At 31.8% G+C, this 72,089-nt stretch overlaps 4 protein-coding genes across 4 annotated transcripts; all 4 read left to right on the forward strand.

Annotated features, from left to right (window-relative positions):
* The first annotated feature begins 14,002 nt into the window (after positions 1-14,002).
* Positions 14,003-15,120, forward strand: LOC114175863. Its single transcript, XM_028060702.1, has one exon. The coding sequence runs from the start codon at positions 14,143-14,145 to the stop codon at positions 14,743-14,745; it is 603 nt and encodes a 200-aa protein (XP_027916503.1). The 5' UTR covers positions 14,003-14,142; the 3' UTR covers positions 14,746-15,120.
* A 30,549-nt stretch (positions 15,121-45,669) lies between these two features.
* LOC114177905 (probable xyloglucan endotransglucosylase/hydrolase protein B) lies at positions 45,670-47,125 on the forward strand. The gene is made up of 4 exons (XM_028063505.1): positions 45,670-45,913; positions 46,009-46,109; positions 46,207-46,400; positions 46,498-47,125. The coding sequence occupies exons 1-4, from the start codon at positions 45,727-45,729 to the stop codon at positions 46,895-46,897; spliced, it is 882 nt and encodes a 293-aa protein (XP_027919306.1). The 5' UTR covers positions 45,670-45,726; the 3' UTR covers positions 46,898-47,125.
* A 3,786-nt stretch (positions 47,126-50,911) lies between these two features.
* LOC114164661 (xyloglucan endotransglucosylase/hydrolase 1) lies at positions 50,912-52,481 on the forward strand. The gene is made up of 4 exons (XM_028049402.1): positions 50,912-51,212; positions 51,357-51,457; positions 51,605-51,798; positions 51,918-52,481. The coding sequence occupies exons 1-4, from the start codon at positions 51,026-51,028 to the stop codon at positions 52,315-52,317; spliced, it is 882 nt and encodes a 293-aa protein (XP_027905203.1). The 5' UTR covers positions 50,912-51,025; the 3' UTR covers positions 52,318-52,481.
* Positions 52,482-57,068: 4,587 nt separating this feature from the next.
* On the forward strand, positions 57,069-63,871 carry LOC114189838 (sporozoite surface protein 2-like). The gene is made up of 6 exons (XM_028078553.1): positions 57,069-57,194; positions 57,321-57,534; positions 58,204-58,316; positions 58,384-58,515; positions 58,607-58,797; positions 63,340-63,871. Exons 1-6 carry the CDS (start codon positions 57,069-57,071, stop codon positions 63,869-63,871), a joined length of 1,308 nt encoding a protein of 435 aa, XP_027934354.1.
* Positions 63,872-72,089: the final 8,218 nt, after the last annotated feature.

A 72,089-nucleotide genomic window follows, 5' to 3' on the forward strand; every position in this document is an offset into this window, starting at 1 on the left:
CCTCTTCAATTTGAGATTAAATTATATTAAAGAAGCTTAATTACAACTTATATATACATATTACAATAATTATTTTATATATATCAAATCACTCCACCTAAATACTCAAATTATATTATTTTTTACATTTTTACCTTTGTAATTTTTTTTACACTTGAAAAAAATAAAATAATTTGAATATTTAGGTGTAGTGATTTGATGTATAAATTCAAAAAAAAAAATTTAACTTGTATATATAAGTTATAATTAAACTTATTTACTAATTTAGTCTCAAATTGGAAATGATAAAATTGGATCGTTTTAAAAAAATAAAAATACTAAATTGAACAAAAAATTTAAATAGATAACTAAATTAAAAATAACTATTATCACTGCCACGTCTCACGACTGTAAACTGCCAAGTGATATGATGATAATTTGACACGTGACAATTTATAAATTTTTAGAACAAAAAAAATTAAAATTAAAAAAATTAAAAATTTCAAGATTTGACATACGTCCTATATGAACACGGTGTTAACTCTAAATCAACAAAATTAAAAAAATTAAAAAAATTAAAAATTTCAAGATTTGACACGTGTCCTATATGAACACGGTGTTAACTCTAAATCAACGTAACGAGTAATTATACCAAAATTTAATTATATTTAATTTCATAAACTTTCTAATACAAACACCTCTTTTCACCCACATGCAATTATAGAAAGGTGAAAGCCAAAAGTCACAAACGCACTATCTGAGGTGACTTGTTGGATGGTCGTTTTCCTTCGGTGCTCACACTTTTGATAACATCATACACTTTTTCTAGAAGAAGTACATAAAAAAAATCCACCTTATTACTATTTTCCTTTTTTTTTTTTTAAACTAAACCATTCATCTATCTTTACACCCTAGATTGCACAACTCCTCAACTCGTCTTTCTCAAAGATTAAATAAAATAAACTTTGGTTCGTGCAGCTTCTAAAGTACCTCCTTTGATTTGAATTGAGAGCATACAAATTTACAAATGCATATGCATGCATAACATGTGGATTTTTTTCACCATGTTCCATTTGTTTTTCTCAAATAGGACACTCTTTGTTTTAATTAGACTCCCCCATTAATTAAGTGTATAATATATGGAATTTACTATTAAAAAAATTCATATTTTATGTTAATTTTATGTTAAATTTTTTTTTCGTTGGAAATACTTACAAATTTTGTTATGAAAAAACTTTGCAAGAAATTGCTACTAATTTTTTTGCAAAATATTTTGTATAAAATACTTTTCACAACAAATTTTGTAAGAAATACTTGCAAAATTTATAATTTTGTAAGAAATGATTACCCACGAAAAAATTATCTACCAATTAAAATTCTTAGAAAAATTAGCAAAAAAAAATCTTTTCTTATAAATATTTTTACAAATATTTTTAACAAATTTGCAAGAAAAATTTCATGTAATACAAAAATATTTAGCCGTGTTTACTGAATTTGTACATAGTACTTTCGAGTGGAATATGAGACTAAAAGCTTTTGTCTCCTAATGAGAGACTTTTGAATTTGAATAGAAACAAAGGGAAGAGGGAAGACTTGTGTGTAAATGATTATTCTACGCAAATCAATAAGAATTTAGAAAGTATTTTTATATCGAATGATGAAGAGGAATTCAGGTGATGAATTTGTATTTAAAGACTTTTTGCATTAAGGTTATAAAAGTAATTTGCTAATATATTATTAAACACCTTAGAGTTAGGTATGTACTGTATATTAGGATCCGAACTTTAAAGAGTAGTTTATGAAGTTTTTAGATCGAGCTTTAATGAGTAGCTTACAAATGTTTAGGGATTCAAGTTTAATGAATGAATTTAACTTGAATACGAGTTAAGCTTAATCAAATTAGTTTATAGTGAAAGTAAGGGAATTTGAGATTAATTGTTTGGCAACTCAGGGCATTCGAGCTTAATTGCATCAGTAGCTTGCAGATATCGAGGTATCCAAACTTAACTTTAACTTAACTTTGTGTTTGGATGAAATATTTCAACAATACTGAGAAATTGAATGTATTGTATTTGAATTGCTTGCAATTAAATTTTCTTCATTTTCTAAATAACTTGTTTGGATAAAGAAATTAAAATACCATACATTTCAATTTCTTGTCTAGATAAACAATTGAATTTCTTGTGAGATAAAATTTTATTTTAACAATATTTATTTTAGGCTTAATTATGTTTTGAGTTCATGATAAATTTGGAAATGGGTCTGCATGACCAGTCTGTGTCATTGGGCCGGCCGACCTGACTAGGTTGTTGGTTGGTCAGTACCACTCAAGTCTTCAAGTCAAAGGGGCTCGTCTAGGTCGTCGGGCAGGTCGGTCTCGTCTAGGTCGTCGGGCATGTCAGTCTCGTCTAGGTCGTTGAGTCGATCTAGGCCGTCGGGTCAGTCAAACTCGTTGGTTTGGCGGGCTGATGGGCCCATATAGGTCGTCGAGCTTGTCTGGCCCATCTGGATAGTCGGGCTTGTATGGATTGTCGGACCCGCCTACCTATTTGGGTTGTCGGGCCTGCTCAACCCATTTGTGTCGTCGGGCCAACCCGGTCTGTCTGGGTCACCGAGCCCACCCGACCTGTTTGGCTCGTCGAGCCCTCCTATGGTCTAGGCCAAATTGACAACTCTACCAGAGAGTCTAGAGTGTGAGGTTGAGTAAGAATAATTTCAAATTCCACATATTTTGAGGATATTTGAATTCCTACTAATTTGGCAAATTGAAATACTTTTAAAAAAAATGGTTGCATTTGAAATGCTTTTTAATTTCTCTATCCAAACAAAATATTTCATTACAAAGAAATTTAAATTCTTCAAAAAACAAACAAATTGCTTCATTAAAATACTCTATCCAAACACAACTTAATTGTATTGGTAGTTTATAGACGTTGGAGCATTTGAGTTTAATTGTATTGGTAGTTTGTGGACGTCAGAGCTTATAAGTTTAATTGTATTGGTAACTTGCGAATGTCTGAACTTAATTATATTAGTAGGCTGTGGATATTTGGTAATCAATGCTTAATTATGATTCTATTTTAAGTACTTTATGGATGTTTGGGGATCTGAATTTTAACATATATGATAAATGACTTTGATTTAATGTTTGAGTTGACACCAAATGACTTGGATTTGAGAAAACTGTCATAATAGAATTGAGACAAAAAAATTTCGTTGAAGAATGTGTCTTGTTAAAACTTTGCTTGTCAAAAATCAAACTTAGGGAAAAAAATCGAAACTAAGAAAAATAGAAAACATCTCTTTATGATAATTAGTTATCAAATATGTTCACAATGGTGTTTATGTTTACTCAAATAATAATGAGATTTTTTTGTTGTTCCTCTAGTCTTGCTCGGTTTTGGGACAAGCGCGCCTTATTGTTGTCCTCGCTTTCCACCTTTAAAACCTCCACAAAACTGCTCAAGCTCTTAACCAGATGAGTTCCTTAATAAGACTTGTAACTTTGTAACATTCCTTAGTTTTGTGACCTTGGTTTTGGTGATAGCTTAATATTTTACTTAGGTCAACAAACTATGGTTTCTATTTAGTTGATGAAGTCGAATGAGCTCCAAGTTGTATAGTTCCTGAAGGATGGCTTCTCGACTAGCATTCAATGGAGTATAATTTTCATATTTGCTAATATGCCTTTGTTTGAAAGCATAAGTGTTGATATGGAGGGATCAAATATTTTCTTGCTTGCTTGCTTTGACTAGAGATTCTTCAATGATCAGTGACTCGAATTCTAAGTCCTTCCTTATTTATGGGAGGATTGATGTACAAGGAATCCGAAAAAAGGCTAGGGTGAAGTCTACCTAACAAGGCACGTGTTGCCATTGTTGGGTGTAGATTAGTGGCATCCCTAGTGGCAACAACACATTGGTTTATAACCTCCTTGAGTGGCTTATAATTTGATATTTTTATTTTTTGAGAAAAAAACATTGGACTTTATTTTTTTTTTCAATTTTAAATACAAGTCAAAGATCTCATTGTATCTAGTGGGAATATTTTTATAAGATAGATCACCTTCATCTGACAATGAATATGATGAGTCTGATGAGGTTTCAATAGAAGAGGAGTTACTATTAAAGGGTACCTCATTTTCTATGCCTGTCATGAGACAAAGATTTTTCTTCTTTCTATTTGTCCCAAAGTTAGAGTTTGACTCTGAGTCATCGCTAAATGTGTTCTTACTCTTTTTAAAGCTTGACTTTCACTTGAGCTTGGTGCACTCATCTTCATGTGCCCTTATCATCTACATTTATAGCATAAAACTCTTTGATGATATTCATTACTCTTGTAGGAAGATGTCTTGTCTTTATCCTTTGGTTTAAACATCTTCTTGAACATATATTTCATTATTAATTGAGCTATTTGACTCAACTTTCAAAGCATCTTCTTTTTCTCCTTTAGAGCCTTTTGAGTTTTAGTTCCCTTTTGTTTCTACTGCATATGCCTTGAGATAAACCTTGTATGAAGACCTTGGCAAGACGATGTTGTACTAGATGTTGATGTCTCCTTTTACTCGTAATGTTAGAGATGAACCTCGCACACCCTCAAGTCCTAGAAGTTCATCCCAAGTAAGCTTTTTCAAGTCACTTTCCTCTATAATGACCATGGGTTTAGGCTCTAACACCTTTGGCCTATTGTCCGCTAAGCTTAGGTTGACCTAGCCTTTGATAAGCTTTGTCGTATGACGTTTAGCCAATTTGGAAAGATATTGCCACGACCTCACCATCCATATGGTAAAAAAAGTCATATTGACATGTGAGATTGACAACTATCCTTAGTTAAGCATCATCATTTCCTACCTTTAGGTGATCTTTATCTTGTGTTTGGATGAGAGATTTTAACAATTCCAAGAAATTGAAATACATAGTATTTGAATTACTTACAATTGAATTCCCTTCATTTCTTAAATAGTTTGTTTGGATAAAGTAATTGAAATATATTTGATTTCAATTTTATTTGGATAAACCAATTTTATTTTATTTTAAGACAAGCTCAACTCTATCATTGAGTCTGAGTTGAGTTAGCTCAACCTTCGATCTGAAATGACTCATCTCGATTTTCTGTCCGAGTTGACTTTCGATGATTCCACCTACCCTGACTAGGCCCGAACTTTAGCCTAGATGGACTCAACCTTCAGCTTAGGCCAACTCGGCTCAACCTTCAGTGCAAGAGAAAAATTGGCTCTAAGTTCAACACAAGCTAACTCGATTCGAAGTTTGACTCAAGCCAACTCAGCTCGACCTTTGGCCTAGGCCGACTCAACTCGACCTTATGCTCAAACCGAATTCGCTAGGCCTTCGACCCATGCCAACTCAGCTCGACCATCGTCCCGACCTTACTCGACTAGACCTTCAACCAAGGCTGACTCGGCTCGACCTTCGGTCGGGACCAACTAAACTCAACCTTTGGCTAGGACTTACTCAACTCAAATTTAACATGGACCAACCAACCTTCAACCTTGGTCGAGTTGGGTCAACTTCGGCCTAGGCCCAGGTCGACTTCACTTGACCATAATGTTGAGTTGACTCAGCTTGACCATTGATTTAAACCGACTTAGCTTGACTTTCGACCATGATCAACTCATATAGACGATCTACCTAGGCCAACTCAGATCGATATTTAGCTTGGACATGTTCGGCTCGACCTTCGTCTCTGGTTGACTTGGTTCGTCTTCTGCCGGGCCGAGCCGACTCGACCATTAGCCTGGGTTTGACTCAGCTCGACCATCATCCCAGGCTGGCTTAGCTTGACCATCGGTCTGGGTCAACTTGATTTAACCATCGATTCAGGCCGAATTTGTTGGACCATCGATCTGAGCCAATTCGGATCGACTATCATTTTAGGCTGACTCGACTTGACCTTTGTGTCTAACCGACTCGACTCAACCTTTGTCCCGGGTCGACCTTGCTTGACCTTCACGAGTGGAGTGAAATGGAGTAGAAGTTCTAATTTTTTATACTTTTGAGGCTATTTGAAAATTTTCTATTTGATTCATTTGAAATACCTTCCAAAATTTCTTAAATTTGAATTTCATTCTAATGACTTCATATTCATCCTATGAAGTTATTTTAGTATACAAAATTTTAAAAGTTTAAAATAAATGAATTATCTTGTAAATTATCTCATCCAAACACAACATTAATAAATTTCATATCTCCTTATTGTCGTCAATTTGTAAAACCTTTTATATATAAAACAAAAATTAAACAATTATGAACTTTATTGTTTACCGTTTAGGATTTTCATTTAATGGACGTTAAATGCTATATACTATGTAACACATGATTCATACATTACTAAAGCACGTTATTAACGTGAGCGAAAAGCAATTCCAATAGACAAAAACACGCTAGTTGTTTTGTTAGTACAAGACACACTAGTTAACTATAAGATGATTTGGACTTAAGTTGTCGTTTCTTTTATGAGTGCATGAATTTTTTGAGTTTTATGACAATCTTTTTATGCAAAATATCAAAGTAGAAGATTTGTTTGTTAAGCTTTTGTTAATCTTCCTTTACAGACTAGATTGCACCACATAAACTTCACGATTCTCCTAAATTACCACGTTGTCGAACTTTTTTTATAGGTCAAAAATGAGATTATTGAGATCTGTGGGCAACAAGAGCATAAAAATTCATGCATGCGCTCAGCAACTTGCTTGATGGAAAACCAATTATAAAGAAAGCATGCAAAACTAAACCAATACCTAAAGTTTAGCTTTGCCATATTTGGTTTATAATATATAGTTTATCAAGTTGCACCAATAACAATTAATTATTGAAACTGATCGTAAGTAAAATCTAGCAAAGTCTAAAGCAGAAAAAGGGTATAGGAAAATGGTGTAATATAATTAAGATACATGTAATTTGATTGATTGATAAGACTTGTTGATATTTTGGGGTAGGTTCCACACAAACAAGAGGCTCGTGTTTTATTCAAGACGTCATGTGGCCACATGATGATTATTTTTTTGCTGCAACCGACCGTACAAGAAGTAACAACAAGTTATTGCATGGGACCAATATTATTGTACATATGGTTCATCATGCATGTATATGTTTTATCCATACACTCAGCTTGCAAAGTTTAAAGCTGCCACAAGATGCTTTAAAATAGATGACGATCAAATTCATTTTGCAGGGTTTGCATGTGCCACAAAAAGGAATAATAAGTTTTGCAAAGTAAAATATATGCTTGTTTCAAATTTTATATGAGTATGTTAATGAATATTTTCATTTTAAATTATTTTTAATTTAATAATGGTTCATGTAATTTATAAGATGAGACTTCAACATAAATATATTAATGTAATTATTATTAAATTATAAATATATTATATTCAGAAATGATTTTGAATATATTAAAATCATTTTTTTTTCATTTTACTAAGGATATAGTAATCTTTTAATAGATAATTCAAATTTCATATTTTTTAGATAAAAAATGTAAAGGGTGAGCAAATTGTCAAAAGAATTAATAGAGGAGAAAATATGAATTTTATTTGTAATATATGGACATTCTTGAGGTACTTTAAAATCAATCAAGGTTATTTTTTATTATTACAAGAAAAGATCAATTTAATTAACTTCTAAATACTAGTGTTTTTTAAATTGTAACATTATTACAGTCAGTTAAATTAATTTTAACATGATGCAAAATGTTATTTAAAAAAAAGTTAAAACATCAATTATTTTTAAATAATTTAATTTTTGATATAGTAGCCAACTTAATGTTAATTAGTTTTTAACTTTTTTTAATGAATAGACATTTATGTTAGCGTGGGATTCGTATTGGCTTAGTCAATGCTAAAATTGCTTAATGTTGAACATTAAGAGAGTCCTCTTAGCTAACTCTAAGATGACATGAACTATTTTTTACTTTTTCTAATAAGTATAAAAATATTTATATTTAGTCGACTCTAATTAAAATAAATAAAATTAACACAAATATAATTGATTATAGTCTTATTTACTTTTAGTATTTATATCTATTTAACTTAATGTTGTTGACTACAAAAATATGCAATTATAAAAATAAGACTTCAACAATCAATTCTCGAATTCTTTAAGAGGGTATTAACCCTTGATCAACTCTGAATATTAAACAGGATATTTGTCCTATTCATTCTTGAACCATTTTTAAAAGATCTAAGACTCATTTATTCTTTAACTATAAGAGTATCTTAATCTTACCAACTCTTGTTGAAAGAACACAACAATCACTAAAATACTCTAGCACAACAACAATTCCAAAATACACAGAAAAACCTTCCGGTACATCAACAACACAAGTATCAATTTTTTCTTTAGATCAGCAAAGAATAAAATAAATTAGATAGAGTACTTGAGGGGTACTCTAACCCTTATACAAAAAAGCAGAACCTGGACAATTAGATGTAATAGCTTAGCATCATGGCTCCATCAAAACAAAAGACCATTCAAAACTAGATGATCACAATTTGGAACAACTTTGTGATCCATAAAACAAAGGGAACAAAGAGTATGCATACCTAAAACACAGACCCCTACCAAATTTCCAAACAATATAATAATAGTATACATTAATCAAACCACATTCTTCCTAATGCCAATACTTCAAACGTTTGAACATGTCCTCCACCTCGTAGAATGAGGATAAATGCATCTGAATGGCCCTCCAAGAGAACAAGAAAGATTAAAGTACGCTTAATACATTTTATTCTCATTGCATTTGTTAAACTGGGCAATTTCACTTCTGTCCCAAAGGAGATTGATCAACAAGTACTATTGTATTTATGATTTGTCTTGGTCCCTTCGTCAATAGAGACTTGTACAAGCTTGCCTGACACACTTAAAAACATAGTAGTTAATCATATCACAAAGATTTTAAGCATACATAAGGAGAAAGAAATCAATCACTATAAGAGAACATAACAGATGGACTTTTATGTTTCATCCAAACCCAAGCTGTTACCTGTGCAAGAGCAAATATCTCTACAAGATCAACTTTCCTATGTTTAAAAATTACCCCATTCCTATGTTTCCATATTTTCCCTACTATTGCTAACCACATTCCTTGCCAAAACTTATTTTGTCTACTATTAAGGTTCATTAGATGGAAGTGTTGAAAATTGTCTCTTGCTTTAACATGATGCACGGAGCTCACCCCAACCCATCTATCACACATATTCCACACCTTTTGGGATACACTACATGAGAAGAATAGGTGTTCTGTATTCTCTTCACTTGTTAAGCACATCTCACATAGGTTATTTTGTAATTGAACTCCCCTTGCTGCTAATTTAACCTTTGTACGTAACTTACCTAAGAACAACCTCCACCCTAATAGTTGTGCCTTTGGGGCCGCCCTAATACTCCACAATGTTTTAAACTCTTTATTCCCTTCCTCATCAAAGGAACCTTGTAACTTATTATAAGCAGACTTAATCGAAAAAACACCATTGTCATTATCCTTCCACTTCTAAGTATCATAGCTCCCCATTCTAAGACTATGTCCGTTTAATAATAGGATAGGTTGTTCCTCCATAGCTACCTCCCAAGCAAGTCTAAGCCTCCTCCATGTTAGGTCCCAAACCCAAACATTCTCTTCCCAATGTCCTACCTCCTCTATAACTCTTTCTCTACAATCTGATATTAAGTACAACCTAGAAAACTTACAATAGAGTGGTTCTTCCCCGATCCAATTATCTTCCCAAAATTTAACTTTTTTCCCTCCTCCAACTACCCACTCTATGCAGTTGTCAAACTAGACACCTTACATTACACTCCTACAAACTTTTTGAATGTCTAACCACCACCTCGAAGCTGACCTAGATATAGTGGAGTCGTTAAGATTCCGCCAAGACCCATACTTTGAGGCCAGAACCTGTTTCCACATACCATAATCCTCCACTCCCAATCTCCATTTCCATTTAGCTAAAAACGCTGTACTGAATTTCCCAATATCTCTTATCCCCAAACCCCAACCTCATTTGGTTTGCAGATGTTTTCCCACCTAATCCACGCTATTTTTTGGAACACACTCCATAAAAGCAAATAGAAAGAGTTAACCAATTCAAAAGCAAATAGTTAGACTTGATGATTTAGCATAGCTTTTTGAATATTATAAACTTTAAGCTCTTGATAAAATTCCATAAACAACTCTGAAAACTCAATTTGAATCGCTATATTTGATTGCAAAAGATTTAGAGAGAATATCTATTCGTAAAGTTTTAAAACCGCTAATTAAAAATATTTTCTGACGTTTTTAATCGATTAAATCAATCTCATAATCGATTATTCTTACTTAATTTTGAAAACTCTGCTACATCTCTCTAAAATAATTGACCATTATTCATATTTACCTATTAAATACGTTCTTCATTAATTACAAATTTAGTTTAATCGACTCAAAAAATCCAAATCAAATATTTTCCTGGAAATATTAAAACCTAAAAGACCACTTTGTTTTAATCAATTATTAATAGTTTTTAAAACCTCTCAATAATAATTAATTAATTATTAAGTTGTTAAAATAGTTTTTAATCTTGATCAATTTGTTAAACCAATTTTTACTAAGAGTTTGAAAAACACTTAATAAATCTTTTTAAGCTTGATTATAACTTTCAAAACCCTTTTTAGAATATGATATGTGTTGAATTAAAAAGTCTTACTAAATAACTTGTGAGAAATTGGACTCAATTTACATAATTATTTTAATTTTTCAGTTTTAGTTAACAAGAGATTTTCTTACTCTTTTGGTCATAACTTCTTTAGTAATATTATTTTGGTTAATTTCAATTGTATTGGATTTTACATTTTTACGGGGCTTCAAAATGAAAATATGGTTTGCTAGATTGAGATTTTTCTATTATTTTCTATGCCTTTTGGAAGTTGTAGAAGATTTGTTTTACTTTGCTATAGAAACATATGCGTTCATACTTGATATTTGATATGCTTTTATAAATGCCTTACATTCGTATGTTTTGACTATATTATATTTAACGAGACACACTATCTCATATGTGTTTGTTGAAGAAAAAACTTAACATGGATGGATCTTTAATAATTGTCACGCATATGTCAATGAGAAAATGAAACCTTTATCTTTGTTCATCATACATGTCTTTGTATATTAATGTTAATTTTTCTTTATAGGTGTGTTTTTTTTAAGATGGATTTGTAATGGATTTGAGAAGAAAGAGAAATAAAAATGAGGTTATTTGGACGAAGAGAAAAATGATAAAAAATAAAAGGATTTGTGATGAAAATTTATCAAAATATTAAGTGATGTGATGAATTTAATAGATTAAAAAAAAATTTAATTGATAAAAAAATTATTACTATTTTATAATTCTCTACCAAGATTTTATTATATTTAAAATGTTTCTTGGACAATTATTTACTATTTTGGAAAGAAAGTTAATCTTAAAATATTTGTCTCTTTTTTTTATTTTTAATTATTTTTCTATTCATATTTTTAATGTTTTCTCTTTAATTTATGATTTCCAAAAATTTAGGTAAATATGTTGTTTGAAACAAACACAACCTAAAAGATATATACAAAGATATATACGCGACAATTATTAAATATCAAACATTCGTTAATGAAATTAAAAAATAAAAAAAATAAATTTTTTATTAAAACTATAATTTATTTTATTATTCTAAAAACGAAATATATTGATAACTATTAATGGATCGATTATTATTATACAAGCATTAAAATAATTAATATTTTAATCCTAATTTATATTTTATACAGATTATGCTTTTTAACTCCAGTGTAATCCTGTATTGAGAGTGAAGGGGCAATGTAGATTCTCTTAAAAGATAGTAGAATTAAAAACAAAAATAAAATCCACAAATTTAAAAAGTAAAATATATACTTCTAAAATTTAATTCACATTATTTTCAATATAGTAACTGAATACATAAATTATAATGTTACTTTTCTTATTTTATAAAATAACATTAGTTAATAATAATAATTGTAAGGGAAAGACTAATCCAATCTAAACAATTTGAGAGTCAAAGGAATCAGACTAACCTAGATTGACGGTACAATTTGTTTTGCCCATGATGAGATCAGAGCCGTCGACTGACTGATGAACCTTCTCAATTTAATGTTTATTTTATTTCTATTTAAAGATAATACAGATGAGAAAAATAAAAATAAAAATAAAGAGTGGAGTAGATCCCAGGGAAGAACGTTAAGCCGTAGGATGCAATCTTAGGGCCTAAGTTTTCAAAGTGGAGATATAATCATTAAATATTCAATTGAAGTCCGTTTCTGTAGTAACAAGTGGCCCATAACTTTCTACAGTTCCGTGATGCAACCCTTTCTCCTCTACATTAGAATTTCTACAAGAGATGAACATTGTTGCACTAAGTAAATGAGATTCCAATTTCTACCAAAAGAAACATCAGATTATGGCCCTGATGCAGTGTCAGTGGTACCACTCGCATTCTCAAAAGAAGGAAACTCCATATCAATGGTCCCAGGTTATGGTTGTTTTGTCTTTCTCATAATCATAACCAAAAAATATCTTCAAGTGTTTCAGAAGTAACTCTTACATTATTATTTGGGTTCTTTTATTTACAACGTCGAATTTTTGTCAATAATTTCAGAAAACTAAGATAAAATATTTAAATTAAATATAATTTTAATATATAATTAAGACTAGTTGGGTTAGGTTAATATTTTTGTGTCCGAATTTCACTTCATCAAAAGGCACGAAGGTTCCCATAATAGAGGTCAAATAATTGAATGGGGCGAATTGAAAACGATCAAGCCAATAAAGAATAGGCACTTTGTTCAGATTTTGAGGTGTTGTAGCATTTCGTTGAATAGTTCCATCATGTGGGTTTTCATATTTTAGGCTCTTCTCTACTTTTGTTAATTAACAATATAATAATATATTATGATTTTAAATTAAAAAAACATAACTAAAATATTATTATCTTGTCAAGAGAATGTTTTTCGTTGAGTGGATATCAAAATATAATTACTCAAATCAAAATAATGAAAATGATGATGTGAAGATAAAAAAATTAAGATTTGACATTGACAAGAAAGACAACTATTATAATAATACATTAATATATATTGATATTTTAAGTTAAAAAATAAAAAATATTCTAATCAAAATATTAATGTTTTAATTTGTGAATTAGGTAATTTTTTACTTAATTACCATCTTTTGAAGGTAACAGACTCCAAACTAAACTTCTTCACTTAGATGACTCACATATAAATTCATGCCATTTTGAAATATGATAAGTTGAGATATCTCTTTAACAAAATATAATCATTTCCCAAAGCAACATATTAATATTCGAATTATATCTATTTTATATTTTCATATAAAATACAAAATATGTTTTTAAAAATAGATTGTAAGGTAAATGTTATTTTAGTTAAATATAATTTTAATTCCTAAATTCTAACATAAAATAGAAAATTTTCTTAGTTCAAAAGTTTAATATAATTTTTCTTAGTTCAAAAGTTTAATATAATTTAATACTCAAATGTTAAAAATAAATAGATTTAGTTTTTTCGATTTAATTATGTTAAATTTTATTGATGTGTGAAAAAATATTTTTAATTGACATTTTATTTATATCATTTTAACATAAATATCATTCATTTATTTTTAAATTTTGAAAATTAAAATATATTAAAATTTGATATACAAAAAAATTTTAATTTTATATTTAAGTGTAGAAGCTTAAAACATATTTTACATTTTTTTTTTGTATTATTGTATATGACGTGAAAGTAATATTTTTCTCCACAAACCAAAACACTGCAGCTTGGTATTGTGGTACACCACTCACTCAACAAGCAATACCTCACACACCCTATCACCAAAAGCCAACTGTCACTGCTTTTTCTTTTCTTAACCCTCAATTAAACTCTATCTACGTGTTTCACTCCTTCAACACCATCGCCTATATAAACCTTTCTACCCATCTTCTACTCTTTCGTCCCAACACACTTCTTATGCCTTCTTAACCAACAACAAAAAACTCTCTTCACACACTCTCATTTTTTGTTTCCTACCTTTGATTTCGTTCATTAGTTTTCTGCTCTTACCATCATTGTTGTTGTTGATTAGTTTGTTACTTCACCATGAAGAACCGAGCATCAGGGTTGCTGAAGCAGATCATATCAAATCTGAGCTCAATGGCGAAGTCAAAAACCATGGCTCTCAAGTCCAAAACAAACGCCATAAGGGCTCGTTTGCTCATATTCTCACTCATGAAGAACAAAAAGCTCTTGATGAGTTCCCTCTCCGACAAGTTTCATGCAGTGTGGGGGCACGATTCTCAGTCCAAGGATAACGATTGTCTATTGGAAGATGGCAGTGACCAAAGCAAGGCCATAGTGTTGTACAACAACCTGCGAAACCCTAGTGAAACCCTAGCCGTGGAGGAGCAAGAGCAAGAGGGCTATGAAGGTTGTTACTACAACTATGGTATCGATGATGGTGATGATGATGATAAGTACCCGGATCTCACACACACCCTTTTTGATTCTGAGGATTTGGATCTTGGAGGGTCGGTGATTGACTTGGTGAAGAACTCGAAGGAAGAGGAAGGGAAAGAGTTCAAACTGGAGGATGAGATTGACTTTGCCGCTGATCTTTTCATCATGAAGTTCCGCAGACAAATGGTGTTGCAGAAGCAAGAGTCTTTCAAGAGGAAGAGGGAAATGCAGAAAAAGGGTGCATGAATCAAGTTCAACCCTAATTTGGTTGCTTCTATATTCGTCATGGTTGCCTCAACAACACAAAAGTTCAACCCGTTCATCATCTCATCTCATCTCATCTCCCTTTGTTATGGTTTTTTCTAGAATAAGGGAGACACCAGCAAGAACATCGTAAATCACAAAGATAACTATGGTACTTAACTGGTTTAATTGTGACAGCAATAACCCAAAAAAAACACTGACCAGGGTGAATGGATTTTGTTCTTTCTATTTTTGTATTTTTTGTTTTCATTTTTACTGTTGGATGGTGCCACAGGGTATACTTCATCCATGTTCTCTTTTCAGGTGGTACAATAAAAGAAAGAGAACAAAATTTGGAAGATGTTACTGTGTTACTTGTAGATGTTGTATTGGTAAAGCACATAACTCTTATATGAAGCTGAGCTGAGCTGAGCTGAGCTGAGCTAATTGATGTATATTGATATATATATCATCATATATAAATAAATAGTAAGAAATCAAATTTGAATGCACCCATTTTTAGATAATAAATTACATGGTTGTGGTATAGAACGAGGAAAAAAGAAGTAATGGGTTGGAAAAAGTGTTCCATTCTGCAAAAGGGAAAATGGCCGTACAGCTAATAGTAGCATAACTCATGTGAAAGAAAGGTGCATTGAAGGAGACAAAGCAAAGAGAGAATATTATGCATCAAAAGGTGCAAGCAAACACCAATAGTCTAGCTGGGAGTGACATTGATTAATTTCTTCTTTTCGTAAAGCTTCCGAAAGTTTAAACTTCTCAAATCTTCGTTTTCATTACTTTTCTTCACTTCTGATTAAGCTTCCCTTTGTAAATGTTTACCTCCTTTTTCCCTTAGAGTTTGAGATGGAGGCATTGGGAAATTTAATTATGTTAATTAATTTTTGGTTTTGGGACAATTAGGAGGATTTTAAAAAGAACATCTTCCTTTGTTTAAGACCCAAAAAATGCAGAATATAAACACTTTATTCTCATGATATATTTATTCCTTTCTTTATTCTTTTCATGTTAAGGAAGGGTTAGCCTGAAGGAGCTTCGCCCTTAATTAAGGTCATTTTTTAAATCTCATTGATATAAATTACGTTTTTCCTTTTATCAGCAAAGATTCATATAATAAATTACGTGTTTTCCTTTTGTTTAAGATACACTTGTTTTTCTGAAAGATTTTCTTTTTTCCTTAGTGCAGAAAATTCGCAGTAATTTACCAGACTGTCTTAAGCTCAAATTATTAGTTTCCTCCGCATGCAATGCAGTACTGATTTCTTTTTCGTCATGATACTAATTTAAATTATTTACTAATTTGGTAATGATTAATATTTATCAAGGAACAAATATTCTTAATCTAATTTCTTTTTCCATTTTTTTTTTCACAGAGCAGATTCTAACGGTCTGATGTAAAATGGCACCAAAGAATACAAAGAATTACCTTTAGGAGATAAAGATCTTTTAGTAACACTAACACAAAATCGGTTGTGAAGATTTTGTGACTTTACCAATATAATCACAATCACATGCTTTCCAAGTAGAAAGTTTAAGAGCTGTTGGGCACATGAGCTTCAAATAACACGAGTACAATTGAATAGAATAGAACTAATAATATATTGAGAGATTCCTCCAGCATCCCATTATTTTCTTTCTACACCCCCAAATTTATTTGTGTTTCCAATTTTGCCCCTTCTAATTATACATTAAATAATTTGATATCACTTGTATATCTTTTCCTCGGTTACTGAAAATCTTGTTTGTGCAACCCAAACCTTTCCTTGTTTTGACATCTTAGAGGGTGCGCGGAGAAAACAATGGGATGCAGAAAGAAACCCTAATATATTTCTTAAAACCTTAAGTGCAAAACAGCATCCTGGGCCATGATCCGACACCTGGCCCAATGACGTAGAGTCTACATGGGCCTCCTCCTTTTTCTTACGATATACTTTCGGAAGGAAAAAAATTGCAACAACTATCTCTTTGTTATATACTTTAACAATAAATATGTTCTTGAAATTTATAATTTAATGTTAAATTGGTTTTATAAAAATAAAATTTAGTATCAAATTAGTCATTAAATATTATATAACTTAATATTAAAGTGGTCTTACAAAATTTAACAAGAAATACTTGATACACTTATTATACATGTAAAGACTAAATCAAAGTTTTTTCTTTTATGTACTACATTTTCGTCCACATCAGAAAATTTCCTATTGTAGCTTTTTCTATTGATGAGCAATGGAAAGCTCTAGAAAGCGTAGATGTAAAGTGCTATGAGAATTTGCGGAGAAAGTGATTAAAGGTGAAATAAGCACGGTGAAGAGTTGAAATTTTTTGCCTGCTTATGAAGTTTATTGACACAAGTGGCCTAAAGACAAACTATTTCATAGAGTAGACCTTTTTCATGTTATTTCTTAGAGACTCTGGTTGTTATGTGTGTGGAATTCGACCCCGCGAGAGTTGAATTTTGGATCTAGACAGTTTTTTTTTTTTTTTAAATTTTAAGAAATTTGAGTATTTAAAATAAATTATTATTTTTTGAATAAAGTTTTTGAATTATTTATTTATTTATTAAAAATTTAAAATTTTGATAGTGTGATGTCAATTTAAAATTTACAAATATATTTAATTTAATATTTAAAAATTAGTTAGAGAAAAAAATTAGAATAATAAAAATAATAACAACTTGAATTACAAGAATGACAATGATAGTTATTTATAGCACTCCAGGTATGGCCACCTGAATTTCAAGAATCTATAACAACTTGGTACAAAGAAAATTATGTTAGGACTATTAAATATCACTTTGCCTAAGACTGTTTATGAAACTTGTTTGGTTGGAAAACATATTAGAAAGTCTTTTCAAGAACATCTAAAGATGAGATCAAATGAGAGTTTGGAGGTTATGCACTCAAATGTTTGTGGTCCCTTTCAGGTTCCTTTGTTGGTAGGTAACAAATATCTTGTTAGCTTTGTTGATGAATTCAGTAGGATGATATGGATATATGTGATCAAACTTAGTATTGAAGTCTTTGAGGTGTTCATACGATTCAAAGCTAATGTAGAAATTTTGAGAACGGGTGGAGGAGGAAAATTTACCTCTAATATGTTTAAGCAACACTGCCAAAACAATGGTATTGTGCATGAAATTACTGCACCATATACCCCTCAACATAATGATCTTGCAAAGAGGAGAAATCAAAAAATCTTAAACATGACTAAGAGCACGATCAAGGGAAAGGGTCTGCCAGAAAAGTTTTGGGGAGGGGCAGTATCCATATTGACTTATATCTTAAATAGATGCCCTACTAAAAGACTAGAAGGAAAGGTGCCTGTGGAAGTGTGGTCTGGAGTAAAACCATCAGTAGGTCACTTCAAAGTGTTTGGATCATTACAATTTCAATATGTGCCTGATCAAGGAAGAACAAAACTCCAGGATAAAAGTAAGGTTGTGGTATTTGCCGGATATCACTCCATTGGAGCTTACAAACTCTTTGATCCAATCAGGGAGAAAATGAGATTGGAAACTCAAGCAGACCATACTTAAGAAGAGCTTGGTAATTTGTAGTGGAATTGATAGTCTTATGGTAGTAGAAGCAGATCAACCTGCCACATCACAAAATACAGATCAACCTGTTGCACCTCGGAATATTGTGTCACAAAGACCATAGAGGGAGAGAATCATGGCTCGCAAAATTTCTGACTTTGAGGTTTATTATGATGATCAAAGTGGTGATGGAGGAGAAATTTTTCACATGGTGTTACTGGTTTGTATGGAACCAATTAATGAGGATAAGGTGTTAACTCTACCAGTTTAGAGAAAGGCAATACAGGAGGAGCTAAGGTCCATTGAGAAGAATGAAACTTGGACATTAGTTGATCTTCCAGCCAAGAAACATTGCATTCGAGTAAAGTGGGTTTTTAAGAAAAAGTTGAATCTTGATGGCTTAATTTAAAAGCACAAGGCAAGGCTTGTGGCAAAGAGGTTTTTGTAGCGGCAAGGATTAGACTTCTTGTCTTTGCACCAATAGCTTGAATAGAAACAATTCGTTTGGTGATAACTGTAGCATATGCAATGAAATGGCTATTGTTCCAGCTAGATGTTAAATCAACATTTCTACATGGATCTCTAGAAAATGACGTATATGTCCAACAACCTCCTAGATTTATTGTGAAAGGGAAGGAACACCAAGTGTTCTGATTGAGAAAAGCCATATATGGTTTAAAGCGAGCTCCAAGAGCTTGGAAAAATAGAATTGACTTTTTCTTTATCAACCTTAAATTCACAAGGTGTGTAGTTGAACATGGTGTATAAGTGATGGAGGCAAGGGGAGGACTTGCTCATAATTTGTCTTTATGTTGATGACTTTCTAGTCATGGGGTCAAACCTGAAAAAAATTAATGAATTCAAGCAGATAATGGAGGCTGAATTCGGAATGGTGGATCTTGGGAAATTGAGTTATTTCTTAGGCATGGAATTCCCCTATACAACTAAAGGACTGGTGATGAATCAGAAGAAATATGTTGGAGAGTTGTTGAAAAGGTTCAATAAGATGACTTGCAATGTAGTTACAAGTCCAATGGTTGAGAGAATTGAAGGTAGTGATGAAAGCTCCTATGTAGTTGAAGATAGACAATATGTTTGTGATAAAGCCTTTTTGTCGCCCAAAAGACTAAGTCAAAACAATTTCCTCTTAAAAATGCAGTATAGGAAGGACCTTGGGAATCAATCCCTGGACATGGCTAAAGTCAAATGCAATATTTGTGCTTGAATTGTGATGGGGAAATTTATTCAAAATCAACACTTAAAAACAGAAAACTCAAGATCATCAAATGCAAGAAATGCTATGAACTATGCATGAATGCATGAGTTACAATGCACAAAATGGTAGGGGATGATAAATTATCTAATCCTAAATCTTAAAACATGTTTAATGATCAAAACTAGGCTAATGCAATGGTTAAATTGGTCCAAATTCATCAAATTCAAAATCTGTCCAAAATCAAGAACAAGTTCATGAGCAAAGTGCATGGTAACCTCAGATTGGGATCTTTTAATGATACAATTGAAAATGTAGTGATGTAGAATGATTACAAATGATCTCATATAAATTTAGAAACTGGAATCAATCGATTTGGTGCACTACACACCAAGTTCCCAATTTAATGAACCCTAATTCCCAAATTTGAGCAGAAACGCAATTTCGATTAATTCAGCCAACTTGTGCAACAAAAATTCAATTAAAAGTGTAGAACGTTTCATCATGATGCAATAAATGAAATCCCCAAATCAATTTACACCAACAATCAACAAAATCACACAACCACAAAATTATGTAGAAACGAAAAATAAGAAGTGAAATGTAATTCGAACTTGGTGATTTGTGGATGGAATCGTGAAATTGTTGATGTTAATAGTTTGTGGAGCATAAGGAGGAGCCAAACGAAGCCATAGGTTGAATCAAAACACAAAAACGATGCTAAATTTGAACAGAACAGTAACATGGGTATGAAATCATGTAGAAAAATGCGAATTGATGAAATGGTGATGGAAATGGATCTGTAATGGTTCGAATAACTTGGAAATCATCCCATGAGTGTGCACGAATTTACAGAACTCAAAATGATTAAGAAATGAGTGAGAAATTCAATGGAATAGTAACTATGGTGGGTGTGAACGTGAAAATGGTGTAAAATTGAGATTTTGGTGATTTGATGATGGAAACTCAAAATTATGCTTGTAAACAGTTAAAGAAACTTAAAAGTAATGTGTGTGAAGTGGTGGAATGAAAAGAAAATCTAAATTGTAGCAAGAATGCAATAAAGTGGAGAAATATGAGTGAAATGAGCTTGACTACTATCATTGGTCTTAAATCCAACCCATTCAACTTGTTTACTCCGAAACAATGATTTATAGAGGTCTTTTGGACACACCAATTCATAAGCCTGGTTCCAGAACCTAGATTTGGTAAGGTAGGGTGGAGTTCAAACCCAAAAATGGTAGTCAAGGTGGTGGTTTAGTTGAAAATGATGATGAACATTATGAAACCATAGACCAAATGAACCGTACTTAAATTTCATTCATTGAAGCTCAAAACAATATCACAATACCAAAAATGAGTACAAGGAGTTGCCCCAACCTTCCTCTCACCAAGGCTTAAGTTATCCAAGCTTCCAAAAGAAAAAATGGAGTGAAAATGAGTGATTTTACGGGGGATTTCGGGTCTGCTGCATGAGGTATTGTGTTGTTGTCAAAAGCTAGTCTCCATGGTCCAGGGAATGTGCATAAACTGTCTTGCAATGTTCCTAGGTCATCTCCCTATGCCATCTCATCAAAACTACCCTAAAACCTACCCTACACTAAGCCCCCTCTCACCAAATGAGCCCCAGACTTCAAAGTGCAGCCCCTCTCCGGTTTTTTAATCCCAAGGCCCAAACCAATCATAATTAGTGTCTTAAAGTACTCCAAATGATTGAGTCTTAATTTGGGATCCAAATGACAAAAGTCAACTTTAAGGTCAAACACGTCACTTTTGCACACTTCTTGCTTTTCCAAAGTGCAACCCCTCTAAGATTTTTTGGCAATCCCAAGGCCCAAACCAGTCACATTTAGTGTCCCAAAGTGATCCAAATGGTTGACTCTTGATTTGGGGTCCAAATGGTAAAAGTCAACTCTAAGGTCAAACTTGTCACTTTTGCACACTTCATGCTTTTTCACCATCTTGACTTGTTGTTATATGAACTTCTAGGCCTTCAAATATTCAATTAATCCTTGCCTAAGGATAGAGGACCTGCAAATTGATCAAAAGCTCAAGTGGAAGGATTAGCTCTATTTAGATATTACTTGAACAACTAAGCTAAAATGACCTAAAACATGAAAACTAAGACTTTTGCTCAATTGACCCTAAACCTCAAAATTTGTGTTTGACCACTTCCAACAAGTGTAATTAGGCATTTATAATGACTACACAAGGTCAAATCACACAATTTGAAAGAATTTCAAAAAGTCAACTCTAAAGTCAACTCGAAAGTCAACTATGTCATGGTTTAAAGGCTAAATTAGCAAAATTTGACTCTTAACACTAGGTTTGACTAACCTAAGACCCTAGGACTCAAAATATGATGCAACTACACTCAAATGATGTATAAAAAAACTCTATAAGCATTAATTATATGAGAATGCAAAAATGGCCAAAAGTGAGGAATCTAACCTAATATGATCAAATTAGTTATTCTAGAATGGAAAAATGAACACTTTGACTAATGAAAACTAAGAAAATTCAAGACACATAAGTTTTCCATAAACTTATCGAGAAATCTTGTAAGCCTTTGTAGAAATAAGCATATAGAGGTGAGGTGCCATTTCCTTAGAGATTTGTTGAAAAAGGAAATAATTGTTTTGAAATACTACAACAAAGAAGTGCAACTGACAGACTTTCTCATAAAAGCACTAAAGGTTGATAGATTTGAAGTATTATAAAGAAGAAAGCAAGGATTTTTTCTCTAAAGAACTTGACTTATGAGGAAGAAAAAAAAATTATTTTAAATATAAGAACATTGGTTCAAGTGTTAGACCCTTGAACGGTTACATATGAACTTATTTGGATGTTCTAAAACCATGAGTATTGAAAGAAATTATTATGTCCTTGTTATTATAGACAAATTTTTCATTGTCTTTAAGAAGCTTGCCAAACTTTCGTTAAATGAAAAAAGATGTTGCATTAGTTTTGTATGGACTGATCATGAAGAGAGTTTTAGAATGAAATTTTAAATCTTTTTGTGAAAAGTATGGCACTAGACTTAATTTCTTTGCACCTATGACTACATAATAGAATGGAGTTCTAGAAAGCAAAAAATAGGTCTATGGAGGAAGTAGCTAGAACCATGTTGAATGAAACTTCTCTTCGTAAATATTTTTGGATTGTTATTATTGCATGTTGTGTTAAATAGAGTGCTAATTGGGCCTATCCTCAAGAAACTCCTTACGAATTATAAAAAGGTAGAAAATCAAACATAAGTTATCTTATAGAGTCTTTGGGTGAAAATTTTTTATGTTGAATAATGGAAGAGAAAACCTTGTCAACTTTTATTCAAAAGCTTATGAAAGAACCTTCTTAGGTTAATCATCAAATAATCATGCATATAAAATATATAACAAGAGACTTATGATTGTTGAGGAATTTGTTTATGTTTTTATGAATCTAATTAAGAATTGCAAGTGCTACCTAAGAATGAATGCAGGTGATGATGAATTGTCAGATATGTCTTCACCAAAATATAAATAAATAAATAAATATATATATATATATATATATATATATATATATATATATATATATATATATATATATATATATGGATGAGTTAGGCATTATCACTAGAAATAAAGTTGGAGTTATAGTTTAAGGGTATAATTAAGAAGACGAAATAAACTTTGATGAAACTTGTGCCTATATAGTTAGATTAAAGGCTATAAGATTACTATTTGCATATGCTTGTATGAGAGGCGTTAAGCTTTATAAAATGGATGTCAAGAGTCTAATTTCAACACTAGATGAAGTGATGGTTGGACACCTAAAAATCCAAAGGCAGCATAGGAGTTTTTTGTAACTTGGTGGATTAATTCCAACAAATGGTTGTTGCATAAGCATTAGTGAGGATGCTCAAGCAACAATGTGGTTGATGGAGAGCGAAGGAGGCAAAAAGGTGTTTCTCTTAGGTTAAATTTTGTTCAAGCGACAAAGGTACCACTCATTAAGGAAATGTGATAAAAAATCAAAGAAAAACTTCATTAAGGACAATTTGTTGAGAAAATGCGAGTATTGTTAAATGGAGCGCTTACTATTAGGCCAAAAAGATGTAGTTGATAGTTATATTGAAACTCTTTATACTTCAGAGTATGAAAGTCCAATTGCCAAAATTTGATTGTGACTTGTATCACCTAATCTTCACAGGACAATTGATACAATCCACAATAGTTTCTCCTTCAATAATTTCCTAGTTAAGAATCAAACTCGTAACTTTGGCTTTGATACGAATTGTTAGATTAAGCGTTTATCACTAGTCAAAAGTTATAGTTGGCAATCAACATGTAACTCTTTCTACTTATGATCATAGTAGTTCAAGGGCCATGATTTAAAAATTCCCCCCACCCCCTCCCACCCTTATGTGTCTTGAATTTTGTTAGTTTTCATTAGTCAAAGTATTCATTTTTCCATTCTAGAATAGCTAATTTGAGCATATTAGATTAGATTTCTCACTTAGGGCCATTCTTGAATCTTCCTAAAATTAGTGTTTATAGAGTGTTTTTAAACATCATTTGAGTGTGGTTGCATCATATTTTGAGTCCTAGGGTCTTAGGTTAGTCAAACCTAGTGTTAAGAATCAAATTTTGCTCATTTAGCCTTTAAACCATGAAATAGTTGACTTTAGAGTTGAAAATTTGAAAATTTTCAAAATTGTGTGATTTGACCTTGTGGAATCATTATAAATGCCTAATTACACTTGTTGGATATGGTCAAATACCAAAATTTGAGTTTTAGGGCCAATTGAGCAAAATTGTTAGTTTTCATGTTTTAGGTCATTTTAGCTTAGTTATTCAAGTAAAGCCTAGGTAGAGCTAATCCTACCACTTGAGTTTTTGATCAATTTGCTGGTTCTCTATCCTTAAACAAGGTTTAAATGAATATTTGAAGGCCTATAAGTTCACATAGCAGCAAGGTCAAGTTGGTGGCGAAGAATGAAGTGTGCAAAAGTGGCATGTTTGATCTTAGAGTTGACTTTTGCCATTTGGATCCCAAATCAAGAGCCAATCATTTAAATGTGACTGGTTTGGGCCTTGGGATTGCCAAAAATTTGAGAGGGGGTTGCCCATTAGAGTTTGGGCTCAATTGGTGAGAGGTGGCTTAGTGTAGGATAGATTTTAGGGTAGATTGGAGGAAGTGGCATTAGGGGGGACGACCTATCAGCCTCCTAGGGAGGCTGAACATTCCTTGGAAAATTATAGAGCAATTTCTGATAGTCCCACACCACCTCATGCAGTAGACCCGAAATTCCCTAAAAAATCACTCGTTTTCACTCCATTTTTGCTTTTGGAAGCTTGGATAGCTCAAGCTTTGGTGAGAGGAAGGTTGGAGAAACTCCTTGTACTCATTTTTGGTATCGTAATCTTGATTTAAGCTTCAAAGAATAAAAGTTTTAGTAGTATTCATTTAGTCTATGGTCCATAATGTTCATCATCATTTTCCACTAAACCACCACCTTGGTTACCACTTTGAGCTTAAACTCCACCATACCTTACCAAATCTAGGTTATGGAACTAGGCCTATGAATTGGTATGTCCAAATGACCTCTATACATCATTATTTTTTATTAAACAAGATGAATGGGTTGGATTCAAGACCAATGGTAGTAACCAAGCTTATTTCACTTATATTTCTCCATTTCACTGCACTTTTGCTACAATTTCAAGTTGCTTCTCATTCCACCACTTCACACACAACACTAGTTACTATTCCATTGAATTTCTCACTCATTTCTTAATCATTTTGAGCTCTATAAATTTGTGCACACTCTTGGGATGATTCCCAAGCTATTCGAACCATCACACACCCATTTTCATCATCATTTCATCAATTCGTGTTTTTCTGCATAATTTCGTACCCATGTTACTGTTCCATTCGAATTTAACATCATTTTTCATGTTGTGATTCAACATGTGGATTCGTTTAGCTCCTCCTTATGCTCCACAAGCTATTAGCATCAACAATTTCACGATTCCATCCACAAATCACCAAGTTCGAATCACACCTCTCTTCCTATTTTTCGTTTCTGCATAATTTTGTGGTTGCATGATTTTGTTGATTGTTCATGTAAATTGATTTTTAGGTTTCATTCATTACATCATGACGAAGCTTTCTGCATATTTAATTACATTTTTGTTGCACGAGTTGGACGAATTGATTGAAATCACGTTTTTGCCTAAATTTTGTGAATTAAGGTTCATGAAATTGGGAACTTTGCATGTAGTACACCACATCAAGTGATTCCGAATTCTAAATGGAATTGGGATCATTTATAATCATTCTGCATCATTACATTTTTAATTGTATCATCAAAAGATACTAATCTGAGGTTACCATACACTTTGCTTATGAACATGTTCTTAATTTTGGACAAATTTTGAGTTTGATGAATTTTGACCAATTTCACCATTGCATTAGCCTAATTTTGATCATTAAATATGTTTTGAGCATTTAGGTTTAGCGAATTCATCATTCCCTGCCATTTTGTGCATTGTATGTCATGCGTTCATGCATAGTTCATAACATTTCTTGCATTTGATGATTTTGAGTTTTCTGTTTTTAAGTGTTGATTTTGAATAATTTCCCCCACCACAATTCAAGTACAAATATTGCATTTGACTTTACCCATGTCCATGGATTGATTCCCAAGGTTCTCCCTATACTGCATTTTAAAGGGGAAATTGGTTTTGACCGAGTCTTTTAGGCGACAAAAAGACTTTATCACACTCTCACCCCACTATCAACAATTTCTCCACATGTTAAATTCCTAGTTGAGCAATTGTTGATGGTCAAATTGTTGCAATTTGCATCAATTGTCTCATGTCAAAGGCTAACTAAGCCAAGTCAAAATCGAAGAGTTGTAACTTTTGTATTACGTCGCAATTACAATGCACTCCAACTAATCATACAAATATAAACTATATAATCAAAGACTTTTCTAAACTTAATTATCGAAATCTAGGCATTGATGTATGATTCTTGGTTATTTTTGCACTTGTGGTAAAAAGATTACTACTCGAGCTGAGCTACTCTACTTGAGTTGATACACACAAGGTTAGTCCCTTTAACCATCATAAGAAACCTGGGGTCCTTCTTAATGACAAGACCTATTGCTCCTCTCACTACATAAATTATTATACTTTACATAAGTCTTGAATGGATATTAGAGTATAAGGATAAACCTTCGGTATTGACTTCTTACATCAATATATACACTAAAGGAATGTCACTATAGAATCTCCCTACAAGATTCCTAAAACTACACCAAACTCATACTTTCATCCACAAACATGATCCACATTAAATTCCAAATACCAAACATCATGTTGGTGATCAATTACAATCATCATATATTTCCATACATGCTCATAATCGTTGACAAACCCATCATCACCGTCACAGTTTCATACAACATTATACACATGCATATTCATCAATGAATCCATTAACAATTCTATAAACAACCATTTACCTTATTTTATTCCAAGTCAAACCACAAATAAGAAGTGATTTTCTAAAAAAGGAAACCCAAAATAGGACAAACATAAGAAACTAAATTTTCTAACTAAAGACCTCCAATCAAATATCTCACCAATCAAAGTAACAATTGATGTGTCTAGAATCTACTGTCAAATTTTAGCTTGATATGATAGGTTAACAAAATAGGAATCTCATTTTTCCCAAGATACACAAACAAAAAAAACTAGGTGGCACCCGACACAAATAATTTGGTACCCAGCACCAGCCTAGGTGCCTAGCGAGTTCCATAGTCATTCATTGAGAAGACCATTGGAACTACTTGGATTTATTTGATTTTCTGGTGCTCGACGGTCCTTATTGACGCCCAGCGACACCAAGATAGTGAGCTTTCTGACTTTGGAGTCGCTTAACGAGAGAAGTTTTGCCCAGTGTTGGCCAACTCAAAAGATTCATTGTCTCAATGGGGCCCGACCCTATCAAAAAATGTCTACTTCTCCTTTTGAGTTTGATTTGAGTAATTTAACACTCCTTGAGCTAAATCTCAATGTTCAAACACTTTAATTATCACAAAAATCATATTTCTTGGCTTAACCAATGTTAAATTATCCAATTCACTCTCAAAGGGGTATTCCCAACAACACATTGATTAATGGCTTAAATATATATTTGGTCCTTATTTTCGTTGCTTTTATTCAACTTGGTTCTCATTTTCGTTTTGTGTTCAATTAGGTCCTCATTTTGGTCAATTTGGTCCTTTTTCACAAATATTAGTTTACTTTTCTAAAATATTTTTAATATTTAAAATATTTTTAAATATCAATTTTAAAAGTATTTAGAATATAAATATTATAAAAAAATATTTAATAATTATATTCTCACTAATCCAAAAAAATTCATAAAAAGTTATGCATACTACACATATTCAAAATCAAATCAAGCACTCCCACATGCAGTTTAATTTACCACTTTACAGTTACATATGAAGTTAATCATCACAAAGCTAGAAAATACAGATTCACAACTTAAAACACCACATTCAGAGTTCATAACACCAATTAACAAATCTCAACATGCAAAAACTAAAATTAGCTTTCCTCACTTGTAAAAGACAACCAAAACAACTTTAAAAACATCAAAACATCTCTAACTCCACATGATGCTCTATTTACACATATAAACATTACACAAACAATTAGGACATATCATCATGATCCTTGAATAGTAGGTAATCATATGGAAGATTAAAAACACACACCCAAGATAAAAAAAAAGGCTTACATGCAACAGAAAACATAAGAGACCAAGAAAAAGGGTTGAAATGCAACTTACGCAGAAGGAAACATTGATTAGTACAAATTGAAGAGCTCGCCGCAAAGATCAATTCTATGGTCTCAAATCTTTAATTAGGCGAACAGATGACAAGAACTCCTAAAGAGAACTAAAACATTACTAGAAAAATGCTAATTACTAACGGAGTCGTTCTGATGGATTACGATCCGTCGGTAATTGATCATTACTGACGGATGCATATGTTGAATTTACCGACGGACATCATCCGTCGATAACGTGTATGATGAAATTGTTGGATGTGTTTACCGACGAATTTACCGATGGATGTTCACATGCATTTATCGACGGATATTGTTCGTCAGTAACGTCTTTTTTTAGTACTCCGACGGATTTACCGACAAATTTGTGTCACCGATAATGTCGTCGATGAAATCAGAATTGAGAATTGGCATTCCCTCTTTGCATTTTCATTTTCCACTTCTCTTCTTTGTTCTCATCGTGTCATCTCTACAACGCATTCCACCAAGCCAAAACCCACTACCCACTTTGCCAATCCACTATCGTGCCATCTCTACTGCCCAACGAGACTAATCAGAACCATGCCTGCCTTCCACCGTCATCTGCCATGAGGTTCGTTGCATGAGTCTCGCTGCGGAAGCTTGCCTGAGTCTCGCTGCGGAAGCTTGCCTGAGTCTCGTTGCAGAAGCTTGTCTGAGTCTCGTTGCAGAAGCTCAGCGTCTTGGGTAGCAGAAGTTTAAACAAACACTAAAATCGCTTAAATTTCTCTCTACAATGTTATCTTGGTATGAATTAATTGCTGTGTTGGTATGAATTGATTGTTGTGTTGGTATGAATTGGTATGAATTGATTGTTGTATAAAGAAATTATATTGAACCTTACTCGTATCAAGAAAAACTTGTCTCTTGTGCATTATGTGTTTTGTTTTTTTAAAATTCTTTTTACGTATTGAAGATAAGAAATTGATCTAGCACAACACTAATGCAGTCGGTATCTTGTGCTTGTTGGACTATAAATAGACTTGTTGGACTCCTAAAAAAAGTACAAGATTATCAAATATTCTTCCTTTAATTCTTTCAAAGGGAAAGTCTAAAAAGATAGCAAATCTCACACTAACTAGTGATGTTAATGAACTAATCCCAAATTATAAGATGAAACCAGAGTTCATCTCAATGATGGTTGTTATTGTGCTTATCAAGACACTCATTATTGGACTGTCATCAATGTCCAACCTTGCAAACCACAATTTTTAGATTTGTATTTCTGGGCGCAAGGAAGTGTTTTAGAAATCAATATTAATTAGCAATATAGCCAAAGTAGTCCCAAATTCTAAGAAAAAGGAAATAAAAAAAAAGAAAGAATCAAAAGACATAATTCAAATCATAAAATAAGAAATCAAAGAACATACCTGCAAATGTGCTAAAGCAGTTTGTGCTCGAGGCTCAGTCATAGATGCCTCAAAATCAATATAGAAAGGGTAATCGAAATACCTAAATAAAAAAAGTAACAAGTTACGCTAATGTTTGCATCAACATCTAAGAAAATACCGTAGTTCAGATATCTAAGATTCATTTTACCCTAAATTATTTAGCACATGAATAGAGGAGAAAAATTAATTGGACATATACAACAGAAAACAATTTAGCAAAAGAGAGAAAATTAGACCACATTTCAACACTTCATCAAGTAAAGAGAAACTAGGTTGAACCAGATATTGCATGAAGCAATATGATGAAAAAGAATGGTCAATTGCAGTAATGTGAAAAGGAAAAAACGTAACTCACTTGGCAGTTCCTGTGTTGGAGTCATCAACAACTCTTAGTGGTCAATTTCTTTGTAGGCAACTTTCAATCTGTTTTCAAATATACATAATGTTAATTGTCCAGTAATAATCATGCATGGAGATAGACTTGAAAGAAGAAAATTTTTTCCTATAGATAACCTTGGATAAATTTATGTCCCTCAATGCAAATACTACCAAAGCTTTAAATAGTACTCCAGGACCTTTATCCAGCGTAAACACAATACTTGTCTGAAAATTGGTCGTAGAGAATCTTGTATCATGATTGAGACAATAATCATACACCATCTTAATTTGTTTGACACTTAGATCATAAAATCCATACTCCAAGTCATCGGGAGATCCACCTCGACCACTCCCAGTTGACAAGGGGAAAGGTATTGCAAAAACCAAGAAAGAGACGTAATAATTATGTGCTTCGAATTCCACTCAGACTCATCACCCCTACCCTGGGCTTACATATGTCATCCTTATCTTCCCCAACTCCACCCACAAGGTTACATAACCATACTTCTATCCCGACGATTCATATGTCGTCCTCATCTTCTCAACCTCCACCCATAGGGTTGCATACCCCTGTTGTTGCTCCTAGGCCCCCTTCTGTACCACCCTCACATATACCATCCTCATCTTCCTCAGCTCCACATAGGATTACATACCCCTTCTACAAACATTGGAGCATCCCCTTCACCTTATATTGTACCATCCCCAGCCTCGATTGGTGGCCCATCTTCTACCGTTGGTCAGCAGTCTGCACCATCCCCAGTTGTAAGTAATATAGTTGCCCCACAACCTATGGTTGATCTTGATTTATATGCATAACATGACCCTCCTCTGCAAGATCGTCTGATGATTGAACCTGTCAGTCGAGGGTAATATTTCAATTCAATTATTCTCATTATTTATATTATGTAACTTTTTTCATCTTCTGACATTTTTCCATGAATTCTAGGTTTGTTCCATCTAGAGTTGCTTCACAGGTTATCATAAAAACAATCAAGCAACAATTTCTTAATCCTTAGCCATAATGGGGAGCAATACCTGAAAAAGACAAGGATATTTTTTGGCACCGTTTCAAGGTAACGTGTTCTAAATTATTATATAGGTAAATTAAGTTGTTAACTACTACTCTATGCTTAATATACTTATAATGTTTTATATGTTTAAATTGTGTTGTTTCGTTTAGTGGGCACTAGGGCATGAAATTGAAATTAAGAGAAATTTCAATGACAGAGCTTCTCATTGTCTATCTGAGCTGTTTAAAGACACTAGAATGGCTAAAGAGGCCAAAATAGATTCCTAATGATGTGTGGACAAGGCTGCTAGAACATTGTAATTCTCCAAGTTATTGGAGCAAATGTATTGCAGCAAAAAAGAATAGGGCTTCTGAAACGGGTGGGGCCCTACATATAGGTGGATCCATTACTACTCACGAGCATGCTCTTCGTATGGTATACACATTAACTGTTTGTATTTGTCACATTTGAACTACATTTTTAAAGTTAGAAATCATATCAAATCTAACATTATAACATATTTTGTTGTAGGCACGTGAGTTGGGACGACATGTGTTTCTTGATGAAGTCTTTCAGTAGACACATATCTGGAAGGGTACTGGCGAGTATGTGGATGAGAGGTCTAGGAACAAATGTAAGTCTCTTTTACTGATCAATATTATTTACTCTTAAACTTATATATGTATCCCACCACATAATAATAATTGTTCATTTTTTACTTACAGGAAGAATTTCAGACTAAGCTTTCTCAAGTTAGATTTGAGGTTTCCTCATGTGCTAATGGAACACAAAAGCAGTCCTCTACTGATCCTACACAGGATGAGAATATCAGGACTAGGTGTTGGATTGAGATAGTAGGAGGAAAAAAGAAAGGAAGACTTTATGGGGCTGGTCAACTTGTTTCAAAATATACGGGTTCAAATGAAAGCCTGAACCAACTACCAAGTTCTTCCTCTTCTAATATTGCGGACCTCAATAATATTAGGCAGCAACTTTCACGCAGCCTGGAGGAAAACGAGCAATTGAGGTCTGAATTTCAATCCTTTTAATCACTAGTCCCGCAATATCTCCCTCATGATGCTCAGGCTTGTCTTCAGCAGCCACAACCATAGCCACAATAGCCAAACCCTACTCAACAGAACTCTAAAATCCCTCAACCCCATTCTCAGCAACAAAATAATGAAGAGGATGATAATCTAAGTGAAGAATTTTCTCCTGATTATGAAGATTATTAGCTCTTCATGTCCTTAAGAAAAACTTTCTTTAGCATGTACTTAATAAACTTGTATACTATTATTCTTACTTGGTATTGATCATGCTTATGTAATATTTGACAAACATTCCTATGCTACATATTATTTTGTATGTTTTATAAACAGTTTAGTGTGTCATGTGATATATATTGTGATGGAGTTTGATAATGATACAATATTTGATATAATGGAATGCTAGAATGTTGGAATGCTTGATTTGTTTGTGTTGGAATTTTCTATATGCAGGTATTGTGGAATGTTAAATAAGCAAATAAACCCAAACAAAATTTATACTTACCGACGGTCAGATTCGTCAAAAAATTCATTCGTGCAAGTATAGCCATTACCGATGGATTTGTCCGTTAGTAATTATCGACGGACAAATCCTTCAGTAATTACCGACAGCTTGAACGACGAATGTGTCCATCGGTAATTACCAATGGACTTTTGTAATTCGTTGGTAAAGTATTACCGACGATGCTTTAACTGACGAATTTTTTATCGTCGAAAGTCCATCATTAAAACATCATTGCTGACGGATTATGATCATTATCAACGAATTCTAACCATCGGTAATAAGCTTTTTTTTTTGTAATGAAAAAAACTTTAAAAAAGTGATTTCTAGAAAGATTCTCTATTTTAAAATAATAAAACTAATTTATAAAAAAACGATTTATATTAAAACTTTTTAATATTAAAATAATCAAATCTCACTATTTTTAAACCAATACCAAATATCCTTTTCTAGAATTTTACTTAGGTTAAAATTATATCGTAGTTATTAAGATTATTTTTAAGGAAACAAATCGCTTTCTTCTCACTTTATTAGAATTAATTTTTTCACTAAAATTTAAAAGAAATATTTTTATAAAGAAGTGGTTTTATATAAATGACAACCTTTTTTCCTTTTTTTCTTATATATTATCTGGTAATATATTAGTCTAACTCATGTAATAAATAAAACATATAAATGACATTACATTAAGGGTTTTCTACCATTATAAAAGTTCAAAAAAATTCATTTAAAATTTTGTGTGGTATATTATAAATCCGGTTATAGATATTTATCCCTAAAATATTATACATCGCAAAAATTTATGCTTAGGTCAATGGACATTAAACGGGCCTACATATGAAATTGGTCTTTACGGTATGGACCATTACGATTGTAAGAGACAAATTTATTCTAACATGGTTGAAGTGTTATTTTTCACTTGAGTCATTAATTTAATAAATCAATTGAAAATATCACCAATTTATTATTAAAATAAATAGTCAGTAAATTTGAGTAAATGAAGCTATAAATTATGATTAAAATCAATTAAATATAAAATATAGTACATTCAAGCTTATTTTATTTGTAAATTAGATCGGATGGAAAGTTGGATTTCTTAATACTTATGATAATATTATTTTCACATGCATAACCATCTCGGATTCACATTTAGAACACATTATCTGGTTAAAGATTTTCTTCTGCAGGTCAAAGGCCAATAAATATATATGGTTCTTACTTCAAGATTCGTTGGTAATCATAATACATTCGATATATTATTTGTTTTAAAACGTAATTCTGTGACAATTTTGTTTTTGAAAAATATATCAAAAAATAAAATAAATATTTAAATCGTCTTATATCTCAATTTAAAAAAAAAATTAAAACTATTAAATATGATAGAAAGAATATTTAAAGTAAAAGTATTCTGAATTAATAATTTGAAGGTTTTAATAATGAATTAGTATATTGAAGAGTGGTAGAAGTATGTGGTGTAGTGTGGATGTGATTGTGTGTTGGGAGTTGCAAAGATCATGTGGTGTAGGAGTTGTTTCTCGTTAGGGTAAGGGTGAGACACAGCTCATTAAATGTTCCACTGAAGATTACATGCAGAATGAGTAAATCAAGCACAACACCTCAATTATTGCCACTTTTCCACAACAGTTGTAACCAGCTGAACAAATTTCTACCTTTTTCTTTATAATATTTTTATTCAGAGGAAGGATTTCCTTTTTCAACAACTGTTAAGTTAATCCGAAAACTTTTTTTTTTCTAATTCTTTTTACTGGTATTTTTGGTCAAATTTTAATTTTTAAACTTTTGAATTGATTAAATTATTTCTTTAAATATGTTAATAAAGCAAAAGAATTATGATAATCGTGATTGAATAAAGCAAAAGAGTTAATATTTAAAAATAATAATTAAATAAAGAAGTTTTTTAAAAGCACAATTCAAAACTTCCCTTTTATTTTAATTTTTAAATAAATAGAGCAAGTAACGTAAGAACAAAATAGAATAAAAAATATTATTTAATTGAAAAACAAGTGCATCAATTAATTTAAAATTAAGAAATTAAAATAAAGAAATGTATGATTTTGCTCGTATTCATAAACTCTTCAATCAAAAAGTTTGATCGAATAAAAAATCACATCTTTCTGTGTATATATACTATAGCATTTTCATTTTTGACTATGTTATTGTATATAGTAGCATTTTTTTTCATAAGGGTTAGAGTTTCTCTTTTTCGATTCATATTTTTTATTGTTGATAAAAAAACTTTTTATATATATAGAGTTAAACTACTCTCAATAATTACCTATACTTTTAATAATTTTGCATATTATCGTAGTATGATCTTATTAATCATAATAATATAAATTAATTTCATTGTCAATAAATGAAAGAAAAATGATTTTTTTTTCCTTTTATATATTCGACAAGATATGAAAATATGCGTAAAGGAATACTTGTGATTATCTAACCACGAAAGAAATCATTAATGGGGGCTCTCAAATCTCAATGATAGATAAAATAGAAATGGATATCCCAACCTAGCATTACGGTATTTAAAAAAAAAAAAAATCATATCCATAATACCATGACTGTTATATGTAAATCAATAAGAAAACTTTTGTTGGTATATTTTTAACATCATTACTTTAAAAGTTAATAAATTTATTATGCATGATGATAAAATAAATATTGAAGTTAATGTCATAAATGTAATTTTAATTTTTTTATTAATTGACTTTTCAAAAATTTAAGGAATTCATCACAAAAGCACATAAAGCTAACATGTATATTACTTGAATATACCGGTCACTCTCTCTGTCTTTATAGTTAATCACCAATAAATATAGATGTTGTTGTGGTGTCATATTTTGCCAGAGAAGAAAGCACACGTGTGGTGATCATCGGGTTCAAGACAATGCACGTTCCCCATTAATTTGTCCCTAAATTTTGATTTAAATCAACATCGCATATCTTTTTAACTCCAATTCAAATTAATTAAAATTTATAATAATTCAGTTTAAACAACTTCACATACTTTAAAATTATACTTACATAACATGTCTTATTTATTATTTATATTGATAACACTGAAATATACACTTAAATATACATTAAAATACATAAATAAAAAATGAAAGAGGCATCACATAAGTACCTTACTTAAAATTATATTAAAATAGAAAAATGTATTTATTTATTTATTTTAGTTTGAATGAAAAACCTCAAGTGTTGTAAGGATGCAAAATCCTCATACTACAATAAAATGTGTTAATTTTCCTCATTCTAAATTCATCAGATAAAATTTATTAGAGGAATTATAAAGTTATTGTTTCTTTCATTTTCATCTATTTGCTGTAAACTCCCTAAAGAGTGAAATGAAAGTAAATATTCCCTTTATATTCAATATCTTTTGAATCTTCCCATCCTCATCAACATCCAAATTTCAAATTCAATAGATTCTTACGATGGATTTTTTTTTTTTTTGAATCTTCCCGTCCTCATAAATAATGATGTATTTTATTATATTTTTTAAAATGAAAATGAGAAGAATAGAAAAAAAGAAAAGGACAAAAAAAAATTATAGAAAAAAGAAAACTCATTTGTTAAAAAATTTCCTTCAATTCAAGATTGTATGCTCTCTCTCATTTTCTCTTCCCATATCAAACATATGGGAGCTTCCATTCCAACTTTCATGGTTGTTAATTTAGTTTTCTAAAAAAATTCTATTATTATTGTTGTTGTAATGTAACAACAACATTATCCTTAAGCGTTGACAATAAGTTATGAGAACATTATCTGGTATTTGATTTGATTCCGAGCTTTCTATGTATGTATACGAATAAAGTCACTTCAACATCATGAAAATGAAACCAGAAAATCAAGGTGGTTCTACAATTCTATATATAAATATATATGATATGAAGTAATAATGTTGTAATTATTGGTGAAAACAAGTTAATAATAGACCTAAACATGGCTTAAATATACAGATCTTAATTAATCAGATCATGTGAGATTGTTTGCAGGTTCCTCCAACTCCCTACTTCAAAATTATTAAAACCTACAACTTTGCACCCAACTCATGATCCCACATGCAATGCTTTTTTTTTTTTTTTTTTTTTTTTTTTTTTTTAGTTTTCTTCAAATTTATGTGTCAGGTTTCAACTGCCAAAGTGCTATGAATATCGACAGTAACGGCTTCTTCAGACACATACTTTTTTTTTTAATTATTAAATTTAAAGTTCATTTTTTTTTTCTTTCAATTGATTTACTTTATAAAACAATTTAACATCGTCAATTTTTTATATACAAATGTCTGTGCCTTTCCCAATGGTGTAATTGTAACACTAGTTCTTCGCTAAGTATATATTAATTTTTTTTGAAAATCTTTTCTTACTTTGATGATAATAAGAATAAAAACAGGATAGAAATACACTCAATCAATTTATTATTAGAATAAATTCTGATATTATCATAAATAATATTCTTTGTAGTTTAAGTTAATTTTATAAAATTTATCTTACAAATAAATTTGAACTTATTTATGTATAATAATTTGATTATATAGTTAAATATTTTACTCACTCAAATAAAGAACAGGTGAAAATTAAAGAAGAGGTGAATCCATTTGAGAAATTTGAAGCCAAATGGAAGTTTGGCTCTGCCCGACATATGAATTAGGAAAAGGATTCGAAATGGAAGATTGGTTTGGGAAGCCTAAACCCTAAAATAAGAGAAACAAAAGAAAAGAAGGGCATGCAGGGGCCATTGCACCAAACCAACAGACACTTGGTCCTAATCCCATATGCTCTTCCTTTAAAACTATATTCTTTTTCATCAAAAACAAAATTATATAAATTCATATATACGTACATACATTTGCTGCCAATTCTATTGGTTCCCAAATGCATCTTCACAATTAATAACAATTTCTTGGTAGTACCTCCAATTTCAATTTTATAAATCCAATTACACCAAAAAAATAATATAAATTTATGATTTTTCTTAAATAGACTTCAAGCATAATTCAACCGTATCAAATCGACTAGTAAATATATCTTATCTCTAGTTGATGTCAAACTTCCAACATACTTACCTCACGTTAGGACATGTACATCTCGAACGCGAGACTAGATATTAATAGTGATCCTATAGCATATGAGATGATACATCTAATAAACATCAAATCTCATTAGAATATGTTATAGATAACTCTGATATCATCTTAATAAGTTGATTTTAAGTATAACTTAACATTACAAAACTAGTTCAGCTTATAAGTTGAGGTTTGTATCTTATATACTGTAAATCTAATCATTTTTTATATTGTTTTGCAAATGTTGTTTCTTTCTCACATTGAAGAGTGTCCTAAATTTCTTAAAAAAAGTTATACGTTAAAATTACTTTATATATAAACTAATTTGTAAATTCAATAATTCCCTCATTTTGTATAGTAAAAATCTTGTTTTATTAATTTATATATAAATTTTTTTATGAAAGTTAAATTTTTATTTTATTATTGTAAAATTTTTATGAAAATTTTTATTCAAATAAGTCCAATCAAATGTATATCAATTACCTCAACTTAAATACAGTTGAACTGAATATTTATGAGGAAAAGATTGTATAACTCTTTAGGTATCCGAAACATACTAAAGATTTCCACTCATATCTCATTTTGCGTTCCATTTTCACTTTCATATTTACAAGAGGTGCAAGTGATACTAACATAAGCCGTCATGTCAAGGTAATTTATGTCTACATACTAATACATTGTTTAAATGTATTGATTAAAAGTTTAATTATTTATGAATTATGTTAGGACTTATAAGATTGGTTTAGTGGTAAAATTAGGATGGAGGGTGAGAAAGGTAATGGGTTTAACTACCTCCATTAACAACTTAACAACTTGGAGATATAATGTTTCCTCCCTCTCTTTGGAAAGAGAATGAGAAAGCTTGTGAGTTCAACTCCTCCCACTAACAACTAACATTGCCAATAAATAAATAAAAATTACGAATTATTTTTATTTATTCTAATTATATTACAAAAAAAAAAATTATCCTACATAATTAATATTTTTATTTGATGAATTTTTATCTATAGAAATAAATTCATATGCAAACCTAAATCTACTGATGAATTTTAGAATTTAAATCATCAACAACAAGATCTGCCTATAAATAAAAATTTGTCTTATAAACGAATGTTTTTGTTGGTGACACATCTGACAGTCAATTTTTTATGGCAAATTTTCGCCATGTTTGATGAATTTTTTTATATATTAAGGGGAGGTGGATGAGAAAAAGAAGAGAATAAGATGAAGAAGAAGAGAAAAAAGGAGGAGGAGGAGGTTGGAGTTGGTAGTGGCAGTGGAGACGTGACGACTATGACACAACTCGATGATCATGCAAAGGTGCAACCTTAGTGGCTATCGGAGTTAAAGAAGAAGGAGGTGGGGGAAGAAAAAGAGAAATAGGAGGAGGAGCTAGAGGTGACGACGATAAACACGACCACGGTGGACGCAAAGGTAGTGGAGATGTGGCTAGGAGGACAAGAGGAAAAAGAAGAAAAAAAAGAAAAAGAAGAGGAGGAAGAAGTAACCTAATTATGAATTTTATCTATCAATTTTATTGACGGTTAGAATCTGTTGGTAATTACTGACATATATTTACAAAGAAATTTGTGGTCATTAGTAATATTGACGAATTTCGTAATCCATCAGTAGAATTTATTGACGACCACTTCACAAATGACTTTTTGATTGTCAGTAATTTATTGATTTACTGGCAAAATTTTGTTATTACTAACAAATTGTGTATATCGATAATACACAATTTTCTTATTGTATACATATATTAGTGACACATTATTCTAATTATAGAAAACAAATTACACTAAAATATATATAAATCACTTTTGTTTAAGAAAACAAAAATAATTATTGCATCTCAATGTTCAAAGTAATTTGTCACACTTATGTCTTCAAAGGACTCATACTAAACATATGTAACACCTTTAAGTATATCAAAAATTTCATCATGTTTCACGTACTTTAGGATAAACTCCCTTTCGGTTTTCATCACCTAATACTTTAATGCTTATAATTTAAATAACTCATGAAATAAGAATATCACATTTCTTTAATGATATATATTACGACTCTTAACAATACCATAGTTAGCCATAACATCATACAAATATCCACATCTAACAAACATCATCATAATATTACACCATCTTCATCATACATACACACAAATCACATACTAGGCTTACCAATTTTTAAATCCCACACCATCATATGCAAAAGCATACTTGCTCCGCACACAAAAGAAAGCTTCCTTGCCTAAACAATTGTTCATCACTTGAGCAGCCTACTCTATATGAGAAAAAGTTGGTTCCACAATTTTCTTTTATATCTCAAGCTTCAATTCAACGTTTGAATTAGAAGACTTTATGGTATAATGTAAGCAACCTCACACAAAATAATTCTCAATTGCGAAAACAACCTCTCATAACTTTAGCGACACCTATTCTAGAGAAGAGAGAGTTAGTTTGGTCTCTTGAGCTCGTTCACTTGTTTCCAAAGTGACCGTCATCCTCTCTTATTGCTCAAGCTCCACACATACATAGTTATATGATATAACATGTTTCAAAAACCCATGCATTTATCACACCTCAAGACTCAATTGTTTCTTGTTCTAGAGAAGAGATAATTGTCTCATCATATCTCTTGCTCAAGTCATAATTGAGTGATATGCTCAATCGCTGAAGTGTTCATATTTGTGCTTGAACAACATTTAGCATCGCATGCAATGGTAACTTATCACTTGAATGGTAGTTCACTATTTTATGTACTAGTCCAAAAACACCAATTTCATCATAAGTGGAAAAATCAATTACAACCCATATACTACATATGTTTAAAATGCAATGAACACCAAGCTCCAAATATTTGTTATATCATTTTTGTAAAATTTTATAACCATTCTATTATTTTTCCAAGAGCTTTAGGTAGATGTAAGATGTGAGGACCCACTATCTCTCCCCTTTCTATACACTCTCTTCTTCCCCAACTAATATCACAGAACCACACTCCACTCTTCACTGTCTTCCTTCCCTCTGAACCAACTACACAACCTTCTCTCTAAAACAAAGAGTTCAATTTTCCCCTTTCTAATCACTCCTCCCTTCTGTTACAGCTGCTAGACCTGGAACCAGGAGAAGAACTCCTCCTCTAGCTGAGTCATCTTCCCCTCCCGGTAAGTCAAATTCAGGTTTACTCAATTCTCTCCAATTTTGGAATTTCTGGAGTTCAATGCTTACCAAAACCGAAGTAGGGCCTTGTACTCACTCTGAGTTTATGTTTTTTTTAGCCCCTTAGGTTGAGGAATTGAGGTGCCCTTGTGTTAGAGTCTTGCTAGTGGAGATTTTAAAAAGGTAAGGGAAGCTAACTGAAATTTTTTTCATTTAAGCCGTGAATCATGCTTGTATGAAGTTTGGTATGCTGAATTGATGCTTGAAACGTATATGTGAGTGTATGATCATAGTTTGCCCTGAAATCAGTGTTCTTGCATGTGAAAACAGTGGAGTGACCTGGTATTTTCGCCTAGGCGGGTGGCTCTCGCCTAAGCGAAACTATCAGAAAGCTTGTCCCTGATACTGTGCGAAGTCTCGCCTAAGCGAGCTGGAGTCGCTTAAGCGAGAGATACTCTCGTCTAAGCGAGCCAGTCTAGCCTGAGCGAGAGTTCGCCCAGTTTTTAACCTTTGCCACTGTTTGAGCCTCGCCTAGGCGAGACTGACTCGCCTAAGCGAGATGACTTCTCGCCTGGGCTAAAATGTCTAGCTTAAGCGAGAGTCACTATAGTGAGACAACTCAGCTTCTGTTTTAGAGAGTAAATTGACATGTTTTAATGTGGTTTTATGCAAGGAAGTTCTTATATGCTTGAAATGTCATGATTAATGTGTTGTATGATGAAATCATATGAGTATGATTTATATAGAGTGGTGGCTGGAATAGAATTTCAAGGGAAATTCATGTGAATTGATTAGTGTGTGTAAGGACATGTGGAATCCATATTGGTTGGTATCCTGAAACTCCAATAATCATTCACGCTCAAATAGAGTAGGATGGATTATGTCGTGAGGAGTAGCAGGAGGTCCTAGTCTTTGGACTTGATCCAGTCCTAGACGCGAAGGGGACTTACCTTGGGAACAGTCGGGTGATAACTCCTTGTGTCTAGACTCTGCAGAGTCTGGGAACCGTTACAGGTGCAAGCCACCAAGAGCTCCAATGTCGCTTACACAATCCGGATATCGAGTCTAGAATTTTAATTATTGAACTGTGTGTTATGAATGATGTTATATTATGTTTTGCATTATGTTTCCCCTTTTTCAATTAGCTTACCCTTTCTGTTTATGTTGTTTGTTCTTATGTGTTCTCCTTTGCTATGATCGCCTATCGTTGGTGTGAGCAGAGCCTAATCCAGATGATGACGCCCCCCTTCTGAGCAGGAATTGACCCTTACTCACTACTGTAGTAGTTTTGGGCCAGATTTTGTGGAATCTTAACTTGATGAGTAGTTTAGGCCTTTTATGCACCTACTCTTACCTTCCAGGATTTTTTCTTATGGCAAAATTTTGGATGATTGTACCCGATCTATACACTATGTGTATATAACTGTTATCCCTACTATCTGCTATGTTTGATCATGATATAATGTTTTTTTGATAGTGTGAAAAACTATTAAATAGGATGTTACATAAGAAATTATATTTTAACATTTTTAATATACACACCATTTCAACTCCCACCATAATTCACACATCTAAAACTATATGCAATTAATAAATGTTATCTAATTAACTCTCCTTATTTAGAAGTGACATGCCTACTAGCCATCTAAATGAGAATACCAAAGGTCTCAATTGAGTCCTTGGACCACCTTAGTTTAGAACTCTATTGATTAGCACCCCTTTAATAAGAAAATTTGAATCAATAATAGAGAATTAAACAATTACACCGATCAATAGTATATTCAAACTATCTTGATGTTTTACCAGCTATACGCTTTTTGTAAAAACAAATAATTTCTCAACTTAAAAGTTTTGAGAAAGTTATAAAAATTCTAGAGAAATAATTTTTTTTATCAAGTATAAACTCTAATAACTTATTTACAAACTTTTCATTCTTTTATCTATTATAAAATTATTTCTAAATAAAATACTAATATAAATATTTCATTCTCTAAAAATCTAAATAATTTTGTCGAATTAGTAGTTTTGATTTTGAGTTTTTACGTATAAATATGCTATTTAAATAAATTTTATAATTTTATATTTAAATAAATTTATTTAATAAATAAATTTATCATCATATATAATTGTATATGTTTAATAAATATAAACACATAATTTCTTTCTCTTTCATTTCATTTCCATTCCCTTTTCTTTCCATCGCCCTATTTCTTTTTCTCGACTCAGTTATGCTATATTATTGGTTTTAATACTATAATATTCATATTATTTTAAATTGAAATAATAATATTTTGTCATATTTAAAAAAAATATATTATACTATCACTCGTTTTTCATCAGTTTTAAAACCTTTATACTGCTTAATAAGAAATCATATAAAAAGTAAAATAAATTTAATATGAAAACTATAAGAAAATGTCAGACTAATTTACTATAATACCTAACATACTAAAATAGCTTAATGGTTAGTGTGATAACGGACAACCATGAGGTAGAGTGTGAAAAACCTTTTTTTTTTCTTACTATATTCTGTGACTCACTTTGATTAGTGTATATCATAAATATGTTATATATTTTATTATTGTATGAATTAATTAAAGTTTTAACCTTTAAAGTATGACCATTATGAAAATAAAATTCAATTACTATTAAATATTATTATTATAATTCAAAAAGTAAAATGATTTTACTCTTAAGATTTAAAATAAAGATTGTAGCAAAAAATACGAAAATAAATAATATAGTTTAACTGCTATGAAGAAGAAAATAGAGATCTATGATGAGATATAATGAAGAAGAAAAAAGAATAAGTGTATATTTATATTCATGATAGAAATATATATTTGATTGTAATTTTGGATTTTATATATTATAAAAAATTTAATTTTAGTTCCTAAAGTTTCTATTCAAATTTTACTTCTTTGCATCGGTACTCTTTTCAATTTTGTAAAAGACCACAAGCATTAAATAGTTTACCCAATCTTATTGTATTATGTTTAAACTAACAAAAAGTTATAGATAATTGATCTTAAAATTGAACAGAATTATCGACAATTAAAGATTAAAAGATAAAAATTGTGTAAATGTTAAAAAGTGAACTTTAAAGCTTAGTTTAATCTTACAAATATGTTTATGTGGGACTTTCCAATATACATGTGTGTTATTAAATATTAATGAATGTTTGTAACAATAGATCCAACAAACATCAAATTCATTAAGATAGACTCTAATTTAGTTTTGACACCATATTAAGGAGTAAACTTTAAATCTAAATCAACCTTACAAAATTAATTAATATAAAATGATGTTTGTATCCATTTATATATTCTAAATTAATTATCTTCGATGTGAAAATTTATGATATTAAAAAAAATTCCAAAGACAAAAGTTATGAATATTAAAAATCGAGGGGCTTAAAACTACAGAAAATAGTATGGACAAAAAAAATTACAAGTTTTATAAAATTATGAATACCAGAATTACAATTAAGTAAAAACAATATTAAAAACTAAGATAATAAATTTATTTATCAAATATTTTAATTTTAATTTTAATTATAAAAATATTAATTAAAACATTTTTTTTCTAAAACGAACTTATAATTAATAAGTTTAGAATACAGGTGAAGATGCCAGTATTACATTAATAAATATGTGCAATAATCCATTTAGTATTAGGTGTATTGTCATATATCAAAATGAAAGCAACATGATTCAAAGAATAATAAAGTAATACATGATTAAAATTGTTTAGATTTAGAAATTAAGAAACTTAGTGCACAAAATAAAAAAAGTAAACAAAAATCACATATGGAAAATTTTAAGAGGATGAAAATACAATTAATTCTAAATGGTTACTGATAAGTATGTTTTCGAACACGTAAATATCAAGAAGAAATTCATTTTACATGTTTATAGAATTCAATTTTACTTAAATTCAACCACATTTTCCAGATAAATTTTTAATTTAATTAAGCACTTTCTAATAAAATTTACTATTAAAGAAATACTTTTTTATTTATCAAATCACCAATAAAAATACTTATCATATGACACTATTACATAATTAAAATAAAATTGCAGTCATTAAACTAACAATATATCTTCTAAATATAATAATTTATGACAAAAATAAAATAAATAATCATCAATAATAATAAATAATATAATGATGATAATATCTCAATATTTTAATACATTCTCTTTTTATTTAAATAATATAAATTCATTTTCTTACTTTATAATTTTTTAATTATTAAACACAACACACACACACATATATTTATCCTTAAATATAGGTTCTTATATGCGTAAAACCAATCTATTTTGATCTTGTTATTGTTATTTCCTTTCGCATTCTTAGTTTGTTCCTTTAATCTAAAACTCAAATCAAGAATATTCTTCAGTAATAAATTAAAAATTAAAAATAGGCTACTTATATAGGAAATATATATATCACAAGATCCAAATCCAAAACATATTATAAGATTTTAAAAATCTTGTCCCATTAGGTAGAAAATCATTGCTAATTAGCGATCTAAAAGGTGTAATAAACGCGTAATATCGTGATGACACCTGTTACTTCTAGCTTTCCAAGTTCATAATCATGAACAGAAATGTACCTAATTAATGAACAGAAACAAAATTCCTGTGGTAGAGATGAATGAAGAAGCAAACTTCCAAAGCAGGGTCATGTCATGAGTCTATATATATATTCCCATTAGCCTCAGAGACTTTCACAACACTTTCATCTTTCTCTCGTTAACATGGCTTCTTCTTTGTTGACTTTGTGTCTTCTTTTGGTTTCTCTAACCTCTTCTGCACTCTCAGCCACCCCACGGAGACCAGTGGATGTTCCATTTGGCAGAAACTACGTTCCCACATGGGCTTTCGATCACATCAAATACTTAAATGGTGGTTCTGAGATTCAACTTCTTCTTGACAAATACACTGGTACGTAACATATGAACAAAGTTCAGCCTTATTGTTATCGACCTAGTTCTAACAAAGTTGGTGTATTTCATGTTAATTCATGCAAATGTGAACAGGCACTGGCTTCCAAACAAAAGGGTCATATCTGTTTGGTCACTTCAGCATGAACATAAAGATGGTTCCCGGTGATTCAGCTGGCACAGTCACTGCTTTCTATGTAAGCACATCTTTTTCTTTTAGTACAATAGATTATATATTTATATATATATGAGTTATTCCTTTTTGGTTTGATTTTCTATGATTGGAACCTGCAGTTATCATCTCAAAACGCGGAGCACGATGAGATAGACTTTGAGTTCTTGGGGAACAGAACAGGACAACCTTACATTTTGCAGACAAACGTGTTCACCGGAGGAAAGGGTGACAGAGAGCAAAGAATCTATCTCTGGTTTGATCCCACAAAAGCATATCACAGATATTCTGTACTGTGGAACATGTATCAAGTTGTGTAAGTACTTCAATTCTATTTTGGGATATAAAAGTAACAGAAGTAACAGACAGAGACAGAAGTAATAAAAGAGTAGGATGTTTTTGTGATTACACAGGTTTCTAGTGGATAACATCCCAATCAGGGTGTTCAAGAACCAGAAGGAGTTGGGAGTGAAGTTCCCGTTTGACCAACCGATGAAGGTGTACAACAGTTTGTGGAATGCTGATGATTGGGCCACAAGGGGTGGTTTGGAGAAAACCGATTGGTCAAAAGCTCCTTTCGTAGCAGCGTACAAGGGGTTTCACGTTGATGGGTGTGAGGCTTCGGTGAATTCTAGGTTCTGTGCCACGCAGGGAAAAAGATGGTGGGATCAAACAGAGTTTCGTGATCTTGATTCCTTTCAATGGCGAAGACTCAAATGGGTGCGTCAGAAATTCACCATCTACAACTACTGCACTGACAGAACCCGCTACCCTCAACTCCCACCAGAATGCAGAAGAAACCGTGACATTTAAATTTTCATCACTTTCTCTCGCTGCATTCATCATTTTACCAGTTACAATACTTTATTCCTACCATTATTTATTACCATTGTATTGTTTGGAATGTGTAATTAAGGCGTTGGGTTTCAATACTGAGGAAACTCTATAATAAAAATATGTGTATGTTATGTAATTCTATTATTCTTATTATACCTGCTATCGCCAATAATGTAATATTCAATTCTTATAATTCTACTTAAAGCATCTTCTCTTCCTTAATGGTAACAACAACAGCTTGTTGCTGCATTCATTTCCGATCTCGAGGTCCTTTCTGTTTATTTTAATTTGCTCCTTTTAGTATGAAGTTTATATTCATTTTTATTAATCAAAAAGTATTTATCAGTTTCTTATATTACTTTCATTATATATTTTGTAGATAATCTTTATTCTCCTAAACATCCTTCTAATCATATATACTTTTATATGAAATACAAAGATTAAATTAAAAATATGTACATAAATATGTTTCATATTCTTAAAATAAGGTTTTTAATAGTATCTTAATATCCTTTTTTAAGTTAGAGCGTGCAAATTTTGAACATCTTATCAATGCACCGATATTATTATTATTATTATTATTATTATTATTATTATTATTATTATGTGTAGTAATCAAGTCATCAACATAAACTAGTATGTTAATATGTGTTTTCTTTTTCTTGCATAACGAACAATATGTAAAGAATTGCAAAAATCCATAATTATTTAATAGTTTTACAAAACCATCATCATATAAGATTTTATTTTAGACCATACGATAATGTTTTCAACTCATAAACCATGTTAGGATTTGTATTTTTGAGACTTGAAATCGTAACTTAAGCCTCCTCGGTGGATCTTCGATCAATATTTTGGGGTGTTAAAATTTTGATTGAATTACTCTTTTGGTCTATGTTTTCGTCCAAAAAATCAAGTTAGTTCTCTAATTTTTTTTAGTTTCAATTTGGTCCTGATTTACAATTTAGTCCTTTTCGTTAAATTTCTTAAAGTGGAACAAGAATTTTTTATCAAAATTAACACTATAATTATGTCAATTACACAAACAAAGCAAATTATCCTTATTCACAACTTCAATTTTGATGAAAAAACTTGATCTAATTCAAGAAATTTAACGAAAAATGTCCAAATTGCATCTTTTTTCAAAAATCGGTACTAAATTGAGACTAAAAAAAATACTGAAAAACCAACTTGATATTTTGTAATGAAAATAGGAACTGAAAGAGTAATTCCATTTTTTTTTACATAAACTAGTAAAAACATTGTTTTTAATTTTTTTTATGATACTAACAAAAATAAAACGATAATTATTGTTATTATTATAATTATAAAATGAAATATAAATAATTTTTATAGTTTTATAATAATTAATTTGAAAAAAATAATCAAACAAAAAATGGTTAAATTAAAAAAAATATCATTTAAAAGATAATATTATTAAAATAATTATTTTTATTTAAAAAATATTTAAAAGGTAAAATTGAAAAGTAAATATAGAAAAAAAGAAAATTCTTTATATATAAATATAATGTATACATTTTTTTTAAGAATATAAAATATGTAAAATATATTAAAATTTTTTAATTTTTAAAACATATATTTAAAATTATATAAATATAAAAAGTAATTGGGGGCATGGCCCCTTCGTGGTCCATCATTGATTAACAAGCATAAGTCACAACATCTTAAGAAGTGTTTGATGATTTGTTATAACTATTTACAGAAGGTTTCATGAACAAATAATTTATTATCACATTAATTTTAGAGTTAAAAGCTATAATAAAAAATAATTTTAGTTCTTAATTTTAGAGAGATTAAGAAGGATAATAATCAGGAATTATTTCTGTACTCAATGTGATTATAAACTGATTTTCATAGTCATTTTAATAAAATTGATGGTTAATAGAATCCTTCAAGAGAGTTCTTGAAAGAGAATTGTCTTTTTCATAGTTAGAAGTTTTACCACCTTTAAATCCACCTATGGTGCTGACATTCCTTGAAGGAGAGGATTTTGTGCCCTATTTTGTTTTGTAGGGATTTTCAATAATACTTGTACTCAAATCAGAGAAACATTATCCCTCCACAAGTTATTTTAGAATGATTTAAGAATAAAATTCAACTAATTGAATCATAAATGTCTAACAAAAAAACATAAACATATAAATGAGAATGAAATACATTTTTGAACAAATGAGAAAATTAAAAAAATAAATCGTAAAAATATAATAACTACATGTCAATAGATAGAAATTGATTAGAATAAAAAGAAAGGAAATAATCATAAAAAAATCAAATTTCATGTATAAAACCCATTTTGGTTCAAAGACTAATGATCACAGGATAAACATAATTAACTAAAGAAAACAAAATATGAAAAAAGATTAAAAGATTATGAGCATACCACTTGATGTTTTCAAGAAAGGTGTAATTTAAAGGGAGATGTTCATACCTCTATTATTGGAAAGACAAATAACTCACTTTAATTAATTTCTTCTTCAATGGACCGGTCTACAAGAGAGGCATGACACTTATTTAAAGAGTGCCTGTGCCAAAAATTAAGTTCTAAATAAAGTTATTCATATCTTTTGAACCAAACAATAATTTTAATTTTTAAAAATTCTAAAAAGGGAAAAATACATATTTTCTTAATTCAAGATAGGATTTTTAATATTAGGAAGACAACCCAGTTTAATCTTTTCTTTAAAAGTCTTTGGTCATCTTCTCATGATTTCGTGATAATTTTGATGTTTGTTTTCAATTCGTTTTTGTTTATTTACTTCAATTATAGTAATAACTCCTTAAATTTCTTAAATAATATCTATTTATTCTATCACCGTTAGATAATTTTAATTGATAATTAATTTTTTTAAATAATTATTTTTTATAAAATTATAAAATTTGTAAGTATTTTATATAATTTTTTTTTCAAAAAAATTTTTATACAAAATATTTTGTAAAAAAGTTGATAATCGTTTTTTCATAAAAAAATTATAAGTATTTTTCATGAAAAGAATTTTCAAAATAAAATTGATAGAAAATATTTTTTTAATAATACATGTTTTTATTATTGTTTATAATTTGAAAAGAAAAATTTATTATTATTAACTTTTATATATAATAATAATAATAATAATAATAATAATAATAATAATAATAATAAAGTATCTTAAATACTTAATAAGGTAAAGTTAAGATAAGATAGTAAAAATTCAGTGAAGGGGATAAAAAGGTAAATGTAAATCTAAAAATAAAACAAACTTACAATGATTATTTAGACATTAATAATTGATTCTATGATATGAGTATTCAGAGATTCATAATTATCTTACAACGAATTATTGACTCGTTTTAATAAAGAAATAAAAAGAACAATTCACTGTAAACAACAAAGTTACATACACTGAACTTATCACTTATTTTGTACACAGAAAAACTCATCTATATTTTTTTACTTAAATCTTATCTTGTCAATTTTATCCATTAAAAATATTAAAAAAAATATATAAATATAATAAAAAAAATTAAAACATACCTCTTTGATTTGCAACGAGCCACCCGAAGGAGATATTGTTAATATAAACGGAGTAAATAATCACCAAGTGCCACGAAATAGTTACATAATCACGAAGTTATCCACAAAAAATAGCCTAAAATACTTTCGAAAATTTATCATTATTGTAAACAACAATACTATAATCTGAAAAAGATTGATGATTACAAAGATTAGCTAGCAATCAATTTAAATAAACGCGTAATAGTCTCTCAATTAGTTGTTTCCAACACAAAATCCTAACTAAAGCAAAATGCATGATTCTTTGTCTTCACCTCTCTCTCATCTGACATAAAAACAAATCTTAAATATAGATATATATATATATATATATATATATATATATATCATTAATCATTATTACTAGCATAAACTTGATCGTTTTGTTAAATGATGAACCATGTATTATTGAATTAAATATAAATTTCTGTTGAATATTTAAAAAGATAGAAAGTAGAGGGAAAGAGAGAGGAACAAGGGTATTGGGCTAGGTGCAATGCTTATATATACCCTTTTCTTAGCCATTAGGTTCTACAAACCGATAAACACAGAAAATGGGTTCTTCTCTGTGGACCGTGTGTCTGATATTGGCATCTCTGGCCTCTGCAGCAGTTTGTGCCAACCCTAGGAGGCCAGTGGATGTACAATTCGGTAGAAACTACGTTCCCACATGGGCTTTTGATCACATCAAATACTTCAATGGTGGTTCCGAGATTCAGCTTCATCTTGACAAGTACACTGGTAAGCACAGTTTGGCCAAAATACTCAACTTTCACTGTCATACTTTTGAGTTCAAGTTATGTGTTCATGTTTTTGAACACTGTTTTAGCTATGTTAAAAGTAAGATTTGAATCATATAACAGCTTTCCAAACAACATTGTACAGGTACTGGCTTTCAGTCCAAAGGCTCATATTTGTTTGGCCATTTCAGCATGTACATAAAGATGGTTCCTGGAGATTCAGCTGGCACAGTCACTGCTTTCTATGTAAGAGCAAAATGTTTCTTTTTTTTTCTTTTAAAGTTTTACCTTGTCTGTGAGGAGTATATGTGAAGTTTGTTGTGTTATCTTCTGAAAACTAGTTTGTGTGGAGTGAGTGAATGTGACCTTTGTTGTTATGGTTGGAACCTGCAGTTATCTTCTCAAAACGCGGAGCACGATGAGATAGACTTTGAGTTCCTGGGGAACAGAACAGGACAACCTTACATTTTGCAAACAAATGTGTTCACCGGAGGAAAGGGTGACAGAGAGCAAAGAATCTATCTCTGGTTTGATCCCACAAAAGCATATCACAGATACTCTATTCTCTGGAACTTGTATCAGATTGTGTAAGCAAAGCATTCCTTGCAAATCCTTTTCCAAACCCTTTTCACTTCTCACCATTCCTTGCAAATCTCTAACAGTAGAAAGAAAGTTTAATCGAAGTGTGGGGGTGTGTTTTTCTTAGGTTCTTTGTGGACGATGTTCCAATCAGGGTGTTCAAGAACAGCAAGGACTTGGGAGTGAAGTTTCCATTCGACCAACCTATGAAGATATACAACAGTTTGTGGAATGCCGATGATTGGGCCACAAGGGGTGGTTTGGAGAAAACAGATTGGTCGAAAGCCCCTTTCATAGCAGCGTACAAGGGGTTCCACATCGATGGGTGTGAGGCCTCAGTGAACGCTAAGTTCTGCGACACGCAGGGAAAGAGATGGTGGGACCAACCAGAGTTCCGTGACCTTGACGCTGCTCAATGGCAGAGACTCAAATGGGTGCGTCAGAAATTCACCATCTACAACTACTGCACTGACAGAAAACGCTACCCTCAACTCCCCCCTGAATGCAGAAGAGACCGCGACATTTAAATTTTCACTTACCATTTACTTTTACCACACCACATTGTTCTCACTTCCATGTACAATTTTATATCACGTCAAATCTATGCATTGCCACTTTATTTATGGATTGAAACTTGGTTCAGATAAAAAAAATGATTAAATAAACACACTAAAGAAAAAAAAGGTTTTAATCTGCATGTTTATCCTTTGAAGTTCAGCCACTGGTTTGTGGTATTATTACTGTTGTTTATTGTTGTTGGTTTATTCTATTGGTTCTTGGTGATAATAATGACATCCGTTGCAGAGCCAGTTGTATTTTTTTGTAGAGATCTGTGTTCTTTCGGTTTTCTAGGTGAATCATAGATCTGCGTTATGATCTCTGGTCCCGGAAATGTTAAAAGTAAAAGTGGTGCTATTCAATATTTTTTGATGCGGAAAAGACACTGGACCCGTTAACGTGGCACCACTGGGCGAACCCCATGTGATGGCCATTTCAGAACTCTGCTTGCAGTAAATAATTTTTTCTAGCATTACAATATTGAATGAAAAATTGTTAATAATTTTTTCTGGTTTTAAGTCCGTGGAATGATCTGAAACTTGAAACTTGAAGTGTTATTTCGATGCACATTCTGTTTAAAATATTTTATTATGGATTCTTCAACTTTTTTATCAATAAATTTAAGCGAGGGAATTGTTTGAGAAATTTATTTTATTTGTTTCGACATGGGTACATAAATTACTACTCTTTTCTTTTTAAAAATGAGTGGAAAATCAATTAAACTAGTATTGCTTAAAATGAAAGTGTTTCATTTCTAATATAATTACACAAATTAATATAAACAGTTAGTTTAACAGAATTATCTTAAAATGTGAGTCCTTCGTTATTGTTGACTTTTAAAATTCTGTTTTCAGTGTTGATTGAAACGATACATAAATACTTTTGATATACAGAAAATGAAGACAAGCAAAATAAAAATTATATAAAATTTATTATATTATTCATAAAAAATGTAATAATTTCTAAAGATTAAGACCAGTAGTTTTGACTAAGTTCAAAGGCTGTCTGGAGCATCATTATTCGATATTTAACGTGGTTTGCTTGCGCTTTGGCACGTGGACATATGCATTTTTAATGTGTATTATGAGTAAAGCATGAGCTAGGACAGATAAAATTAAGATTTTAAAATGTGACTGTATCTTTTGAAACTTTAAATTTTTTAACACAGGAAACATTGTGGACAAAGATGGTCGGTGTAGTTGTAACTGCTACATGACACAGTTTTTATAAATTCAAACAAAAGAAACAAAAATCTTATAGTTACATCGTAGCTGCTATTGTAACCAAGTAAAAAAGGTCCATGTTTTGTTGTGAAAATTTATAAATTTTGTGAGTGGCTCGTTTTAACCTTCCTCGTAATGGGTTGAAGTTTGACTATGTAGAAAAGAATTAGGACATTAGTTAGAATAAAAATGTTTAAACAGTGCCAATTGTGTCCTGCACAGTGGCACTATTTGAAGCCGCGACGAACGGTTTGATAAGGAGATGAAAACTACGCTAAATTTGAAAATTTCAACAGAGATTTGATGTTTATAGATTTAACAATTTAATTTTGACCTATACATTTACAAAAAAAAAAAAGATTTTGGTTTATTTGTAAAAGACAGATAACTTTTATCTTACTACAAACTATTATTCATGAATTGAAAGTCTCGTATCCCTACTGTATCCATATCCAAAGTGATAAAGTTCTGGAATATATAAGAAAAATAAAACTCACAAATAGTAAAGTTTTAAAATTTTATTTTGAAAGTAAAGTCTTAAAATTTATATTAAAGATAGTATCATATTTTTATATGAATAGTTCATATTAGTTTAGATGGAGATAATATGTCTTATTACGGTAAAAATTTATAATAAAATTCAACTTACACTTATAGCTTACAAGAATTCAAGTAGGAATTGGAAGTAAAAGAAATATATTAAAAATTTTCCGAGAATAAACACTTCTTTGTTTTGAAATTACCAAATAAGTGATTTTGCTATAACTTAAATTTTAATGACGGTTTATATAATTAAAAAAGAAATATAAATATAAATTATTTTTAATATTGAATATTAAGATATGTAGAGTTATTGTACAATAATATTTTAGTTTTAAATATATTAAAATATTATTATTACAGATAATTTATATATATTTTTTCTTTTTTAACTCTGTTTTATATGTTTTTAGGTATAAAATTACAATAAATCTCTAAGTTACATAATAGATAATATTTATATTAGGATGATTACTGTCATGATATCATCCTGAACACTTTTAATATATTTATATTTATTTAATATTAAATAACTGATATGATATCATTACATGGTTTAAAAGTTGAATAGTAAAATAGGGAAATTAAATTGAAATATTTGAATCCAAATGATAAAAAAGAAAATATATATTCATAGACAAAAAAATCAAATAAAACAAAGCACGTGATTGCGGAGTTATCTTGGGAAGTTAGATTGGTGGACATGGATGTGGATTATGGAGGAGTTGTCTGCCACCTATAGTATTTGATGGTCAAAATTCAAACGTGGTGGACCATGACCATCACTTTTTTCACCTTTCATACAAAAGCTTCAAAGTAAACAACACGAATAACCAAAACTTCTGCACCTAACATGCCTTCAATTTACAATTATTATGCACCAATCCATCTCTAATGTTAAATTATTTCTATCTGTCGGTGCCTTGGAGGTTAATTGTTAAGGGCAAAATCAGTTATATATCATCAATGTTCTTTATTATGGTAAGTATTTGATAAAGAGTCTTTAGTATAGACCTGTCTGAATCGGTTGTTTTTAGATTTCTTTAATTATCTTATAATAAATAATATTTTTATATTGAGTATACTTTATGTAGTCGAAATTATACCTAACTAGCATATCAAATAATTAGAGAAAAGATTTTTCTTTTACATAATAAACTCTCGGATCTAACGCATTATTCGTTTGTGTGAATGGTACTATGCAACAATATTTGAGAGAGTGAATTTGGTATCAATGCATTCCTTTTCAATGATTTTTGCAGATGTGGGAAAGCGTATTTGGGAGATGGATGGATTAATCAATCCTCTCAAAACTGCGATAATGTTAGGCAAATGACGAAAATGACCTTGTGCTCATGTTTCCATGCAACTAAAGCAGCTGCCACGATTCCTTACCTTTGCGAGATTCCTGAGCAAGATTCCCTGGTCAACTGACGAGATTCTTTCCTCAAGTCCACTGCATTGTGTAATTTGGAAGATCATTTTAAATTGGCCACAATAGTGTGATTGTGAATAGTGGCCTGTGGTGCTCGCAGTCGTAGATTGTGTTTTAAGAGATGAGTTATGGTGTGTGTGTGTGTGTGTGATTGTTGAGTCCATCATGGATGGGGAAGAAGATGAGGTGGTTAGGTGTGGTGGGCGAGGAAGAGGATGAAGGGGTGGTCTGTGGTTGCACGAGGTGGTGGCGTGGTGGTGATATGCACCAATTAGCTAACCGGTGCTGCAAGTGTGTTGTGTGGATGGCACCGGTTACATAACCAGTGCCTTAGCATTGAAGGGAATGACACCGATTACGAAACCGGTGTCCTTGGGTATTTTAATTTTTCTTTTACGTTTCTGTTTTGTTTTTTTGCAGGTGGAGGAGTTGTTTGCAGGTCGCCGGAGTTGCCAAAGTTGGGTGTCTCTATAGCTGGTGAAGGTGGTTGGTCAGAGTTGTTTGTTTCTTTGCCGGAGTTGAGTTTTTTTTACGCTGTTTGGTTTCTTTGCAGTGGACGCGTTACGGAGTTACAGGTCACGAGTTACCGGAGTTGTGGGCCTCCATAGCTGGTAAAGGTGGTTGGCTGGAGCTGATACATGTTACATGAACTCTTCCATTCTTTATTCATGATTTTTTCTTGTGTATTTCGTCTTCCAATTTGTGGCCAAGGGAAGCTGTTCTTTGCATTTGAAAATATAATTGATTTTTTTAATTGCATGTGTTCATAGGAGACCCGTCTCATGTTTGCTTTATATAATAGTTTAGGTTGGTTGTAAAGGCTTGTTGTTGTGGTGTGATTGTTACTGGATTGTTAGTTCGTGCTTGGTGCTGAATTCTGGAGTTGTGTTGTTCATTTTCTTCCCACTTCCACTACCAAGTTAGTATGCTCTTAAGACCTCGTAAGGTAATTTTTTTAGCCCCATATGAAATATAATGTGTATAAGTTCGTATTGATGTTTTAGTTGGTAACATTTATACGTGAAGGAATATAAATTTTTTATATTGTAAACATGTAAGAAATGCATGTGATGTTTGGAATTGATTCATATTAATTTGATTGTTAAATGAATTGTGTAATTTTAATTTTTTTGAGTTACGATAGTAGTTGATTTTATTTTTTATTATTTGCTAATTTAAATGGAAGAAGAATTAGATATGAGTTACTTGAACAATGAAGATATAATGGATGATGTAATGGGTGTGTACTTTAATATAGTTACACGTTTACGTCTTCAATTACAATTGCGTTCGGCCTTAGTTGCATTAACAATGCTATGCATTGTTGCACATGCATTGTATATACTAAATATGGCAAGCACAATAAATACTATTAATGAGTATTTGTTAAACAAAGATCGTCGTAGAGACCAGCTGATGTCATACTTAGTTCACACTAATCGATGTCGTGACATTATCCGCATGGGACCAGAGGAATTTATTAACTTATGTAACCGTCTAAGAGAAACTGACTTAGTGAACGATGCGGTTAGGTCAACCATCGAGGAACAAGTTGCCAAATTTCTCCACATTATTGGACATAATGTCAAGAATCGAAGCGTGGGATTTTTTTCCCCATGTGGTGCCGAGGTTCATCCCCATGTTCAAGGTAGTAGTCGATTTTTCCCATACTTTAAGGCAAATCTGTCCAAAGACGCATTCATTTCCAATAATGGGACATTCTTCAAACAATGTGCTAATATTTTGAATTTGTCAAAAATTATGATTGTATAAGCGCCATGACGAAACTTATGTTCGAGTCCGAGTTCCAAGAGCTGATGCTCCAAGGTTTCGAGGAAGCAAAGATTGGCCAACACAAAATGTCTTCGCCGCATGTGACTTTGATATGAAGTTCACGTATGTATTGGCTGGCTGGGAGGGAACAACATTCGATTCAAGGATATTGAAAGATGATCTTTCTAGAGATGATTCGTTAGTCATACCTGAAGGTTAGTCAATTATTTATTTATTTTGACATCCAACATACATCACTGATAACCGGTGTGTGCCAAATAATGTAGAAAAATATTATCTTGGGGATGCAGGATTTATGCTTAAAAGATCAATTTTGACCCCTACAAAGGTGTAAGATATCATCTTAAAGAGTACAGTCGGAGAGGACCACAAAATCCCTGAGAATTGTTTAATCATCGTCACTCATCACTCAGAAATGTTATAGAAAGAACTTTTGGGGTGTTAAAAAAATGTTTCCCAATTATTAGCAGTGGAACTGAACCACATTACTGTTTCGAAACAATGACACATATTGTCTTAGCCTATTGTATCCTACACAACTTTCTACGATCCGTTGACCATGATCCAACAATGCTTGATGAGGTGGATAGAGAGTTGGCTGAAGAATATCAAGATGGTGGCAACACGCAACAAATTGAGGATGATTATAAACATGATTGTAATTTAAGGGATGAAATAACTAATCGAATGTGGATAGATTATGAGAACAATTAAGTTGATGTATTAATGTTTGCTAATGAAATGCATATATCAATGACTAATGTGTGTTATATAGTTATGGTGAAGTAATGTATGTTGTTAATTTTATTTATAAAATGTTATGTTTTAGTTACCTTTGCTTCCAATAGGTGCTAAATGAACAGGGGTAAATGACTTGCAATCTCAGTGGGATGACGTGAATTCACTAAATGGACAACGGAGATGGAAGTTGGACTACCCAAGCCTACAGGGTGGATGGAAGTTGGACAACCCAAGCGTACAATAACATACTAACTAATCTCCATGAAGTTGAGTTTGTGAATCTTAACAAAAACAATGTTAAGAATAGACAAAAAGTACTGAAGGAGAAGTGGAGTGAGGTCCATGACTTATTTTGTTCCCTTAGTGGATTTGCATGGAACAACATATCAAAGGTCTTTGAGGCTGAAAACGAAGTATGGGATGAGTTGTTGCAAGTAATATCAAACAACAACACTGTTATTTTATATTGGCATGCGACAAATATGATCTTAACCTTTTTTTATGGCAACATGTTTACAATTTTAGTCAAAGCCTCACGCAACGAAGTGGCGAACTACCCCTATAAGGCATTATGACCTCATGGAGGAATTATGCTCATCAGATCGAGCAACTGGTGTAGGGGTAAGAACTACATCACAAGCTAGTCGGATTTGCCAACAAAGGCGTATAAAGGTTTATTTGAATGATGAAATGGAGTACACACCTGAACCTCCAGGGTATGAACCACGTGGGGAGCCTTACCCACCGTCACCACCATCCATGGATGAGTACAGTCCGGGCCCGACCTAAAGTGTTCCTTCTGTACTGTCTAGTGGAACCACATCATCCCGAGGATAAAAAAGAAAAGCACCAATGATTGACATTATGGGTTCTCAATTTGACAAGCTCACCGCCAAACTCGATGGATTCATGGAGGTCATGGGTGCCAGAAACTCACATTTTTAAAAGATGTCAAACATTGTCGAGCGCCAAGTCATCGCCATTAAGAAATGTAACGAGATTCTAAACGAGCAAGTTGGCATGATGAAGCGGAGCTCGACTTTCCAGTATACAGAAAGTGATATTTGGGAAATGTTGTCAGGTATGAATATCCAAGACGAAAGCCTTATGGAACAGTGTTATGATTACTTGTGCTCAAATCCAACTCATACAAAGCGACTTGTGGGAATGCCACAACATCTTTGACTTAATAAGTTATATAGTATGATGGTTGGTTGTAGTGGATAGACATTTACGACCATTTCTATTCACGTGTGTATGTTGACTATGTTTTAGTACTTTCTTATTTTGTGTGGAATTAATTATGGTGTTATTGTAATATTAATTTGGTATGTTGACTCTATTATTATGTGTTGAATGCAATTAACTGTTCACTTTGTTAATGTTGAAGTTGACCACTTTATTAATCTTCCATCTTCTTAATTTGCGAATGTTATTTATGTGACTAATCATATTGTCTTTTATTATTAAAGTTTGATTTGTCATGGCTTCCTCATCATCAAAGTATAGACCTAAAGTTCGTAAGGATAAATTAGTAGTAGTGAAAGAGGATAAAAAACGATATTTTAGCACTGTCACACAAATGGAAAATTATGGAAATTACTATTACCATAGAAGATTAATAGAGCCCAAAATTATGAACTTGGAGTCATTTATCGATTCTAGGCTTTATTTCCATTAGCACCTTCTGTTTCAAGGCCTCTCAAATTATGTCACATTATCCTATTCGAACTTTCCAGAACTAATTAAGGTGTTTTACGTAAATCTACAGATCTCTGGAAATGGTTATCTGATGAGTAAGGTCAACAAGAAGAAAATTATACTGAAACCATCTGATTGGTTTCAAATCTATGGTCTGAAATATCAAGGTTGAAAGTTATCATTACCAGAGGTGCCACGAGACCTGAACTATAACCGGGACATGGCTTTGGCATCCATGGTTAGAGCAAGTGCCTGTTTTAAATTAGTGGAGACGGTAGGTGTCCTACAAATAATGATAGACTATTACAGTACGTGATAGTGCACTTTTTGACACCATGGATGACTAATATCTCACAAATTTTACAAGATGACATTTTCATGATGTGGGCTTTGAAAAGTGACATCTTAATTAATTGGCCACATGTCATCATGCAAAACATGTTGAAGTGCAAGGGTATTGAGACAGGTCTTCCATATGGAATTTTGATAACTACAATTGTGATATATGTTGGTGTGGATCTTTCGGTTAATACAACCACGACTATATCTTTAAGATAGCGATTTTCAGTGCAAAATTTGAAGAAGTTGAATATAGTTCACGTCAACGGTGAATGGCAACACCTTCGTGTTCGTAATGATGACGCAACATAAGGAAGACAACAAAGTCCAATGGATGAAGATAGTGATGACGGAGAGAACGATGATGTAGAAAATATGGTGGAACCTCCAAACCCCACAGGTCAAGAACTATTAACTTAAATATGGGGATGAGTACAACAAATAGAAGCTATGTTACAAACAATGACCATAAATGTCGACCGACATTTTAGTGAAGTGAATTCCACTGTCAACAAGATTTATCACCTTCGTAACAGGGATGACGACTCAGATGAGTGACTTGTATTCTCCTACTCTTTCATGCAATAAATTTTATTCATTTTTTTATATTTTATATTTTATAAACTACTTGTTGTTCTTCCTTGATAACTCTGGTTCATTTTTGTGTGTTTAATTAGATGGACCCGAGAATAATGGAGCTCGTAGAGGAATCAAGTCATATTAATAGAAGATTAGTTGTTGCAATAGATTGCCAAAGAGTTGCACTTCAATCAAGAAACAAACTTATCACAGAGTATATTCGTCTCAGTCGTTGCTAGCCTTTATTTCAATATAGTGAACGAGAGATATTTGACATGTTATATCAACTATGAACATTGAAGATGTCAACCTATTCACACGGTGCTAGAATACCTTTGTTCCCACCCATTACATACAAGGTGTATTATGGGCATGTCGATACATTTCTAGATGAATAGGTTACTTCGTTATATGAATGAAGGGGTCTAAATGTAATGTTTATTTTATGATGTACTTTCTTCTTATGTACGAACTTCATTACATGTGAGACTTCTTCCTTGTAACTTTATTTTGGACTTCGTATGCTATGGACTAAGTCGTATTTTCATTACATTCTGCTGACAATTTCTACTTTTTTTACAAAGTCAAAAATACTTTTTCGTAAGTTCTATGCTTTAAATTATTTGGTCATGTCAATATATATTAAAATTCTTAAACATAAAACTAAGAAAAAATTAACATTTTATTGTAGTACTTTTTTGACATTAATAAAAGTTAAAATTTTTTATTTTTCATTTTTCAATTAATTTTAATTATTTTTATGATTAAAATTAATTAATTTAGGAATTATTTTAAGAACATCAATTCAAAAAATTAATCTCTTTTTACACAAGGGTATTATGGTAACTTAATAAATATATCTATTTTAACAATTAATTTTATCTATCACATCAATCAAATCTTTCACTAACTTTCATAAAACTTATCTCCAAATACACTCACTTTATTCTCTAAATTCACTCAAAAAAACAAAAAAAATCCGTCCACCCAAATCTACACAAATCCATCTTCCCACTCCCCCATATCCACCCCCCATAGGAACAAAGCCTAAGATATCTCATAAAAGATTAGTATATTATATGAGGTCAAAATGGTGTCGTCTGCATAATATGACATCATCTTAATTGTCATCATCTCGATAATAATAAAACATATATATAGACCATGTTGGTTTTCCATAATAAGATTAACACAATTAATCAAGGATTAAGTAAACAAGTCAAGTTACCCAAAAGGGGTCTTGACCTAGGTAATTCATGTTCATCCAAGTAAAAGTTCATAATAATAACATAAATAAAAGTATTCACAAAGTAATATTTACGTATTCATTATTATACTTATTGTTATCTTACACATATTTAACTTGAACATTGGAGTGTCATTGCAGATATCTCAACACTTTAACCTAAACGTACTCGGTTGGAGAGAACATCCCAACTATTAATGTAGAATCTTAGTGAGTCGAATAAGAAAATTTGACACATTGTAGAAGAGCTTAATGCAAAAAAGTGTTTTCTTTGGACATATATTACTTGTGTTTTGGTTCAACAAGAAACATTAACCATTTAATATATAATATTTTCTTAAATATAATGTTAATTTATTTTCTACCTAATGAGAAAAAAACACGGATTAGAGACACATGGTGATGTGTTTATTCATATATTTTTCATATAGGACAAGTGAATTATTCTGTCAATCAATAAATATAGATTGAGCATTGAGGTGAAAATAAGTATAAATTTATTAGAAATTTTTTTACTCAAATAAATCAATTCTTATTTTAATTTTGAAACTATATATATTTATTGTTTATGTTGAGAATTCGAACTTCGCAATATGAAGTACACCCTTTTTATTTTATTTCATTTGTAAAAGGAATTGAAAAGATCGATTGAAATTCGGATTTTATCAAATTTCAATTTTCTTAAAAATTATTTTAATAAATAAAAAAAAAGAAAAAAAATAGAGATTGTTTATCATTGAGAATTTGATTCCGAGATCAAATTCTTAACATGTGAATAGTGAATTAGCTACTTTGGAAATTAAAGTAAGGATGAATTAATTTGGATAGGACTCTTTTCTCTTTTTCTTTTTAAATGAGTTTATTTTAAGAAAAATAATTAAAAAATGAATTTTTTAAATTTCAAAAAATAAAAATTGATAGCAATCATGTATGAATCACTAGAAAATATATGTAAAAAAACCTTGTGCTGATCTTCTCAACATTGGTTATCCTTTTAATGTCACAATTGATAACATCTCTCTTTGATTATGAAACTCTACAAGTGCCTTAGTTAGATGAAGCTATTTTATATTCCAAAGCAAGACTTCCATCTAACAAAATGCTTGCAATTTCAACAATATCAACTTTGATGTGTGGGATCACGTTGATTTCTTGATTCAAACATCTTATTGCCATTTGATGCATTCACTTATACATATAGGTGTCAATTTGGTCCAGCCCATAGGGCTTGACCCTGACTCATGTGAGTTAGGATAAAAAAAGCCCACATCGAAAAAAAGTTCCCATTAAAGAAGCCCATAGGGCCAAAAACCCCACAAAAGCCTTCTGGGTCAGGACCAATCCATGGGCTTTTATCTTCAACATTAAAAATATATTATTATCTGTGCGACAGACTCAACGACCCGGACAAGCAAGACGACCCGAATAGGCCCAACGACTCGGACCTGCCTAACGACCCGGACGGACTCAACGACCCAGACAGGTCCAACGACCCGAATGAGTTTGACAACCCGAACGGGACCGACGACTCGAACATGCTCGACGATCTGAACGAGCCCGAAGATCTGGTCGAGCTCGACTATCTGGCTGGGCCCGATGATTCGGACGGGCCAAATGACCAAAACCTGCATGACGACATGGACGAGTTCGAGGACCTGGACGTGACCGACGATTTGGACGAGCCAAACGAACAAGACAAGTGTGACGCCCTGGACGACCCCGACCACTTGGACAGGCCCAACAAACCAAACGAGTCCAACGACATGGACAAGCGTGACAACCCGGACGGGCCCGACAACATGAACATGCACGATGAACCAAACATGCCCGATGACCAAGATGAGTCTAGCAACCAGAACGAGCCTAACGAGTCAGACGAGCCAGAAGATCCGGATGGGCCTGTCTGGTCGAGCCCAATGACCTAGACAAGCATAACGACTCGGACGGGCCCGACAACCTGGACGGGCCCAACGAACCAAACAAGCTTGATGACCAAGATGAGTCCGACGAACCAAACGGGCCCGATGACCAAGATGAATCCAATGACCAGAATGGGCCAAACGATCTGGATGAGCCACACGAACTTGATGGGCCAAATGAGCTAAATGGGCCCATGCGAATAGTTGGGCTCGTCCGCGTCGTTTGGCTCGTCCGCATCGTTGGGCCCATTTGTATCATTGGTCCTGTTTGGATCGTTAGGCCCGTTCGGGTTGTCGGGCCCATGTAGATCGTCGGGCCCGTTTGGGTAGTCAGTCCCGTCATGGTTGTTGTGGTCGTCCAGCCCGTCCAGATCATCATGCTTGTCTTGGTCGTCGGGCTCCTCCGGATCGTTAGGCCCGTCTGGGTCGTCTTGCCCGTCTAGATCATCGGTCTCGTTCGGGGCGTCAGGTCCGTTCGGGGTTTCAGGCTCATCCGTTTCGTTGGGTCTGTCCAGATCGTAGAGGTCTTCTAGATCGCTGGGACCGTCTTGGTTATCGTGCTTATCCGGGTTGTTAGGCTCGTTTGTGTCGTCTGACCCGTCTGGGTCATCAGACATGTCTAGGTCTTCAGACCCGTCTAGTTTGTTGGGCCAGTTCGGGTCTTCAGGCCGGTTCGAGCCTTAGGGCTCGTTTGGGTCATCAGGCCCTTCTTGGGCTTCAAACTTAACTACCACTGATTACCATTGGTCTTAACAGGACGACTCAAAAGAATGAGAGTTCAAACTTAAAAAAAAAATTATTTTATTTAAAATTTATTTTTCAAACCTTTTTTGATGCAAAAAATAAGACATTTGAATTTAATTTAATGAAGAATAATGTTTAGAATATATATCGTTAGGAAAATGTATATCATTGATTTTAATATAATCTTTTGGTTAAATTATACCTTTGGTCCCCATTTTCGTGGCAAAATTTGAATTTGGTCCCTCAATTCTTTTTTTATCTCAATCTGGTCCCTATTTTAGGAAAGGACTTGATTGCATCAAATTTCCCAAAATATGGACCAAATTGAGATAAAAAAGAATTGAGGGACCAAATTCAAATTTTACTACGAAAATGGGGACCAAAAGTATAATTTAACCTAATCTTTTTCTACCAATAAATATCTCAAATATGTATCAATATTTTTCCATTTGTTTGGATCATATATATTTTTATAAAGAGTATAATCAATTTCCACCTCATTCTCATGGGTTTAAGAATCAGAATTATCCTCATCATTAACTACTTCATTTACTCTATTGTTACTTTCACATATATCTATATTGTTATTATCTTGTTCATTCAAAGAACACTCACCTATATTTTCTAATTCATTTTATTATCTAATTTTATAGATTTATTCGTAGATCCTTTTGTGATGAATTAAACCCTCAATTCTTCTCTTCTCAATTTTGAATAGTTTGATTCAAATTTTCTAGTTGACAACGTCTATAATTTTATATAAAATAAAGGGTTAAATATGTTTTTGATCCTTCAAGTTTCAGCGAAATTTGGAATTAGTCCCTTATCAAAAGTTTTGACCAATTCAGTCCTTCATCTTTCAAAATGCGTGAATTTAGTCCTTTTAACTAAATTTTGTTAAGTTTATCTGAAAGATGAAGGACTAAATTGGTATAAAGTTTTGATGAGGGACTAATTCCAAAATTCACTGAAACTTGAGGGACCAAAAACATATTTAACCCTAAAATAAAAATTATAAAAAACACTATTAAAGATAAGTATATAAAACAAATAAGTTAAAAAAATAAAATCTAATTATGGTTGTCAAGAAGTAAACTTGATAGTAGATTTGTAATTTCTTAAAGTCTCAAGTCTCTTTCTCCTTCTGAAGTCTCAACTTTTTTACAAACTTGTAGAGTTTATTTTAAGATTAATCATTAATAAAAATAATTAAAAATAGGCTTAAATAGTCTTTTGGTCCTAGTTTTGGTCGACTTTTTTCACTTTGGTCCTACTTTTTAAATTCTTTTCAATTTGGTCCTATTTTTCGTTATATTTTTTCAATCAACTCCTTTCCGTTAACTCCGTCCAAATTATTAACGGATGTGAACAGTAACTGCCACGTGTCATCTTGTGATTTTTTTGATTTTTTTTTTAATTTTTTTTAATTTTTTTTCAATTTTTTTTAATTTTTTTTTAATTTTTTTTAATTTTTTTTTAATTTTTTTTATTTAAAAAAAATGTACACGTGTCAAGTTTATATTATGCCACGTGTCAGAATTAGATTTTTGTATTCAATTTGGTCCTATTATTCGTTATCTGTTTTCAATTTGGTCCTAGTTTTTTTTAAAAAATTTAACATTTTTTTCCTCTCCAAATTGAGACAAAATTTAATTTGTATATATTAAAATGCATATTTTTGTTAAATATTTTAATTTAGAATTAAATTTAGTTTAGAATTAAAACGAAAAAAAGCAATAACACCATTAATTTAAATTTTTTTTTTAATTTAGTATTTTTGTTCCTCTCCAAAGACAAAATACAATTTGTATATAAATGTTATATGAATATTCTTATTAAAATACATATTTTTATTAAATATTTTTAATTTAAAATTAGAGTTGGTTTAAAATTAAATATTTTTAACCTCTTAAAATTTTAAATTAATGGTGTTATTGCTTTTTTTCGTTTTAATTTTAAACTAAATTTAATTCTAAATTAAAATATTTAACAAAAATATGCATTTTAATATATACAAATTAAATTTTGTCTCAATTTGGAGAGGAAAAAAATGTTAAATTTTTTTAAAAAAACTAGGACCAAATTGAAAACAGATAACGAATAATAGGACCAAATTGAATACAAAAATCTAATTCTGACACGTGGCATAATATGAGCTTGACACGTGTACATTTTTTTTAAATAAAAAAAATTAAAAAAAAATTAAAAAAATTAAAAAAAATTAAAAAAAAAATTAAAAAAAAAAAATCAAAAAAATCACAAAATGACACGTGGCAGTTACTGTTCACATCCGTTAATGATTTGGACGGAGTTAACGGAAAGGAGTTGATTGAAAAAATATAACGAAAAGTAGGACCAAATTGAAAACAATTTAAAAAGTAGGACCAAAGTGAAAAAAGTCGACCAAAACTAGGACCAAAAGAGTATTTAAGCCTTAAAAATATTATTGTTCTTCTCAATCATAGTAAGTCTTTTTTTCCCTAAACTTGAATTATCTTTCTACATAAAACTCAACTTTGAATTATTCTCCAATTAATATGTTACCCATAAAAAAAACACTTGAAATTTAAAAATGTAAAAGTACCAAAAAACAAAACTAGGAAGAAAACACATTTATAATTCTAACGCAAATCCAACAAACAAAGTAAAAACAATAGCAACATGAATAGAAAGAAAAAACATATTAATCGAAAATGAGGACGAAAAGTTTGGTACACACGGTGATAATAAACTCCTCTTCAAGCTAGGTTGGGCCAAAGCTTGAAACAATGACAATGGTGGATGGTGGATTCACGGAAGCTTGGTGTTGAGAGAAAATGACTCTCGATTTTGGTGATTTAATGGTGGATGAAGGTTGTTTGTGGAGCTCTAAGAGAAGTTAGGCCAACTCTAGAGAAAAAGGTGCTAGAGGCACCTCTTGGGATGCTCTAGCAAGTGACTAAGATAAGAAATATGACTCGTAAATAATTTTGGCAGCATAACATTATTCTCATAGTGGGAAATACATGGGGGAGACACCTCTATTTATAAAGTAAGGTGTCTCCAAAATGGTCCAAACCCTAAAATGCTAACATGCACCAAAATCCAAAAAAATGTTATCTTGGTGAAGGAGAGCTTAACATGCGGCAAACCTCACTCTCACAAAACGAACCACTCATATGTTGCCATGTGGAAAGCTACTTTATGAAAAGCCCCTCCAATAGGACAATGGCACATGACCACTACCTATGTAAGATAACTCTCCATTAAAGGCTTTGCCATGTGGCATGTGAGGGATGTCCTCCACCTTAAGTTAGGGTTAACTTAATTAAACATAAAAGGATTGCTTAAGTTAGGCGCATATGATGCTCCCTACTTAAGATATTTTATTTTTAAAACCCTACACTACATGGCCTTTAATACAAGGCCTAAAAAAAACCTACACTACTTGGCCTTTAATACAAGGCTTAAATATTCCTAATTGTAATAATCTTCCAAAACATGTAGCTCCTAAAGAAAAGTGATTTGCTTCACCTTGCAAAGATGACTTTATCACTTCATTAAAGTGCTTGGCCATGCTAGGGGGTATGTCATCATCCTTTCTCTCTTCAAAATGATTTGTCCTCAAATCATCAAATTTTTAAGTTCTTATCCTTCCTTCTCTTGTAGATGTTTGACTTTCTTCTCACTGGGGTCAAATATCCTTCTACAAAAAATAAGAGACAAGGTAAGTGTAATAATCTTCCAAAGCATGTAGCTCCCAAAGATTATACACCTTTGATCAAATGAATGATCAAGGCTTTGGAGTTGGGGAGCCTTTCTCTTTAAACTCTTGTGTGCCTTGTGTGGAATCCATGTGTTTTTGGAGTGACTTTCTTTTCCACCAAAAGGTCTTATTTGGTCTTGTCTTTCTATTCTACTAAAGGAAGGTGGAAAGAAGACCTCTTTTGAATCTTCACACAAGCGTTTAGCTCTTAACATGAGCACTCTTTTGTTGGGGCAATCTTTGGACTTATGTGTACTACTTTGACACTTAGAACAATTGATATCACTCTTGTGTGCGCAAGTGTCCTCTCTTTCTTTTTCTCTCTTTATTCTCATTTGCACTTGGTCCTCTTCCACTTGAGAAGGTGTGAGAGGATGTAGTACAATTTTTCTCTCTTGGAGGGTGAAGGTTATCTCATTGGTATGGCCATGGTGTATGGTTTCTCTTTCAAAAAGCCAAGGTCTTCCCAACAAGATGTGACAGGCTTCCATAAGTACTATGTCATATAGCACACTATCTTCAAAATTCCTTGTGGAAAACTTAACTTCCACTTGTTGATTAAATACCATGCCTTTATCATTATTAATCCATTGAAGTTTATAAGGTTTAAGATGAGGCAAGATAAGCAAAGCTAAATTTTCAACCAACCTTGTGCTACAACAATTACAACATGAGCCACTATCCCCAATGAGAGAGCATGCGTTTTCTAAAACTTTACATCTTTTTTGAAAGATGTTCTCTCTTTGGGTTAGTTCTTGGTGACTTGGTTGATTTTGGAGAGTTATTATTATCATTAGAAGATCCTTATTGCAATGGTAGACATCCTCATTTTTTCTCTTAATTTTATCTGCACTTTCACTAGAGCTCTGTTCATCGTGACTACTATAGGAATTGACACCCTTTAGGATTATGGTCCTTTTGGAAGGGCATTAGGATGAGATATGACATCTCCCTTGACATTTAAAACACTTAATGTCTCTAGTGTGGGTGTGTGATGATGTTCATTCCCTTGGTTTCTCTTGGTTTTTCTCCTTACCTAGGTTCTTAGGGGGTTCTTCTTCTAACACTTGCTTACACTCCCTTTTGTAGTCTTTCTTGACATATGAATTTGAGTGGTGATCTTTAAAACCTTTTCTCAAATGTTATTGCTCCACCTTGATGCAAATTTGTACCAAATCATTTAAGTCTTGGTATGAAAACAATTCCACTTTGTCTCTAATATCATTGAGTCCACTTAAAAATCTAGAAATGGTTGTTTCCTCTCCGTCCCTAATGTTTGCCCTCATCATATAGAGTTCCATCTTTTGCCTATATTCTTCCACACTCATGTTCCTTTGTTAGAGCCTTTGGAGATTGACCATAATCTCCCTATTGTAGTAGGAAGGTATGTGTCTTCTTCTTAGGGCACTTTTCAAGTCATTCCAATGCTAACTTGGGGGGAATTGGAGAGTGTTCTATCTGTCACTGGTGAAATCCACTAATACATTGCATTCCCTTGGATGCTTAAGGTGGATAGGGAAACCTTTCTCTCCTCACTCACTTGGTAACACTCAAAAAGTTGCTCAAAATTCATCTTCTAATCTGAGTATGCCTCTACATTTTCTTTCCCATGGAAATGAGGAAGGTTTACCCTAACTTCTCTAGACTCTTATTCACACTCCTTTCTTAGTCTTCTATGTGGAGGAGGTTGATAGTATTAGTTCAAAATTTTACTATCTTCCTCATAGTGTGTGAGTTGTGTATTGTGTTAGGAGCTTCTTTGGAGTTCCTCCTACTTTTGCTTTGTCTAAACTCTTTTTGAACTTTGGCTTGTTTTGCATTAAGTATCCTAAGCTCTTATTCCAAGGTTGTGAGATATTCATCTCTCTCAACTCTCTCTTTCTCTTTCAAAATGGACTCTTGCTTTTGCCAAATTTTTAATGATTTTAGTTCCTTTGCGAAATGTAGTAAACTAGGCACTTCACTATAATCACTACCAATTTGGTAAGAGGGAACCTTGGAAGGAGATCTAGACATCTTAAAGTTTAAAAAAATATGCAATGCAACAAAAAAACTTTTATTTCAAATTCTAATTCTTTAAGGGATTTTAAGAAGCAAAAGAACTTTGAATTCACTTCCAGGAAAAGGAGAAGAATCACTAATGATTACTTAAATCCAAGCCTTTCCTTGCCAAAGCTACCTCAAACCCTCTTACACCCAACCTCTCAAAGGGAATTAGGTTTGAAAAGTAAGTAGACTCACACTAAACTACAAAAAAAAGAAAAAGAAAAAAATTAAGGAAAGAAATTAAACTAAACTATGCAACCTGATGGTGGAGTTAGAAGGCACTTTGGAACCTTCAAATGTCACCAACTAAAAATGAATTTAATAAGAGATTAGAGATTCAAGTTAGGAGATGGTATTTGTAAGACCCGAGAAATTTAAATAATTAATTAAATAATTATTTAATAAATGTGGGTAGTAGGAACATTTAAGGCATTTAATGCGGATTGTTATGGTGTGGAAAAGTACTAGCTCAAGTGGTTGAAAGTATTTTAGTTGTGTGAGAGGACTTAGGTTCAAGGCCTATGTATGCCAAGTATGTGCTATTTAATTTATTATTATTTTAAATATGTGCGGGATCATGATGAGTGATAATATAATCATAGAATTATATAAATTATTACGAAACATGAATTGGTTGCATGGTTATGCATTAATTTGACATTTGGCATGGTTTGGGGTTTGAACCTTGGTGAACCCAAATTAAACTTTCTTTTTGCCAAAATTGCCTTTGGCATGAATGTGAAAGGGCAAGGAAACCCTAGCAGCCAGGGGTAGGAAAACCATCATAGAATTGCCAATGAATGGCAATTAAACTCACGTTTAATGGCATTTTCGTTTTATACCATTTACCTTTCATTAAGACCATAATTAGTGACCAATTAAGAGAAAAAAAAGAGTGGTTTAGGGACTGTTATTGTTGCATAGCCTTAGGTATACGAAAATTGAGAGTGTAAGGGAGAATTGAGGGAAGCAAGGAGCTGCATTGAGACAAAGTCAAAGGAACATCGTTAGTGATCAAGATGCTGGGTTAGGGGAGCTGGACCCTGCGTTTTACTTCATGTCGTTAATTGTATGAATTGTATATTGAATTGGATGCATATACACTGCTTATTTCATGTATTATTCGTGTTTCTGGAATTTTCTAGAAACCGCTTGGCGGGTGATGAACCACCGCTAGGCGACTCATCCCAATTATATGAAATTCTGGGTTCCTGCAGAGGAATCGCCTGGCGGCACGTCCCTGACCCCCAGGCAACGCAAGCCACAAAACCCAGTTCTGGGTTTTCCTATGAACGTCCTGACGGTGGAAATTGACCCGCCAAACGACGCGAACCAATTTTGGTTCGATTTTGATTTTCTAGATGTTTTGGGATGACTCTAATAGGAGGGAAAGCAAATTTTAATGGTTAAGGGGTGATTGTATGTCAAACATCATTGAAATTCATTTAATTGATGGTTAAATTGGATGAAACAATAGGAATATTATCTTAGGGTTGATGAATTGGGAATTTCTATAGTGGTTGCAATCTAAGGGGAAAATGTGAATGAATTCATGAATGGGAAGTGTTAGGGATGAACCGTAATCCCAATAACTGGGATCGTATCCTATGGAGTCAGACATTGATGGAAATCAAAGTTGTTGTGAAGGGGGTAAGGTTCGTAGGTACAGCAACTGCCTGGCGGCACCCA

This window comes from Vigna unguiculata, chromosome 1, assembly GCF_004118075.2.
Source record: "Vigna unguiculata cultivar IT97K-499-35 chromosome 1, ASM411807v1, whole genome shotgun sequence".
NCBI classification, from domain to species: Eukaryota; Viridiplantae; Streptophyta; class Magnoliopsida; order Fabales; family Fabaceae; genus Vigna; species Vigna unguiculata.

Bases quoted from the DNA above. Each gene is read 5' to 3' on its own strand.
- LOC114175863 (XM_028060702.1), top strand. From the start codon at position 14,143: ATGAAGAACCGAGCATCAGGGTTGCTGAAGCAGATCATATCAAATCTG.
- LOC114177905 (XM_028063505.1), top strand. From the start codon at position 45,727: ATGGCTTCTTCTTTGTTGACTTTGTGTCTTCTTTTGGTTTCTCTAACC. The intron at 45,914-46,008 runs GTACGTAACATA...AAATGTGAACAG, and splicing joins TCTTCTTGACAAATACACTG to GCACTGGCTTCCAAACAAAA. The intron at 46,401-46,497 runs GTAAGTACTTCA...GTGATTACACAG, and splicing joins TGGAACATGTATCAAGTTGT to GTTTCTAGTGGATAACATCC.
- LOC114164661 (XM_028049402.1), top strand. From the start codon at position 51,026: ATGGGTTCTTCTCTGTGGACCGTGTGTCTGATATTGGCATCTCTGGCC. The intron at 51,213-51,356 runs GTAAGCACAGTT...AACATTGTACAG, and splicing joins TCATCTTGACAAGTACACTG to GTACTGGCTTTCAGTCCAAA. The intron at 51,458-51,604 runs GTAAGAGCAAAA...TGGAACCTGCAG, and splicing joins GCACAGTCACTGCTTTCTAT to TTATCTTCTCAAAACGCGGA.
- LOC114189838 (XM_028078553.1), top strand. From the start codon at position 57,069: ATGCGGTTAGGTCAACCATCGAGGAACAAGTTGCCAAATTTCTCCACA. The intron at 57,195-57,320 runs GTAGTAGTCGAT...TGATTGTATAAG, and splicing joins GGTTCATCCCCATGTTCAAG to CGCCATGACGAAACTTATGT. The intron at 57,535-58,203 runs GTTAGTCAATTA...CTAAATGAACAG, and splicing joins TTCGTTAGTCATACCTGAAG to GGGTAAATGACTTGCAATCT.